Source organism: Dama dama, chromosome 21, assembly GCF_033118175.1.
Source record: "Dama dama isolate Ldn47 chromosome 21, ASM3311817v1, whole genome shotgun sequence".
In the NCBI taxonomy this organism is placed as follows: Eukaryota; Metazoa; Chordata; class Mammalia; order Artiodactyla; family Cervidae; genus Dama; species Dama dama.
The window spans coordinates 54,734,886-54,806,974 of NC_083701.1; the positions used below are offsets into that span (position 1 = coordinate 54,734,886).

At 35.7% G+C, this 72,089-nt stretch overlaps 1 protein-coding gene across 1 annotated transcript; it reads left to right on the forward strand.

Annotated features, from left to right (window-relative positions):
- Window positions 1–3,776: 3,776 nt before the first annotated feature.
- Window positions 3,777–52,605, forward strand: EIF3E (eukaryotic translation initiation factor 3 subunit E). Its single transcript, XM_061123601.1, has 13 exons — window positions 3,777–3,925; window positions 9,178–9,292; window positions 10,848–10,965; window positions 14,781–14,823; window positions 15,866–15,970; window positions 21,870–21,995; window positions 22,641–22,765; window positions 33,734–33,860; window positions 35,018–35,119; window positions 36,427–36,536; window positions 50,860–50,962; window positions 51,246–51,380; window positions 52,427–52,605. The coding sequence occupies exons 1-13, from the start codon at window positions 3,836–3,838 to the stop codon at window positions 52,463–52,465; spliced, it is 1,338 nt and encodes a 445-aa protein (XP_060979584.1). The 5' UTR covers window positions 3,777–3,835; the 3' UTR covers window positions 52,466–52,605.
- Window positions 52,606–72,089: the final 19,484 nt, after the last annotated feature.

Here is a 72,089-nt window from a genome sequence, read left to right on the forward strand (position 1 = left end):
TGCATTTGTTAATATGTTTTTATCTGTCTCCCCCAACTTGAATATAAGCTTCTTTAGAGAAGGCAGTTTGTTTTCCTTACTGACATATTCCCAGGACCTAGAGAAGTGCACAGCATATTGTAAGCATTCAATTTACATTGAATGAATGAATAATTGCCCCTTATTAGAGTGAATGCTCCTGTGGCCAGAGACTAGCTCTCACAAATTATATATTCCCTTTAACACCTAGCTTAGTATCTTGAATATGGTAAAAGTTCAAAGTGATAATCAAATTGAAGTGCATCATTTCTCTCTGCTTCTCAAAGATGCTCACTGTTCCTTTTTGACAAGTTTCCATACTCTACCAGCTTCCTTCCCTCCTGTGTTGAAGCTCCCTTCTTGTGGAAGCCTCAGTTCCTACAATTTCTCTCTTTAATGTCCTCTTTTCCTGCATGCATGCTAAGTTGCTTCAGTCATGTGGGATTCTTTGCAACCCAGTGGACTATAGCCCGCTAGGATCCTCTGTCCATGGAATTCTCCAGGCAAGAATACTGGAATGGGTTGCCATGCCCTCCTCCAGGGAATCTTCCCAACCCAGGGATTGAACCTGCATTTCATGTGTCTTCTGCATTGTCAGGTGGGTTCTTTACCACTAACGCCACCTGGGAAGACCCCTCTTTTCCTGTCTATATTCTGTTAAAACTTTGGTCTCTGGTCATCCAGGAAACTTCATATTACAACTATAATTTCTCAACTTTTAGAGGCTACAAAGACTATTCCCTATATTACAGCACCTTAGACTATCACTTATTCTCTTCTTCATGGAAATTCAGCCTTGCTTTCCCGATAATACTGAAGTGACACTATGGCAAAGATCATGTTGTACTTTCAAATCCTTGAATACAGCTAATACAAGGCTCTACTCATGACAAGTGATTAAACTATATGAACTGATCCAGAATAGTATTTCCACTTGCATACCAGACAGCATCACTTGGATATCTAATAGGGATCTTATTCTGTCTGAAACAGAATTCCTGATTTTAGCACTCATACAAATTCCTTTGTCACCCCCCACCCACCTGTCACCAGTAGGTATTCAGTTTTTTAAGCTCAAAGTCTAGGAATCATTTTTTTAATTAAACTTTTATTCTGAGATCATAGATTCACAAGCAGTTGTAAGAAATAATATGAAGATTCCACATATCCTTTACTCAGTTTCCTCCAGTGGAAAATTATATGCAAAATGATAGCACACTCTGACAGTTCCTCAAATGATTAAAGAGTTACCATACAACCCAGCAATGCCACCTCTGAATATTAAGAGAACTGAAAACTTACATACACATAAAAATATGTACACAAATGTTTATAGCAGCATTATTCATAGTACTCAAAAAGTAGAAACAACCCAAATGTCTATCAGCAGATGGATGGGTAAACAATATGTTGTATGTCTGTGTAAGGGAATATTATTTAGGCCTAAAAAGGAATGAACTACTAATATATGCTACAACTTGGATAAACCTTGAAAACATGGTGCAAAGTGAAAACAGTCAGATCCAAAAAGTGATATATCATAGTATTCCATTCATATGAAAGTCCTGAATTGGAAAATCTTTAGAGATAGAAAGTAGAGTAGTAGACTAGGGTAGAATGAGCAAGAAGAGGAGATGGAAAAGTTTTAGAGAGGTAATCCGGCCAGGTGATTTAGGGATTTTTAGGCTATTTACGGGGCTTCCCCAGTGGCTCAGTGGTAAAGAATCTGCTTGCAATGCAGGAGTCTCGAGAGATGTAGGTTTGATCCCTGGGTCAGGAAGATCCCCTGGAGGAGGGCATGGCAAGAACTCCAGTATTCTTGCCTGGAGAATCCCATGGACAGAGAAGCCTGGCAGGCTACAGTCCATAGGGCCACAAAGGGTTGGCCTCAACTGAAGCAACTTAGCATGCACAGGCTATTTAAAGACTTACACAGTTTTCTCTGAGTGAGATTACAAGGCCTGGAGGATTTTGAGCGTAATTTTACTTTTAAAAGTCACTTTGTCAGACTTAAGAGAACAAACTAATGGTTGCCTGCACAAATTTAAAATGGATAACCAACAAGGACCTACTGTACAGCACATGGAACTCTGCTCAATATTATGTGGCAACCTGGAAGGGAGAGAGTCTGGGGGAGAATGCATTCATGTATATATATGGATGAGTTCCTTCACTGGTCACCTGAAACTATCACATTATTAATCGGCTATACCCCAATACAAAATAAAAAGTTTATTTTTAAAAAGTCACTCTGGCTGCTGTATGGAGTAAAAACCAGAGGATGAAAAGAGGGAAAGCAAGGTGATTAGTGAAGAGGCTATTCTAAAAATCACGATAATGGTGGTTTGGAGTAGGTATTAACCTTGTAGGTGTTGTGAACTGATTGATCAGGACATGCTTTAAATGTAGAGCCAGAGGATTTGTTGGTGGGGTCAATGTAGAATAAGAGAAAATTCAAGGATGACTCATATATTTTGTATCTGAACTGGACAGATGGAGTGGGCATTCACTGAGATGGAGAAGAGTGTAAAAGAAGTAGGTTTTGCCCAGAGAATTACATAGGGAATTTGGTTTTGGACACATTAATGTTATATTGAGTTGGCTGTTAACTACTAGTTTTGTTGGGGCTCTAATTAGGGAGTTGTCAATGTGTAGATTGCCTTTTGGTTGGATGACATCACTTAGGGCAGTGGCCTAGAGCACGCTCTAGGAAGAATGAAGAGGTCAAAGACACCAAGGCACTCCAAAATGAAGAGGCCTGAAAGATGACAAGGAACTGGCAAGGAGACAAGAGTACTTAGAACAAAGCTCACGTTCCCTACTTAATCATCACCTGGCCCTTCTCCGTATCTTTAACCTCACTCTCCAGTCACAGAGGCTACTCAGTTTTTGAAAAACACCAAGTCCTTTCCTGTCTCATTGTCTTTGCTGTGCTTCCACCAGGCATGTTTTCACCCAGGCTCTAATTTTGTTCATCTGCCCCTGTTACCACAACTTCGGCTAAATTGTAACCCTGAATTTTCTCTAAACTCCATAATTAAAAAGCCCCAATCTGGCATCGCCTCACTCCATGACCCCCCCCCCCCCCCCCACACCAAGTTATGGCTCTTACTATAATCTCAAATTATTTCACTTGCTTTTTGTCTAGAAACCCATCCTACCTTAATTTAACAAATGCTTATGAAATGATTACTCTACACCAAATATAAATTCAGCTGTTCCTCCTTGTGTGTGATATTCTGGAGAGCAGGAGCCTCAGTATCTTGTCTTCCACCGCACCTCCAATACAAATGACATTGTCTCAGCCAATCAATTCTTGAGTTTTCAGTATTTGTTAATGGAACGGATCGCAACGGTGGCTCAGCCATAAAGGATCAGCCAGCAATGCCGAGACTTGTAGGAGACGCGGGTTCCATCCCTGGGTTGGAAAGATACCCTGGAGTAGGAAATGGCAACCCACTCCAGTATTCTTGCCTGGGAAATCCCATGGACCGAGGAGCCTGGTGGTCTGCAGTCCATGGGGTCGCAAGAGTCGCACAGGACTCAGGGACTAAACAACAACTTCAAGACATCTATTGGTCTTGAAGAAATTTCGCCTGACGCTCCACCCAGGCCCACAGTAGCCGGGAGGGAGGGAGGAACTAGGGAGGGAGGATCACACGCATGCGCTATTGTTCTCTGAGCGCTCGCGTTTGAACCCCGCCCCTTTCTTTGACTGGTTTAGCCACTGCACTTGCGCAGTTCGGGACTGTTTGTTCCTTTGTCGGCGCTATCAATAAAGTTTTAGCGAGCGCACACTTTCCTTTTCCTTGGCAAGATGGCGGAGTACGACTTGACCACTCGCATCGCGCACTTTTTAGATCGGCATTTAGTCTTTCCGTTGCTTGAGTTTCTCTCCGTAAAAGAGGTAAGGGGTTTTCTGAGCGCGCGGAAGACGTGGGAGTGCGTGAGATGCGAGGTAAGGCCAAAAAGCAGTGGCGGGAGCCTTAGGCCTGACACGTGTGAGGCGGCCGCGAGTCTGGTCTTGAGACGGGCTGTAAGGACCTGCTAGTAGTTTAGCGTCAACCCTGTTGATTAGCTACGCGGAATTCTGCCGTGAGCTGGGTTAAGGTGACAACACGAAACTCGGGCGAAAGGGAGTGATCCCTGCTTCACTTCTTGAGGTGCCGGTGCCTTAGGGACTTCCGCGTCATTCCTCTCGGAAGTTGACGATTGGCTGGCTCTGCTGTGGTAATGCTTGACTAGCTGGCGTCTAAAAGCAAAAAATTTAATTTTTTTTTTTTTTTCCCGGGCACTGTAGGAAAGGTGGCTTTGGCTCTGTACTTTTCCTTGCCGGTTGGTTTGGAATGATTTTCTTACGCTTATATATCTAGTCCCTTGGTTTCCGTAAAGTTATGAGTCTTTTGCGAGGAGTTTAGTGTTTCTGTAGATAGCCACTTCCTAAAAGCGTCGTATGTTTTGTTCGATGGGAAGGGGGACCCCAAAAATAATAAACGAGCAATTTTTATTTTGAAAGTTGGTTTTCCACGTATAGATGTACGGTCTTCGAGTCATGGAATTGGTCGCTAATGTTCATTTAGCTATTCAAGATACCTTGAAAAAGTATTTGGTTCTGGACCTCATTTAAAAACATGTCTCAGCCCTAAAAGTTTGGAAATCTTAGTTACATATTCGTTTATTGGGAAATTGGTGCATTTTAGTAATTACATTAAAGCGATACTGCTGTGAGGAAAGAATTAGAATATTGACCAGAAAAAATAGACGCGTTCTGTTTCCAGAAGCAGTTTAAAACTCGAGTCAACTTAGGGCACACTAGATTTGGGAAGTAGATTTTGTGTGTCCGAACAGCAAAAAAATTAAAAAGCCCTACAAATAAACATTAAATTGTTATGATAAGTTTTCAGATTTTCCCATGGTGCTTTGGACAGGTATAAGCCTCAAATTCGTATGAACCTTTTCTAAAAACCTACAGACAACTTTATAGTTGTTGAAATTAGAGAACAGCCAAGTTTATTTTTAATAACTGCTCAAGAATGTCTTGCCATATAAAACTTTGTTCTGTCTTGATTTTTCTTTTATAGGATGTACTTAATCTATATTATAGAGCTTGAATAAAACAGTTTAGTTTGCCTTCTGTTTCTTTTTTGGATAATTGAGGAAAATTCACCAAAGATCAAGGAATAGAAAAATATTTTCTCTGCTTCTAAACTAGCCAGACTTCTTGTTTAATGTACTTTACACTTTGGTTTTTCAAGGCAGACAGATGAAAGGGAGGAATACATAAGTGTAAATAAGTTTTTCATTGGGCAAGACCAAAACTGAACAGAGCTGAGAATCGGTGGGAAATAACAGCTCAAAACATGTTTTCTTGGAGAGAATATTGGTAAGATGGCTGTAATACTTCGAGAGGCAAAAGATGCTGGAATATTTATCTATCGGCCGTTAAGTATAGGATTACCATGGAATTATGAGAAATCCAAGATAAAATCTCATCACTAGAAAACTTACCCTTTGGTGGAGAAAGGTCTGTAATTATAAGTCCAAGAGTAATAAATGTCAAAGAAGTACTAGCGGAGTGTTATCAAAATTGAAGAGGTACTATTCTGTGACCAAAAAGGATTTTGAGGAGGGGAATCTGAGTTTTGTAGGCTAGATGGTTAGGATAGATACTCAGTGATGATGAGGGTATTAATTAAATATATTTATAATATGTTGGAGAATATAAGCTCCATGAGAGCAGAATTTGTGTTTTCTCCCTTGTGTTCTCAGCAGAGTCTGGTATAAAGGCTTTTCATGATTATTTAACAAATGTGTGAATACTTATTTGAAGCTTGGTGTTCTTTATTCTCAAGTGAAGTAGAAGGCCAGGTCATTTTTAAGAGCCTGGGGAATGAACTAAGACCTGGACTTGGATCCTGTCTGTCAGCACTCTGGTGCACTTGGGAGCTGTCTTCCCATCTTGACTAAACCTTTTCTCGTGCATCAAGTGTTGATAGTACCACCACGCTCATGGGGTAAGTTAGAAAAATTCATGAACTAGTCCGTGTAAAGAATTTAGCCTTCTAGTACAGAGTAGCTACTCCGAAGTGTTTTCGTATAGGAGGAGGCTAGGCCGTCCTGTATGAGAGCGGAGTGAGGCATTCAGTTGGGGTTTTGAGGAGTGAGGTCAAGCATGGAAATGGTGACTGAAGAAACTGACCAAAGACAAGTGCAAGGGTTGGTGAGTGTGAAGAGCCCAACTTTGACTGGAAATCTTACATTTATAAGTGGTCATTCTTGGAATGAGAGAAACAGTAGAAGGTTATTTGAGTAGCGTAGACAATGTGTGGTAGATAAATCTCAAGATTGATGAAAAAGGATTGCTGATTTGAGAAAAGCAGAGATGTGATTGAATAACATTATTGCCTAGTTCTGAAATATTTTATAGTTAACCTTAGCCAGAACATAGAAAAGAGATAAATTTTTCCAGTGCTAGCGATTGATATTGAATTCTATTTGGTTGGAGAAAATGAATGGAATAAATGACAACTACTACAGAGAAGAGCTTTAAGATAGCCAAAACCTGGTGGGCTGCAGTCAGTCCATGGGGCCAAAAAGAGTCAGACACGACTGAGCACACATTAAAGAGAAGAGCTTGGAAATACAAACTAACGTAGAAAGTGACAGCCAAAATGTAAAAATTAGAACAGAGGGTGTGTTGAGGGTGATCAAGCAATTCAGAGACAGTGGTAGAAGAGGTGATGAATTTAAGTTAGAAATGTTAGAGATGAGGTACTGGATGAAAATTGTTATAATTTTCAGGATAAAGAAGCTTTAAGGCTTGAGTTTTTGAAGAATCATCAGTGTAGATGTTGGATTTCTAGAGGATGCAAAAGGTAGATAGACTGAATTGGCCGACTGTAGCATGTGAACCAAATACATCCCTCTCTGCCTGTTTTGTATGGTCTGAGCTAAAAAAAAATTAACAGATGAGCATTTGCAACTGTTCTCAACTATAGAACACTAACTGTACACCAGTTAAGTGAAATTCTTCCTGTTTAGAAAGAATTCCATTCTCATTAGTAGAACTGTGTTGCAAAAAATTTTTATTCTGTGTTATATTTTTTAATTTCAAAAAGAAAATTGTAACTTTTCTTTCTTATGGTACTTATATATAATATTCTTGATTTTTGCATTTTGACTCACAAAATCTAAAATGTTTACTGTTTTTACAGAATAAGTGTGCCTGTAAGATAAAATTTAGAGAGAATGATATAAGCGGGTGTAGATTTAAGAAAGGGGCCATTGAGGTCTGACGCAGAGCAACAATACTTTGGATCTACAGTTGGGAGAAATATTACAAATTAAAGGCTATTGATGAAGTGATGAGGACAGGTGACATGCCAGGAAAAGGATGTATTCACCTAAGGTTAGAGTTTCCATAGGGCAAACTGAAAGGAAACTTTGTTGTTGTTTTTGTTTTTTTTTTTTTTTTAAGTAAACTTTTTACCAAGTATAATGTACGTACAGAATAGTGAGCAAATAAAATGCTTTTTTTCCTCCCAAGGAAGCACACTTGTGTGTGACCACCATCCAGATCAAAAAATGTTGCAAACATCCTAAAAATCTTTCTTCTGACCATTCTTAGTCATTACTCACTTTTCCCAAAGGTAAGCACTAGTTTGATTAGTTTGGCCATTAAAAATTTTAGATAAATGGAATTAAGCATTCACCAGCACCTACTACTTTGTATGACTTCTTTCAACATTGTGAGATGTATCTAAGTTGTTAGGGTGGCAGTAGTTCATTCATTTTCAATCTGGGATGTTAATCCAGTGTATGCGTATACTGCTGTTTATTCATTCTAATGTCGATAGACTTGGCTGTTACAAGTAACGTTGCTGGGAACAGTGTTGGTAATGTCCTTTGAATGTATACATCCATTTATTTTGGGTACCTAGGAGTAGAATTGCTAGGTTAAAGAATATTTTAACTTTAGAAGGTAAAAACAGTTTTCCAAAGATGTTGTAGTTCTGACAGCAGAGTAATTGTTCAGTTTCTCTAATCTATACTAACACTGATAATGTCAGTTTTTTTAGATTTTAGTGTGGTTTTAATTTATATTTCCTTTTAATGAGGAATTAATGAGGTTGAGGACCTTTTTTGGTGTTTATTGGCCATTTGGGTATACTATTGTGGAGTGCCTAGTAAAATCTTAAAGCCATTTTCAATTGGATTGTCTTTCTTAATATTTTGTGGGTGTTCTTCATATAGTTTGGAAGGTTCAGATTTGCTCTCACGGCTATACTATTTGACCACCTTTATCTTTTCTTTTCTTGGGTAGTAAAATGTTGTAGAAATTATCTGCATTTTTCTTTGCATGGCAAAACTAGATTTAGTACAAAAATCTTTTGCTGAAATGTTATCATCTTGACTTCTTGATTAAAAATTGTTTTTGAATTACATTACTGTCTCTCTCCCTGAATGTCGTTGTGTAAAATCCTTACATGTTGCTCAGTACACATCATGTTTATGTGAGTTTGCTTATGTATCTATTTGGTCCCAGAACTGCAGGCTAAATTAATGTTTATTGAACTTATTGCCAAAGTGAAAACCTGTTATGCCAAGATTGACAGAATAGGTGCTAGTTTTGTTTCAGGGGTGTGGATGGAAAGCATTATGAAGGATTTTAACTATTTGGAGAAAAAGTGTGTGTAATATAAAGGAGAGACCGCCTCAAGGAGAAATGGGTAGGCATCTTGTGGATGTGAGAGTGACTAAGAAGGTAAAACATTTAAGAGTTGATTCCAATTACCTGATAGTGGAAGGTGTCAGCTGTCCCATGTGCTCCTCAGTGGGGTTGCTATGCTTGGTTGTCTGTTTACCCATAGCCTTGTTCTTTCTAAGCTAAGAGATGACTTGTAGGGACACATAAAAGATCAGAAGTTGCTGAGAATGGTTTTGCTTTATTTTAAAGTTGTTAGATAAACAAAATATTTTGCCTCTGTAAGTTAATTGCTTCCCTTTCTGGTAGGAGCATGAATTAATAGTATATGATATTTTGATAAAATATTATAGTTTAGGATATGTTTCCAGGTACACTAATCTTACTATTATCTACTTTTTTTGAGGGAACTTCAATTTATTCATTAGAAAGTAATTTTTTTTTTTTTTTTGCAGATATATAATGAAAAGGAGTTGTTACAAGGGAAATTGGATCTTCTTAGTGATACCAACATGGTAGACTTTGCTATGGATGTGTACAAAAACCTTTATTCTGATGATATTCCTCATGGTAAGTTTTGTCATTACATCTGAAGTTTGACATGTGAGCTGAGGGCATGTGTATTAAACATTTTGTGATTTATAAAAGAACTTTAGCCAGAAGTTTTAATAATTATTTGAATGACTTAAAAGTTGAGTGAAAGGTAATAAATATAAAAGCTACAGGTCTTCAAAAAGTATTTTCTTACCGTAAAAGGTGTGAATCTACTTTAAAATACGATCATAAATGCTTTCAGTTCATAGTATGCATCATCAAAGTTGTACTTACTAATCAGATTGTTTCCTTAGAATTATCTGGGAATGTTGCAGGTTTTTTGGCTTGCTGATTTTTTCAGTTAGCATCTTGTGTGCCTTAAAGATTTCCTTTTTGTCTTGAAGCATCTGAGAATAGCCATGGTTCTCAAAAGCTTGGTCCCCAGAACCAGCATCTTCAGCTCACCTCGGAGAGCTTGTTAGAGATGCGAATTCTTGTGCACAGATTTACTTAGCCAGAGAAAGTTGGCCAAACACCAGCACTCAAATTAGGGAACTACTATACTGTGGTATAGTGTTTTCTAAATCCCTGTTTTCTGTAGTAACAAGTATGTAAAGTCGCTCAGTCGTGTCCGACTCTTTGCGACCCCATGGACGGTAGCCTACCAGGCTCCTCTGTCCATGGGGTTTTCCAGGCAAGAGTACTGGAGTGGGTTGCCATTTCCTTCTCCAGTAGATATTCTTTAAAAACAAAACAAAAAAAAAACCACTGCAAGTAATATTAAAAGATTCTAAGAACTCTTTAGTAGAGAAATAACAATTTGCTCTATTTAAATTGATGTTTCTCAACATTTGATCACAGATTCTCTCTGTGTGTTAGAAACACTCTTCTAGTATATACTTTGTAATATATAACGTAGACATTATTACCTTAAACATAATCACTGTTTTGGCTTCTACTAAAATTTCCTGCAAGAACCATAGCTCTTTAAATTTTAATTTGTGGTGAGAAAGTAAACAATATTTCTCTGAAACTTTAAAACATGCTAACAGGATAGGTTACATGCAAGTTTTCTCTGACTTCATAATGCAGTAAAAAGAAACTATAGAATTGTTTGTGAGAGATGGCTGAACTAGATTTATAGTGAAGAAAGAAGTTACTGACTGGATTTAAATTCCATTCAATCTAGTTGAAAACCTGTAGTAATAATGTATGTAAACCCTTTGGGGCCTTTTTCAGAAACTGGGATAATCTCCTGAGAGAATGCAATGACAACGAATATAAAAACACCGAGAATGAAGTCTCTGAAATGTAGAGTTAGGTAATTGTTTCCTCAAGAGCTTCTTTCAGACTGTATCTGTATATTCCTTAGTTTTCTTTGAGAGTAAGAAGAGGATTCCCTCTGACTTTGTGATGCTAGAAAGAAACAAATTGGATCTGGGGGAGTTACTAAGTTGATGGTTCCTGGCATATGAATGTGTTGGGGAGAAATAAATGTGTGCACAATTTAGATAGATTGAAAAATGTCCAATTCATCCTCATAGTTAGCGGTATAATTTAACATTGTAGTACTCCTTTGCATTTTTAATAGCTTTGAGAGAAAAAAGAACAACTGTTGTTGCACAGCTGAAACAGCTTCAAGCAGAAACTGAACCAATTGTGAAGATGTTTGAAGATCCAGAAACTACAAGGCAAATGCAGTCAACCAGGTAGCTTCTTTCTTTTTTAAAAAATTATTTTATTGAAGTTGCATTGATTTATGATGTTGTGTTAATTTCTGCTGTACAGCAGAGCGATTCGATTATGCATATATGTATATTTTGTGTTCTCCAGCATGGTTTTTTCACAGGATATTGAAAATAGTTTCTTGTCCTGTACAGTAGGTCCCATTATGTATATAATAGCTTCCATCTACTAATCCTCCCTTCTCCCTCTACACGCCCCCCACACCTACAAGTCTGTTCTTTGTGTCTGTGAGTTTATTTCTGTTTTGTAGTTCATTTGTGTCATATTTTAGATTCCACATCCAAGTGATGTCATGATATTTGTCTTTCTGTTTTCGGCTTAGTATGATTTAGGTACAATCATGTTGTTACAAATGGTGTTATTTCATTCATTTTATGGCTGAGTAGTATTCCGTTGATTATATATACATCTTTATCCATTAATCTGTCATTGGACATTTATGTTGTTTTCATATCTTGGCTACTGTGAATAGCACTGTTATGAACATAGGGGTTCATGTATCTTTTTGAACTACAGTTTTGTTTATATATGTGCTCAGGAGTGGGATTGCTGGATCATATGGTAGCTCTGTTTTTAGTTTTTTGAGATGCCTCCATACCGTTTTCCACAGTGGCTGCACCAATTTGCATTCCCACCAGCAGTGTAGGAGGGTTTCCATTTGTCCACACCCTCACCAGCATTTATTGTTAGCCTTTTAATAATGGCCATTCTCACTGGTGTGAGATGGTACCTCATTGCAGTTTTGATTTGCATTTCTCTGATAATTAGCAGTGTTGGGCACATTTTCATATGCCTGTTGGCCATCTGTATGACTTCTTTGGAGAAGTATCTATTTAGACCTTCATCCCTTTTTCAATTGGGTTGCTTGCTTTGTTGTTGAGTTATATGAGCTGTCATATTTTTTTGCTTGTTTTTGCCACATTTTGTGGCATGTGGGATCTTAATTCCCCAACCAGAGTTCAAACCTGTTCCTCCTTCAGTAGCAGTGAGAAATCCTGAGCACTGGACCACCAGGGAATTCCCTTATGAGCTGTTTGTATTTTGGGAAATTAAGCCATTGTTGGTCACATCATTTGTAAATATTTTTTCCAGTCAGTGGATTGTCTTTTCATTTCGCTTATGGTTTCTTTTGCTGTACAAAAGCTTATAAATTTGACTAGGTCCTCTTTGCTTATTTCTGTTTTTATTTCTGTTGCCTTCAGGTAACCTCTCCTTAATTTGAATTCTAAAATTCTCTTTTCTGGATTAATGCAAACATTAAATCATGCTTTATCTAGTAACTCAGTCTAAAAGTTCATGGTCTAAAAGATCACTTTGTCTCTTTACTTTCATTTATCCTTATTGTGTAGGGACCAAGAAGTCCTTAATTATAACTGATAATACTAAATGTTTTTAGAACTTCTTGACCAGTTAATCCAAATCTCACTATACTGAGCAGCTCCACCCCTCTTCCCAGGGACTTCTGGAAATGTCTGGAGACATTTTCGGTTGTCACAACTGGAGAGGTGCTGCTGGCATCTAGAGAGAGGCTAGGAATGCTGCTGTACATCCTACAGTGCATCAAACATTATCCTCCTTTCCCCCTAAAAGAATCACCCAACCCAAAATGTCAGTAGTTCTGAGGTTGAGAAGCTCTGTGCCTACGGAGGACCTGTTCGGGAATCCTGAGCTCTCTTTATCACTTTGCATCTCATTACCCAGCCCAGGGAGGGTGGTGGAGAGCTGATAGGTTATTTTTTATTCGTGACTTCCTCTTAGCTAGAAGTAGGCTTATTGTTTGGTTTCCAAAGAAAGCATGTTACCTTCCTCTGACTTTACTAAGTGAAGACCTTTGTGTCATTAAAAATGTTTAAAGTCTTCTACTAAAATTGAATATTGCCATCATGGAAAATGTTTTCTATCACTATATTCACTTGAGGAGTTGTTCAGGATTTTACCATGTTGCACTTTGAGTTCTTATGATACATCATTGAACAAAATTTTTAGAGTGATTGACTCTATTTGTGATTTGAGAAAGTGTTACCAGATATTTCTTTTTAGAAAAGCAGCAAGTAATATATGATTACTGTACCATACTATAATGTACCATATTATACTGCATATATATACCCACAAAGATAGTTGTGTCTTACAAAGCTATTATCTATGTTTTGATATATTTGTATATAGCTTTCTCTGTATGTCTGTTTATTTGTATACACTTAGAATTAAGTCCCAAGTAAGTGCCCACAAAGGGACAGCTGAAATAATCTAGATGTTAGGGTACAAAGAAAATTTAAGATTTAAATTCTAAGCTTAGTCTAGTCACTTAATAACTGGGAAGTAATTGGATTAGGGTATGAATAAGATAATATAGATTTGTTCACCAAATATCCAAAAGAGAGAACTCTTTGTGTCTTAATAAACAATAAATTGGAAATAAAGAATGGAATTGTGGGTTAAAATCATAATCTAAGTTTATAACCTTTTCATTTTCACATTAATAACCTCTCCCCGCCAATTCCCCATTTTAAAATGTCATTGAACATATAGTACTGTACTTCTCATACTTGCCCAGAAATACCCAGTTAGCTAGAGGACAATGATTATATACTTTATAATATAAAGGGTGTAACACAAAGTTCTTCACTGTGATCTACAGCAAGTGTTAAGTGAGGTTATTTTTTTAATCTTTCTATGTTAAAATTTTGTAAATGTTTCTATTATTATAATATGCTCATATCCCCTCCCCATTAAACCTTCAAGTAAAATTATGCTCCCAAAGACATGCAGCAATATTCATCCTTGCAGTAAACATAAGGGAATGGTTTCATTGTTGGAAATGCGCAGAAGGTAGGCACCTCTGCCACCTGTCATTTGTCCCTTGGTGTTTTTGTCACCAGTTTGTGTTTTTCCAGGCTGCCAGCATCTCAAGTTATGCTAATTTTAGAAAAGTTAAATTGGGTTTTTTGACACTTTGGTATGAATTTTAAATTGATAGAATGAGAAATCCCATGGACGGAGGAGCCTGGTAGGCTGCAGTTCATGGGGTTGCTGAGAGTTGGACACGACTGAGCCACTTCACTTTGACTTTTCACTTTCACGCATTGGAGAAGGAAATGGCAACCCACTCCAGTATTCTTGCCTGGAGAATCCCAGGGACGGGGAGCCTGGTGGGCTGCCGTCTATGGGGTCGCATAGGGTTGGACACGACTAAAGTGACTTAGCGGCAGCAGCAGAATGTGTAGCATAGATAGCATGTAAGTTAAGCATGATTTATTAGTTTTATAAATTTGCCAAATCAGTGTCCTTATGAAAAATGCTAACATTGTGGAGGGGGCAAAATTAATACATAGCATTAATTCGTGCTTGTTTGTATTGTACATTTATTTCCTTCTCTGTTCTAATATATTATCAATTAGAAATGTGTCCTCAAGAGAGCAAATAGCTTTCATTTTCAGTAGGTTAGCTAAATAGATCTCACTGATGTCACTATAAGAATTGTCAGAGTGTTCTGGTTTTATTACCTGAAAAACTGAGATCATGTGGTGAATCAGATCATACGGTTTTCAATTAGGGCTTAAGAAATCTCAAAGTGAAATTTTAAACTTTAGTTTTCCTTGAGTTCCTATTCGTTATGTTCAAAACATGTAATGTTCTGTTTATTTCTGGAAGTCTTATTTTTAGTGTTAAATATTAAAGTAATTATATGGCTTTATGTGAGGAATAAGATAGAAGCTGAATATGCTTGTTTTCTGTGGCCTGTGAAATACAGTAATTTTTAAATTTTTTTATTAAGGGATGGTCGGATGCTGTTTGACTACCTGGCAGACAAGCATGGTGTAAGTGGTCTTTTAAAAAACTGTTTAAAAAAAAGAAAACTGTTGTCATGTTGTAATAAAGGTAATTAAAGAACAGTGCTGAATAGTTAGATTCATGGCTTGAAAAGGATGTAATTTCCCGATTAAGTGTTAGACATACGACCAGGTATGTTTTTGAAGCTTTAGTTTTTAAAAATTAATCTTGATTGGAAAATAATATGCTTGTGATTACCTTTAGATAACATGTTAGCTTTTTGTATTTCTGATGGATTAATGAGTAGGTAAAACAGAACTACATTTGAATTAAAATGCCTTGAGGAATAGCATTAAGTAACACTTTGACTGCCTTGTGAAATGTAGGAGCCCTTGACATTATCAAGACCTTTATAAATCCTCAGGTAAAGGAATGTTACAGGCTTGCCTACTCATCTTCCAGTCTCCTTCCCTTGCATTAACTCAAAGTGTGTGTGTAATCATTTGCATATAATTATTTGGCTTGCGTTCAAGTTTTATCTTTTATTTAACATGTAATTACTCTAACAGCAGGCATGTTGACCACTGTGCTTGATTACTTTTTCTAGTTTCTATGTAAAATGTTTTGATATATTTGTTAATGTTCTAGTTTGGAGCCTTTCTCTTAGATTTCTTCTCTTTCACTTGGTTTGCATCATAAACTCTGGGGGCGAGTTTTTGCAGAGAACTGAAACTTACTGTACACATTATTTATATAGAATCAGAAAATCTTAACAGGGATGCATATGCTAGGTAGTTGTCTAAGCTCCTTTACCAGCTAAGGGAGTCACACATCAGACCTTCGGCTGTAATTCAAGTTTGTATCACAACAATGAATTACAATTCATAACTCAAGGCCAGAACTGTGAATGTGAAATTCAATAATTCCTAATATATATTTTAAGGGTCATGTGGTTTTCTGATATTGGGCTGGGTGGAGGAGGGATCAATTTTTGAAAGAATTGCTATCTGGGGACATTTGAAAGAGTAAATGGTTTGAATCTTAAAACTCAAATTAAGAAGCGTAACCTAAGCTTTTTTCTTTTTTTAGTTCAGGCAGGAATATTTAGATACACTCTACAGGTATGCAAAATTCCAGTATGAATGTGGAAATTACTCTGGAGCAGCAGAATATCTTTACTTCTTTAGAGTGTTGGTAAGTAATCTTTTCTTTTCCTTTTCCCTCTCTTTTGTAGGTTGCCTTGGTTCTTCAAAATGGGTCTATAGTTTTGGGTCTGTCCATTCAGTTTTCAGCCATCATTGGCCAAAGAAAAACTTTGAACAAAAGCCAGAGACAAACAGGAAACCTTATGTCAGGGCCTCAAAATTTGGAGGTAGATTTAACTTGTCCTTGAATTCCAAAAGTAGGAACCACTAATTTGTCATTTTATATATAGCTGTAGATTTTAACCTTAGTAGAGTTCTATCATGTAATAGATTTGTTATAATAATACTGCCCGGCACAGTGAGTGGCACATTGTGGGTGGCATATTACATAATTTTTAGTGAATAAATCTATTATTGCTAATTTTATTTTATTATTTTTTTCTATTATTGCTAATTTTAGTTCAGTGTTTTATGCTGCACGTATTCCTTGAACTTGTTCTAAACAGCTGTGGGATTCTAATGATATTTTTAAAAGATTTTATGCCTTAATAGTAACTTTTTCTACTTACTTCCGCCCCTCAGGTATTAGACCATAAAGTTCAGATTTTTTCCCCCATTTTGTAGGGAGTAGATGAGTTTAAATGGTATTGCTAGATAATAGCAGTTCTGTCTTATTTGACAAGTTCTAGTTTCATTGCTTTTGTCAGGTAAAGAGAGCTGTGTGAAGCTAAAGGAAAAATCAGGCTTCACACTGACAGATTTCTTTCTCATTCTACCTTTTGTTTAGGTAATTATATTAATAAATGCCTTCTAAAATTTCCAAAATTCTCGTTTTAACTAGCCTCTCATTTGAGAAATTATAATTTGTTACTTTGGTTTAGTAAGAAACTGCTTACATCTTTGATAACTCTAGTTAATCCTAGAAGTTGGGAAATGAACTCTTAAGACAGGGACTTTTTGTTTTCCAACCTTGGAACAGTCCCTTCTTTCTGTCTCTGTTTTCTGGTACCTTTTTCTTTTAGCCCCACATGTCACAAAGAAAAGATTCAATGGCTGCTATCTTTGGTTGTTTTCTAGGAAATTAAATTTTGCTTTTTTTTGCAAGGGAAAGAAGAGTTTGGTGTTAAGTCAAATACATCTTTAAAAAATTACTAAGACAACTTTGTTTTTTTAAAAGTACCATCCTTTCAAAGAAATAGATTTCACTTTATTTCTAAGTTTGATTTGAAAAAAAATTTTTTTTTTCCTTTTACTCCCATTTGTAAACGAATTCTTAATTTGCATTCATTTAGCTGTGGTTAGCTTGCAAGTGCATTGAAGGTAATGGATGATGCTAAATTTGTAGTGGCTTATCAGAAAATTCCATCAGTTTTGCTTTTAATATTATGAAGGATTTAAGAGAGCAAAAGTTGATTACTTTGGAAATGTAAACAGCTTAGAAGAGGATTGTAAAATCAGAAGCCTGATATGATTACAGGTACATGAAAAGAGTTGGTTATTCATATCATTTGTTAATGCTGGGAGTGAATTTTGAGAATGAAGATTTAGTGTCGTGTTAGAGTTCTAGCACAGTAAATTTATTGTTGCTGGTCAGTGAGTGAATGTGCCATTTTGCTAAGACATGGAAACTTAAGGTAACTGCTGGAAATCCAGATATTGAAACTCTTCTAGCATATCCACCCTTGAAAGCAGGTTGGTATGAAGAGCCAACTGTAATGACATGGACTTGAGCCAGAGTAGTATGCATGAACCTTTTGGGAATTAACAAACGTGCTGCACTGTTACAAAAAGCTTTTTATCCTAACATATATTACATATTTTAGTTTTAATAGTATTATTATGTTTATGTAGTGTGGTTTAGTCTGAAACTTTCTGCATGTGATTCATGTATGGGGCCTCCCTGGTGGCTCAGATAGATGGTGTATGCTTAAAAAGTTTTCAGAGTTTTCATATTTACTTTTGTAAAATATGAAGATCTCGGTTGGTTTCCTATCTTTAAAAAATTCTGGATTGATCTTAAGCTTTTGCATCTCCTGGCATACCTTATGATAGAATTCAGATGACATTCCAGTGGTTGAATACCATGGTCTGGATACAAAATTAACGTTTTATGTTAAGAATCAAAATACAGTGATTGGACAGTACTCAGAAATTAGGTGCAATTCACCCTAAAGTTTTTGCCCCATCTTGTGCCACAGAAAAATTGAGTTACGTGGAGTTGATTACTTCATGTTGGCATATTGATAAAGGCTAATAACCAAGCTAAGTTTTAAGCTGGTTTATTTTAGTTTTTCTTTTGATATAGATAGACACCATTATAAAATTATGTATTTGTTTGAGATCTTCTTAATAGCAAAGATAAAAATCCTGTATTAGATTTGGGATAAATAATGTCAGTGTTTTTGCTTATTGGCTATTTAATTTTATTTTTTTGCAAAGGACCTGTTTTCATTTCTAAATTCTTTCCTAGTGGTTGATTATTCTTTTAAATCTATGGTTAGGGAAACATAAGCTATGAAAGAACCATTGTAACTATGATCTGAGATTAGAATTTGACTCTCTGAGTGACCTATTGTAGGTTAGTGTTGTATAAATTAAAGCTGTATGACCCTAGAATCTACTTTTATTTTTAAAAGATTTGGTAGCTTTTAGAAAATACCAGCTAGTACTTAAATGCACCCTCTTTGACTGTGAAACTTCTTTGAATAATACTATAAGAAATTTATTAGTTTAAATTGAAATGGTGGAACAAATTTGGTAGGAATTTTGGAAATTTTTTTGTTTTGGAAGTTATTAGCACAGTGTTTTAATTATTTTGTTAGAATTTGCCCTCACTGTGGTCTTTGGTCTGGCTTCAATATATAACCCCTCCCCTCATCCAATAGCTATTTGAAATAAAAGTAATTTTAAGATTCTGGGACTGTTGTGATTTTAAGATGCTGTGATCATATTTGTGTATGTGATTCACTCAGATTTTAAAATTTGCTATTCTTAAGTACTTGTCATTCAATTTAAATGTACTTTTCCTTGACTCAAGAAAGTTTGAGTACTGATGATTTGGTGGATTTTAAAATCTTTTCGTTTCTTTTTTTTAGTGTATTTATTTGTTTATTTTGAGTTTTATAATCTTGATTGAAGATCTGGATCTGATGGTGTTCTGCTTGATAATGTCACTGTAAAAGATGTGTATTTCATACATTGTTCATCCCATTTTAACGTCTAAAATTGGGATGTGTCCTAAATTGACCTAAAATAATACACCTTAAAATTGATGACATCTTAAATTTCAGTGAAATATTAGTACTTAGATTTCTTTGTAAGGATCAAACATCTTATCTTTTGTAATTTGAACAATAGTTTTATAGATATTTGTGTCAAGTTTTTAATTTCAGTAAGGTTTAACATGCACATACCTGTGCAGCTACCACCAAATCAAGATAAAGAATATTTTACCCCAGAAAGCCCCCTTGTTTCCATTTGCAATCATACCTCATCTCTTGTTCATCTACTGATTGGTTTCCATCCATATTAGAGTAGCCTTCTAGAATTTCATATTAAGAGGAATATTTATAAGCTTGTGCCTGGCATATTTTGACTAGCAAGTTTTTGAGATGTGTTTGTGTTATTGTATGTATCAGAAGTTTGATTCTTTATATTCTAGGAAAATATACTAGTTTTTCTGTTCATTCTTTCATTAATAAACATTTGGATTAGTTCTGGGTTTTGTTTGTTTCAAATAAAGATATGAATACTCATACACAAGTTTTTTGTGGACATAAATTGTAACAATAATAAGAACCAGTGGTTTCATTATGTTTCCAATTTTAATTTGCAAATTTAGTCTCTGCTATTTGTCTGTTCTAAGAATTTGCCTGTTCTAAGAGTTTGTTATATATTTTTCAGTATATTTGAATTAGTTATTGCCATCAAAGGAAAAATCTCAGTATAGGCCAAGTCTGAATTAGGTGTGGTTTTAATCCTCATAGTTAAGGCAACCTATAGTACTGTGTATCGTCATTTCTATTCTCATCATCATTTTGGTAATGACTCACATTTTCTGAGTTTTTATTATGTGTCAGATGATGATGTAATAATCTTTACATGTATTATGTCCTCTAACTCATAGAACAATTGAGGTGGGTTCTGATTGCATCTTCATTCTATAGATGAGGAAGCTAAAGCACAGATGGTTCAGCTGTTTATAGTGGTATAGCCAAAATTATTGGTGGTTGGATTTCCAGTCCTGCCCATGTGATTTTATTTAACTTGTAATTATGATATGTACTAATAGTACTTTATAATTAATACCACCATATAAATGCTTCAATGAAAAAGGTATTCTGCCTCCAGTACACTCACTTGCTTCTGCTGCTCTAGAACAGTTCAGAGTCATTGTATAATCCACTTTTCTCTGCCTTGCTTTTTGAGAGTCCGGCTTTACTTGTTTTTGTTGTTCAGTCAGTTCAGTTCAGTTGCTCAGTCGTGTCCGACTCTTTGCGACCCCATGAATCGCAGCATGCCAGGCTTCCCTGTCCATCACCAACTCCCGGAGTTTACTCAAACTCATGCCCATCGAGTCAGTGATGCCATCCAGCCATCTCATCCTCTGTCGGCCCCTTCTCCTCCTGCCCCCGATCCCTCCCAGCATCAGGGTCTTTTCCAGTGAGTCAGCTCCTTGCATGAGGTGGCCAAGGTATTGGAGTTTCAGCTTCAGCATCAGTCCTTCCAATGAACACCCAGGACTGATCTTCAGGATGGACTGGTTGGATCTGCTTGCAGTCCAAGGGACTCTCAAGAGTCTTCTCCAGCACCACAGTTCAAAAGCATCAGTTTTTCGGCGCTCAGCTTTCTTCACAGTCCAACTCTCACATCCATACAGGACCACTGGAGAAACCGTAGCCTTGACCAGACGGACCTTTGTTGGCAAGCCTAGTCCTTATAGGTGTTTGGGTTTATGATACTCTTCCGCGAATGGCAAGAGGAGATGGCATGGCCCTCATTTCTCTTTTTTTGTAGGTTAAAATTGCAATGTGAAATTTATAGCTTTTATGAATAGAGGTATAATTTTCAACAAGTGAATGCTCTCCATGCATCATATCTGCCCTCTTTTTTAATGAGGATTAAAAATTTTTATTTACCTTTCACAGTTTTAGGATTGCATAAGAAAATGAACTTTTGTTGCTCACTGCATATTCCTTTAATAATTACTGATGTTATTAGCCAATATACCTTCTTTTCTATGACTTTTCCCATTTGTAACATAATTTGGAAAATTTTTGTTCTGAAAATTTTTTTTTAATTGTAAATGAGATCCATAAGTCTTTATTTCCACATCTTTTACTCCAGGAATTTTTAGCAACAAATTGCTTCTGAATCTTAACACTCAGCAAAGATTTACGCCTCTAAAATTTGATTAATTGTGTATGTGCTGTGCTGTGTACTTAGTCACTCAGTTGTGTCCAGGTCTTTGCAACTCCATGGACTGTAGCCCACCAGACTCCTCTGTTCACTGGGATTCTCCAAGCAAAAATACTGGAGTGGGTTGCCATGCCCGTCTCCATGGAATCTTCCCAGCCCAGAGATCGAACCCAGGTCTCCTGCATTGCAGGCAGATTCTTTACCATCGGAGCCACGAGGGGAACTCTGTTTAAATTATCTGAAATGGATTATGCTAAAACACTGGTGCTGTATCCTAGTTTTAAGTTACTCTTTATTTTCTGATCTAGACTGAATATCAAAGACCTGAGTATTTTTAGTAAATTAAGTTAAATGAAAGCTGTTTGAGTCAGTTTAACCAGTGTGATCCAAATAAAGGGCTTATATATCTGCAGTTTTGGGAAGAGGGCTTTAGATTTTTTAGTAGGCTGGATGGATATGTAGGGTATAAAATACACATTATCTAGTCCTCCAGAGTATTCAGAATCTAATTAATTATATGGCTTCAACAGGTTCCAGCAACAGATAGAAATGCTTTGAGTTCACTCTGGGGAAAACTGGCCTCTGAAATCTTAATGCAGAATTGGGATGCAGCCATGGAAGACCTGACACGGCTAAAAGAGACCATAGATAATAATGTAAGTTACACCTTTTTAAGGTGATTCTCTGAAATTTCTATTTATCCTTCATACTTCTTGATAGGAAAAGCACTGTATACTTTTAAAAGGAAGGAAGAATGGGAGGGAGGAAGACTAAACTAAAATGTTGACCTGACTTAAAAATCACAGTGGGTTAGTGGGTTGATTAATTTTACTGAATCTCCTTGAAGAAAGTTGTCCAACATCTTTTGGCTCTTAGAGAAAATAACTCAGCTTTCATTTTTGTTAGAGCTATAATGCCTCTTTTACCTGTTTCAGTGGAAATGATATTATACTCTTAGTGCTACCCTTTATTGAAATTCGTATGCAGAAGACATGTTTCATCTCCTTTTAGTGTTTAATAAAACCCCTTTTTATGGAATATTTAATTTAGCACTTGCATTTAAAAATATTTTCTGAAATGAGTGTAACTTAGAGGCTCTGTAAAATTGGCTTAGTGGACATTGTTGAATTTGTCTCTGAGAACAGGGAAATTTTGAATGTCAAGGGTCATGTAGAGAGCAGAGTAGTCTAGGGGATTGGACTTAACCATTTTAACTAAAATTCCAATATCAGCAATGTTTATTCCCTTTCCTCTTTCTCATATATTAATATTTCCTTTGTATACATTTTTTAATCCTTTAGTCTGTGAGTTCTCCACTTCAGTCTCTTCAGCAGCGGACGTGGCTCATTCATTGGTCTCTGTTTGTTTTCTTCAATCACCCCAAAGGGCGCGATAACATTATTGATCTCTTCCTTTACCAGCCACAGTAAGTTATTTCACTGTATTTTTTAAAATATTTATTTGTTTATTTATTTGACTGCACTGGGTCTTTGTTGTGGCATGGGGGAGCTTTTAGTTGTGGCATGTGGGATCTAGCTCCCCAACCAGGGATTGAACTGGGTCCCCTGCATCCGAGCTGCAGAGTCTTAGCCATTGGACCACCAGGGAAGTCCCCACTGTATAATTTCCACTTTAATTATATGAAATCAAATGGAATTTTCAAAATTTAAAATGTACTTCTCTCTAACATTTAAATTTGTTTTCACGTTATTTTCCCCTCTTCATGTGGTAGATATGCTTGTTCATGGAAAAAGCTTACATATAACTCTTCAGTAAATTATTTGATAAAAGTATATTCCGAGCCCTTTAAAGTGCTCTTTAAGTGTGGTCCCTGGGCCACCAGCATCAGTATTTCGCAGAATCTCAGGCCTTATCCTAGAAGAACTGAATAGAATCTTCCATGTAACAGTAATCCAGGTAATTCATACTTGCATGAAAGCTTCAGAATTAGAAGGCTTTAGGCTGTATGATTTGGAAGGAAGATAATACATCCCAGGAATCCCTTTTATATCGTCTTTGCTCTATCATCCAGCTTTTGGTAACAAGAAATACACTGCTTTGTGAACTATACTGTTCTATCATTAGGTAGAAATCATTTTTTAAAATTTATTCTTCCATTTGAGATAAATGCCTCTGAATCTTCTGCCTGTTATTTCTTAATATTTTGGTTGGAGCAACAGAAAACAAGACTTACTTTATGAAAATATTTCCGATACCTGAAGATAATTTTCCTTATTTTTCTTTCCTTCAAGCTAAATATCTCTGGTTTTATCAAGTAATGTAGTTTGTTATGTTCTATAGTATTATGGCTGCTGTTCTTAGATAACTACCATTTGTTTATCCATAGCCTTTTAAAAATCTGGATGTTTAAAATTGAAAGCTTATTCTAGAATTTATCTAAGCTTTATAGAAAGCAGTGGCAGTATCAGCTTCAGTGACCAGTGCATATGCTTTTATTAATTTAACACAAGATTGCATTAACTTTTGTTTCTGGGTATGACTTATTAACTGCATTGTAGGCTAAATCACACATAAATTTTTTGAGACATATTTCTTTTATTTTTCACCTAAATTAAGATAGAGATCCTAATACATTTCACTTGATTTCTGCTAATTGTTGTCTGTCAAATTAAGGTTTTAATTTTTTTCTAAAATGTATATTTACTTTACAGAAGTATAGTTTAGGAATTGATGGTGTAATACCCTTTTAATATAAAATCGGTGAACATTGAACAACCTATTTTTTGTTTTTTTGTGTGATTTTCTAAGTTTTAAAAATAAGACAGTAATACTCTAGCAATATTTTTGCATAAGTTGATGAAATATAATCATCTAAACAGATCACATTAGCAACCATGTTCTTTAAATGCTCAGTTTATTAAGATTTTTAAGACTGAAATATTTGACCTCTTCAGTTAAGTTGTTAACATGAACATCTGAACTTGAAATTTAAGAGAAATTAAGTTATTGGTGGTGATAAAGATGAAAAATATTTGCCAACCAAGAAGTACCAGTAATTTTTAAATGTAGAAACAGGGAGCCATTTTTAAATGGCATGAATTGTGTTTTCTGCATTAAATGCTAAATATTCCCCTGAATCTGGCAAATAGAAGCACTTTTATCAAAAATCTCTTGGCTTATTTTCTGTATTAATATTACAACTTAAGTTCAATATTAGTATATTTAGTCAGTATTGCATGACAGTGAACGTCGCTCAGTTGTGTCCAACTCTTTGCGACCCCATAGTCCATACAGTCCATGGAATTCTCCAGGCCATAATACTGGAGTGGGTAGCCTTTCCCTTCTCCAGGGGATCTTCCAAACCCAGGGATCAAACCCAGGTCTCCCGCATTGTAGGCGGATTCTTTACCAACTGAGCCACAAGGGAAGCCCTTGTATCATGATGCACTAGTCCAGTTTGTTAAAACTGAACACAGGCAAGGAAGTTTTTGTAACAGGAAATTATTTTGATCTTTCCTTGAAAAAGCAAAAACTACATGGCCTTAAGTGAGGTAGAAGACAGTACATGATTCCAGCATTAAATTTTAAATGTAAATTATAAGAGATAAAATTTTTTATAATTTACATGGTTTACAGTTATTTATTTTATTAGAGATGTTTTATATCATTCAGGTATGCCATCTCAATTTACAATAGTTGCTAAAGCAGGCATAAAAGCTTGTTTCTATCTGAGCTGCTGTTCTTCCTTAAAGAAACCCTCTTTGTAGGAAATTCAAAGTTGCTCAGTCTTGTCTGACTCTTTGCAACCCTAGGGACTATACAGTCCATGGAATTCTCCAGGCCAAAATACAGGAGTGAGTAGCCTTTCTCTTCTCCAGGGGATCTTCCCAACCCAGGGATCAAATTCAGGTCTCCTGCATTGCAGGTGGATTCTTTACCGTCTAAGGCACCAGGGAAGCCCCAAAATTTTATAGTTGCATACTGTTTGCTGGATGTAATAATAGATTGTAATCTGGAAAGTTAAGTTATAGCACATTTGTTGCATTAAGTAAGCTCTTAGAAAAGGTCAAAAAAGGAAAGTCACTGTGTACTAAAGTGAGATCCTACAAGGATGTTATATTTTTTTCTGACTTTTGGTATAGGAAGCCCACAACTTTATTTGGTAATATTTTAGGTGTTTATTTGCAAAGAAGAAAGCTGAACCAGCCTCAAAAAAACTGATGTATAAATTCAACATGCCATCATTTGCTATGAGAAGTGCTAAGAGGACTAAGAACATGAAACATTGACCAGATTGTTCTGACCCTATAGGTTTAATATTTATATAGGAAGCTATGGAGTACAGAAGATTTCTTTATGAATAGTTGGAATCAGGATAGAATATTAATTTATGTGACTAGAATGTTTAATAGCACCATCAGATTAACATATCCATTTCCACAATATTTTTGTCACTAGGTCTATCCAGGATAGAGGTCATAAACATGTTTTGTTGTGTATGTCACCCTAAATATTTGAGTGGGCTTTTCCAAGATTTGCTTTTTTTCTATACTTCTCTTTTTATGATTCTGTTTCAGATCACTACCTCTCACTTTGCTCCCATCTTCATTCTTTTCCGGCCCCCAATGTTGATTTAAATATTTTTTTATCAAGTTCTCAAGTCTTCCTGATATGGTAGTTTTCTCTTACTAAATTGATGAGTACTACCTATCTTTAATTTTAAACTGTCCATGCATGTTATGAAAACAGATGTTTTATGAGAATTTCAAATTCAAGAATTAAGGATATATTTCTCAGTATTTATGGAGGTTAATCAGACATTCATTCAAATGAGAAGAGATTAAAAATAAAATTGTCATGTAGTGTTTTGCCTCCATTCTGACTAATAAACCTGAACGATTGTCTTACGGACTTATTAATATCTCTAACGTCATGAGTGGGAGTATGAACCTTCCCTAAATGAGCAAGTGTGATTCAGACATTGGACACTGTAATAGCTGGCTCTAATCTTGATACCTGGCAGGTGGGTTATAAGGACAGGTTTTCTTGTACTCAGTTACAGGGATCCCTAGGAATTGGCTTTCCACACTACTGCTTACAGGCAGACTCACTCTCCTGTAGTTTTTGTCGTTACATATGTGTCCAGAGAGGAATATTACTGAGCTGATTTAAAAACACATCTTTGAGAAAGTAAACAAGAAAAGTAAAAAATATTCAAACCCACTATAAAAATTGTATAATACAAATCAAGGAGAAATAGTATGGATTCATTCTTGACAACCTTATGGCTTTTATATAATTAAAACTATTTAATTCCTTAGTAGAATCATTTATTATAAATACTAGAAATATAAAGGGAGTGCTTGAGATAGCAGAAAGTTTTGTTGAAGATAAAAAAATCAAACTTTTATAAAGGAAAACAATACATAAAATAGATTTGTTTTTTAAATTTTAGAGTAAGATAAAGGTTCATGGTTATAGAAATATAATTGAAATAACAACTTAGAATTAAGATAGTTAATTATGAAGCTATATTCTGTAAGTCGGCTTAATGCTTTCATTTGTATTTCCATGGGTTCATGTATAAAAAAGAATACCTTATGCCATTAAAAATCAATGAATAAGTTTTTAAAAACTAGAAATTTCATAGCATGTGCTTCCTGAACAAAAATACAGTAAAACTGGGCATTATTAAAAGTTTTATAAATAACTGAATCAAAGAGATTAAGTGTTGATAATTATGAAATACCTGCCAAAGCAGCACTCAGAAATTAGTTCATAGCCTTGAATACCTGTTCAACTTTTAAAACCTTGATTAAAAGTACAGAAAAACATAACAAAGGCAGTGAAAATAAAATGAGCAATGTATTAGTAAATGTTAAAATTTGCATCCTCCCAACTCAGTATTACAACTTTAAAATTACTCCAAAATATGGTGCTTATCGTTTTCATTTGCCATAGGGTCAGGTTGCCATCATGTTTTCTTCCTCATTAGTAATGTCTTAATGACATATTCTCATTTTTGCCTGATTATAACTTTTTCATGTGAGAATACACCCAGTTGGCTTGACAGATTATTGTTTCATTCATTTTCCTAGGTTGCATATTCTTTAAGTAGAGTAGGTTTTAGTAAGTAGTGTGTAATTTGTATTTGTGTCTCTACAGTTAGTATGTCTTTTTCAATTGTCATTGATATATAGTAGGTATTAATGGAGAAAGTATCATATTTTTCTGTTTTTAATTTCTGATAGCACAGGAATACAGTTTAATGTGGTTCACTGAGTATATGTTAAATTGATCGTTTATATAGATTGTGATTTCAGGCTTTTTTAAAGTACGAAAAGTACTGTGAAGATTATTTATACTTTTGTCCTTGAAGTGAAAGTTGAGATGCCAGTGCCGGTTGAGTCTCTTACATCATATACATTATCATTTCTGCCATAATTTATTCTGAATCTAAAATAGAGATGATTTACACATTTGAAAAATGTTGAACTTTTAAATGTAATATGATATATAAGATAAGGTATCAAGTGTAAGCTGGAACAGTGTTCGTAGGCTATTAGAGATGAGGCTTTGCCACCAAATGTAGGTACTATTAGGAAGAAGAATGCATATGTAATACAATGCTCTCGTTACTCTCCAGTTGTAAAAAAAGATTTAAAGTTCAATTAGCAAAAGAATGTTTGATTTGTTTTCTAAATAAAACAATGTATATTTCCTGAGAAATTTCAAGTTTTACTGTTAACAGTCAACTAGATTGTGTCCAGAATTTGTCCTCACTTACCATCTGCCATTATTTTTCCGAAACTTTCTAATTGTTCCTGACAATAAAAGTTTTTTATGCAAGTGTTTTACTTGCTTTAGCTTAGGATGATCTCTAAAAATCTATCCTCTGCAGTTATACTAAGTCTAGCCTTTTTAATTTTTTTTAGCCTTTCTGGAAATACCCTTCTCTTCTTTTTTGTACCAATTCAAAGCCTCCCTGTTTTTCAAGATCCAGCTCGGGATTACTTCCTACATAAGGTCCTGAATATTGTGCCTGCCTTATACTTGAAGTTTAATTCAGTTCAGTTCAGTCACTCAGTCGTGTCCAATCGTTGTGACCCCCTGAACCGCAGCACGCCAGGCCTCCCTGTCCACCACCAACTCCCAGAATCCACCCAAACCCGTGTCCATCAAGTCGGTGATGCCATCCAACCATCTCATTTGCTGTCGTCCCCTTCTCCTGCCCTCAGTCTTTCCCAGCATCAGGGTCTTTTCAAATGAGTCAGCTCTTGGCATCAGGTAGCCAAAGTATTGGAGTTTCAGCTTCAACATCAGTCCCTCCAATGAACACCCAGGACTGATCTCCTTTAGGATGAACTGGTTGGATCTCCTTGCAGTCCAAGGGACTCTCAAGAGTCTTCTCAAAAACATCAATTCTTCTGTGCTCAGCTTTCTTTATAGTCCTACTCTCACATCCATACATGACCACTGGAAAATCCATAGCCTTTACTAGATGGACCTTTGTTGGCAAAGTAATGTCTCTGCTTTTTAATATGCTGTCTAGGTTGGTCATAACTTTCCTTCCAAGAAGTAAGCATCTTTTAATTTCATGGCTGCAGTCACCATCTGCAGTGATTTTGGAGCCCAGAAAAATAAAGTCAGCCATTGTTTCCAATGTTTCCTCATCTATTTGCAATGAAGTGATGGGACCAGATGCCATGATCTTAGTTTTCTGAATGTTGAGCTTTAAGCCAACTTTTTCACTCTCCTCTTTCACTTTCATCAAGAGGCTCTTTAGTTCCTCTTCACTTTCTACCATAAGGGTGGTGTCATCTGCATATCTGAGGTTATTGATATTTCTCCCAGCAATCTTGATTCCAGCTTGTGCTTCTTACAGCCCAGCATGTCTCATGATGTACTCTGCATATAAGTTAAATAAGCAGGGTGACAATATTCTAAAAAAATACTTAAAATTATCTTATTGCACCAACTAGAGTATAAGCATGTTTGAGAGGAGAATTTTATTTGGTGGTTTATTTTATCTTATCCTTTGATTACTAAACACTCTGACTTTTTAATTAAAAAATGCTGTAAGAACACTTCCATAAAATTATACAATTAGAGCAGGGTTGTGCTAGAGAAAAAATAAACTTTGTTATTTGACCATCCTGAAATTGCACTTCGGAACACGATAAATACTAAACCTCTTATTTAAAGGGAAAATAATTTTAAGTTAGATTTCAAAAATAGAGGAGGTATAGGCTCCTTTCTTATAAGTTTATAATCAACACAAGTAGCTTAAGAAAATATTTAACTAAATATAGCTGTATTGTGCAGTTAAACACTATAAATTTATGACACCAGTGAGACCTGGAGAAGTTAGAAGAAGATGAAAATTGATTTGACTTTAAAGTTTTGATTGATAAAGAAGAAAGGAGATGAATGATAAAAAAGATGTACAACAGAAGAGCACAGTGGTTACTGGCAGGCTGTTAAATAGCGATACCTGTGGGTTTTTTTGTTTGTTTGTTTTTGTTTTTCCTGTAGTTTTTTATATTTGAACTAAATCATGTAATTACTGATCCTACAGAAGTGTAAACTAAGATGACTTGCCCAAAATCACCCTTAATCCTTACTCCCTTCCTTTTTGTACTAATCAATGTAGATAACTTACACCCATACATAGACAGGATCACTTCTGTCCTAGCAGGTAGGAATTCCCTGCTGTGTTTGGAAGTCTACTGTGGTAATGCTGTATACCAAAATCTATGGACCGTGAGCTAAAAATTGTGGTCCATTGCCTTTTTTCTCATGGCCTGCAATCTGAGGATGACTTTTGCATTTAAAATGGTTAGGGGAAAAAATGAAAAGAAAAATATTTTGTGATTTGAAAATTAAGAAATTACAGCTTTAATGTCCATAAGTTTTATTGGAACACATATTCATTAATCTATATTGATGTATCTGATCTCTGCATGTGTAGAGATAGATGGACATAGAGAGATGCAGAGATAATCTGTGTCTGCTTTCAGACAGTAATGGCAGAGAAGAATTGCTATGATGGAGATGGTCATACATTGTTGCACTCTCCTCGCTTCACTGCTGCTCAGTGCTGTTTGAATCCCAGTGATGCTGCCCTAGTTACCTGGACCTCTTCAAGTGTCAGGTGTATCACTACACTGCAACATTTTACCAGTGCATACTCATCATGCCAAAACAACAGGAGAAAAGTGGATTTCAGATGTGCTTAACTTTTAAGACACAATGCAGTGGAAATATTTTGTTTCAAATTAGAAAGCAAAGCATTGAACTGACAGTGTAGATATGCTAAAAGTGTACAGTGTTCATCCATATAACCAGGCCATAAGCACTTATTACAATATTCCCAACTGATTACCAAAAGCTCTCAGAAAAATTAGGAAATTTAAAACAATATTGCAGCAGAATTTCCTCACAAAATTAAGGAAAATGAGGCTTCAACCAAAGTAAGTTTCTGAACAGCTCTTTTGTTAACCAAGTAAGGAAAGCCATTTACTACTTCTGTTCATTTGCAGCAGCCAAAGAAGTACGTCCAGAAAAAAAGAATTTGTTTAAAACTTATAGCCTTGTACTGAGAACTGTTCCTCAGAATTGAAGATATTGGAAGCAGCAGATCAGTAGTCAATTAGTATAAAATAAAGTATATGATTTTTTAGTGATTTCTTAGATTCTGTTGATAGATGTTTATCAGTATGGCTAGTTGTTGGTTTGAGGAATCACTGTTGGATTTGAAGTGTCTGAAGAACATACCTTTGTGAATAGTTTGTGGAACAACTACAGTTGAAAATATTTTCAGAGTTAAGAAAAGACTAATTTAGTACAACCTGAAGTGGAACCTGCTAAACTGTGTTAAAAATATTGGTGGCAAATATATGTGGGGGAGAAAATTGCTTCTTATTGGACAAATTTACAAAGCTTGTGAAAATGTGAGGTGTTGAAAGCCTATAGTTATCCATTGCACTATACATTTCCATGTATTTTGTGGAAGATTCCTGAATACATGGTGTATTATTAAACCATTAGCATCACCAGTGAACTTCATTTTCTCTTGTGGGCTTAACTGTTCTTGGTCCCTGAATTTTTGTTTGATCGACAGAATATCTTGACTTTCCCTAGTACCACAATGACAAAATGGTTTTGCGGTGGCAAAACATTTATTGTGACTTTTTCTAGGTTGGAGTAAGATGGACATTTTCCTAAACAAAAAATTTTTCTCAACCACTATGAGCAAGCCCTGAATGGCTCTGAAAGTTAAATTTTGCTGTAGACTTAATGTTTCTTAATTCAACCTGAAATTACAAATCTGAACAGTACTTACATGCAGACTTACACTGCAGCAGGCATTTGATGGTGAGTAACATAGCATGAATCCTAAGTAATGTCTAGCTGCTTTAACCTTTCCTGTTCTTTCAAAAGTTTAAAGAAGAAAGGAGACCTTCATTTCCACACAGATTTGTAGCAGACACATTTTTTAAGCTCAAGTTACATTTCCAAAAGGTTTTAGATCTCATTGTAAGTACAAAGGAAGTTTCTGTGTATGAAAATCCGTCTAACTGTGCAATTGAAATGATTTATTTGCAATGTAATGATAGCTAAAAGTCAATATCAAAAGATCTTAACAGAATTCTATAAAAGCCTTCCCCAAGTGATAAATATGCTAAATTAAAGTCTTATCATTGATACCAATGTTTGGTAGTACCTGCATACATTGAAAAATCATTGTCGGGGTTAAATATGTAAGTAAAATCTTGTTGCAGATTAGCATTAACAAATAAACATTTGTAATAAATTTTAATAGGGATCTCTAAATTTGAACCCAATTAAGCAAAGTTACCCTATTAAGGGAATTTTACTGTTTTTATTGGTAGACTTGAATTGTAAATATTTGTAGTCAACAATTATATTTTGAGTTTCTATAATAAAATATTTAAAAAATTTGTTTTATTTTTATATAGGTGCTTGATTAATATTCTGAGTCTTGCCTCTTGACTTGAAAAACCTAAAATATTCATTATCTGGCCCTTCACAATAATTTTCTAACCCTGCTATATACTCACATAGAGAGAGATGATTTCTTAAGGACATCATTTTCCAATAAAAACAGTGAAATTATACATAATGCAATAATATAAAGAAAGGATAAGTTAAAAGGGGCAGTTTACCATCATATAAAATAAATTTTAATCTTGTATGAATAAATCTATGAATGAGTTCCATAAATGTATACTAAAACTACCTACTTCAAATCTGATTAAGAAAACCAATCATGGTCTCCTATACACCATGTCTCTGGTAAGAGTATTGAGGCAGTCACTTGTGCTGAATAACGAACATTGCATTTAAAATTTTCTGCCTAAAACTCAGACTTAATTTTTCAGATAATGAAGCTTTTAGCTGATTTATTTAGTTATCTTTTCTTAGAAATTGTTTTGTTCTTGAGTTAATGTGGGTTATTTTTATACCTTGCCTTGTTTAGAGGGAATTTAAAGAGGACTAAGTGGAACTAGATTTTATCTAAATGTTAGGTTATTATCAGATTCTAGGGTCCTCTGATGAGTTCAAACAACATTTTATGGGGTATCTACAATATGACAAAGTATAGAGATTTATTAACATTATAGTCTGGGAGAACTTGGGAGATAAGGTTTCCCTGCTGCACCTTGAAGAATGGCTAGAATTTAGACTTTCAGGGGGATGTGTTTGGGAGAGCAGTTCATGTGGAGTGAGCTTTAAGAAGTGAGGAAAGCAGGAGGCAGTCAGTGGTGTGCTGGGAGATAGAGCTGAATGGGTACTTTGGAGCTTGAAGATTCAACTCAGAGAAATGGACTTTATTGACAAATATTTTCAACCTGGTGCTCAGAGGTTCTTACTGGATAAAAATTAGGGAGCTTTAAGAGGAAATTGAGCAGGAAATACAGGATAAGCACCGAATGACCAAGGGTGGTCAACTGCTGATCATCAGAATAGTTTCCAGTCTTCCATCCCCTGAAGTTAATTTTTTTAATTTAATTTGTGTAAGCGCGTGATTCTCTTAATTACGAGGAGTGTTTTGCACATAGCTTTTCTCACATTTGTTCTTACAGGTAAATGAAATCTTTTGAAACAGACTGATGGCTTGTATAAGGGCCTTTCAAAATCCTTTTACTCAGCAGTGGTAATAGAATTATTTACCTCTTGAGACTCTTATCTCACTCCAAATAGAGAAATACCAGCTGGCATTCTTACCATTTAAACTTTTTCTTGGTGAAGATGGCCCTATTAATACTTACTTGTAATTTTTTACAACCCTTGGTTACTCAAACAGTGCAGTCTGATGGGCTGCTCAAGTGTTTTCTTTAAATCACAGATGATTATAGATCTAGAAAAACTGAATAAGTTATTAAGTAAATTTCATATTTTTATTTAGGTACCTTAATGCAATTCAAACGATGTGTCCACATATTCTTCGCTATTTGACCACAGCAGTCATAACAAACAAAGATGTTCGAAAACGCCGGCAGGTGCTAAAAGATCTGGTCAAAGTTATTCAACAGGTAAAAACTAAAATCTTATTGATTTTTAAAATGTGCCTAAACTTTAACCTCTTTTTCTTGAAGAAGTAGGACTCTCAGGTCTTAGGATGAAAAAAGGGAAAGTGAAAGTCGCTCAGTCGTGTCCGACTCTTCGCAACCCCATGGACTATACAGTCCATGAAATTCTCCAGGCCAGAATACTGGAGTGGGTAGCCTTTCCACTCTTCAGGGGATCTTTCCAACCCAGGGATCGAACCCAGGTCTCCCACATTGCAGGCAGATTCTTTACCAGCTGAGCCACAAGGGAAACCCAAGAATACTGGGATGGGTAGCCTATCCCTTCTCCTGAGGATCTTCCCAATCCAGGAATTGAACCGGAGTCTCCTGCATCGCAGGCAGATTCTTTACCAACTGAGCTATCAGGGAAGCCCCTGTTGGTAGGGTAAAAATCTTTAAAAAATAGGAGGAAAGTATACATGAAAAGAGCCCCAAATGGGGCTGCCAAATACACTGCCTTTCAGTTCAAGATATATTTATGGTAGATGTGGCATGAATGAATACTGCTTTCTGCTAGCTGGATACTTAATATACATGGTGTATTAGTGTTGCTCTTACTGCAAAGAGTAAAGGAGATATGGAGCCTGAAATTTTTTTTTTTGAAGGGCACTGCCTACATAATACCAGAGTAGTTAATCTTTACATAATTTTAATAGTACCCATGTTGTGCAAAAGCTATAGCACTACTGCTTGGTTTTTAGTGAATTTCTCAACAAAAACTAACTGTGGGTTCAAAAAAAACTTAAATATTTATTTTATCTAAGAATAATTTAGATAGAAAAAAGCAGTTTTATTCATCAGAATATGAAAACACTTTTACTTGGAGAAGTTCATCACTGTTTATTGACTAAGGGAGACTTTTGGCAGTAGAGGAATTTGAAAGCTTTTGGAATGGTTCTAGGTTGACCATTTAGAGAACTTGGTTTAGAAGGCATTATAAGGTTAAGATTATAAAGTCAAGTGGCCTTGAATTAGGATATGAGCAATTGCTTTGAGAAGATAGTACTTGGTAATTTGTTAGAAACTAATGGTAAGAGAGGAGAAAATAGGAAGATTGGGGGCAGCCTACTACTAAACAGTGTTGAATCAAATCCAGCTTAACCTTTGACTTAATTTTACAGGAGTCTTACACATATAAAGACCCAATTACAGAATTTGTTGAATGCTTATATGTCAATTTTGACTTTGATGGGGCTCAGAAAAAGCTAAGGGAATGTGAATCAGTAAGTATAAATTTTTGCTACAAATTAATAATAATTCTTTAATTTGGGGGTATTATAAGAATTAACCTAACAGGGTTGGGTTTTATTAATTATGTCAGAAATGTTAATTAATCTTAAAATGGCACACTGTTTAGAAATGTATTGGGTCGAAGACATTTTAAATGTTATTACTATGTGTCTATCCCTTTTGTTAACAGTTGGTTAAAACATTAAACACTTTATAAATTCACGCATAATTTCATGTCTTATCCTGAATGAATAGACGTGAAATGCTTTATATGTATAAGCAGATTATATCAAGTTTTACATCACAGTTGTGATTCCAGCTTATTACATAATCAGGCCTAATTTAAAATTTTTCTTATGATTGTATTTTAACATTTGCTATAAATCAGTCAAGCTAAGAGTGAATTTTAAACTGTCTTCTGTTAGCTGGCAGAAACTAAGGTACTGTCAGAGCATCCAAAAGAGTTGGGTTTACAGTCTTTTTCTTTAGTTAAGTTGGTTTGCAAGTTTTGAAAAACTAAGAATTACCTGTTAAATGCATTTACCAAATCTGTAAATTGTTAGCTCTTGGTTTCATTTTTGAACCCAATTACTAGCCCAGAAAGGGGAAGAGTTTGTTGAAGGATTAAGATCTTATTTGTCTAAGGAAAAGAAAATTACGTAAGTATACCTTTAGAGATGATTTTCAAACATTGAACAAAATTTGTAACAACTTGTGTATATGTGGTGTAATAACTTGTGTACATGCAATCAAATGTGACATTATTAAATATTGGTGTTTATTGTAATACTAAGTATCTATGCTGTGCCAGGCAGTGGGGCACTTGGTTGCTATTCTTGAAATTAAAATATTCTCTTTTAATTATGATACATCTGTGAAATAGGTGTCACCCTTTGAATTTTTTTCTCCTGTGGCTTTCTGGTCTACTTATTATCACAGAAGTATGCATATCTTTAGTCCATATCTACTTTAAAAAGCTGGAAATACATTATTTACAGAGCATTTGTGTAAGTTAATGACAGGACAAAGCTACTTTGTCCTAAGGTTGTTTAGGTCATCAGCTGGACTAGGAAACATTATAGTTCTTAACTCTTTTTCTTGTAGCTTCATCTTCTTTGCATTGTTAGAGACTTGAACATAGTGTTCTAAAAAGTGCTATGACGTAGAACCTGTGATACTAGATGAGAGAGTTGTAGTGAATGGAATAATGAGTAAAGAACAAAGAACGTATTTGAGACAAATTTTTAAAATTGCTCATTGGCACTTAATAATTTTTTTCTCTTATATTTTATTCATATAGGTACTAGTGAATGATTTCTTCTTGGTGGCTTGTCTTGAGGATTTCATTGAAAATGCCCGTCTCTTCATATTTGAGACTTTTTGTCGCATCCATCAGTGTATCAGCATTAAGTAAGAATACTGATTTAATCTATACTTTCTACTTTTAAATTCCTATAAGCTTTCCTTTATTGTAAAGTTACACTTACTAGGATTCCAGTTAATTGTATTTCTATTTTATTTCTCTGTGCTATAGTAGAAAAAGGAAATGTCATAGTGATTTATTAAAAATCCTAACTTTTGTTTGAATTCTGGGATGCTTCAGATCCTTCTTATTTTCCATATGTGTGGTAAAGCATGATTATTGAAAATTACTTCAAGGCAGTATTATGATTGTCAGAGAGTTACCTTTTAAGAGAATACTATTACACCATTACATAGGGAGAAAAGAGCAATGACCAGTTTTAGAATGGTTTTCAACAGGAGTTCACTTAAGGAATTAGTCCTTAGTAAATTGGAAATGCTGTTGAAAAGACCACATTTGGTAATTATTTTAGTTAATTGAATTTATTTTATTTAATTATATATTTGAATTCTCATAGTAAACTCCTGTGACATCCTAAAATGTTGAAACATGGAAAAGTTATGGAGAATTTCAGTTGAAATTTTCTCTGTTGTGTGAGGAAATTGTTGGGAAAAAAATTGTGAAACTTACATAGCTTATTAGAAACTGATTTTATGTATTAGAATTTGAAAAATAGCAGTGCCCCTTGACCACAGATGAAGTCAAACAGTAAATGCTCCTTAAATGTTTAAAAACTTCCTACGTTAATGTTTGCCTCTTAGGCATTGTATGTACACCAAAGTTGTTCTTTAGTGCCTTTTGTTTTCAGTAAGCCATCCATTCTTGCTTGCCTTATTTTAGTGGGTTGTCATTGAAGTGGTTATTCAGAGTTAGAATTATAGTGTGAACATGGGTCTTTTCCTTTGGGAGTTGAAGCTTTGACCTTATTTAGTACTTTATTATAGCTAGCAGACATAGATATAATTTTAAAAATCTGGTTCCCAATCTAGTTCCCTTAAGGAATACATTGAAATTCCTAACAGTCATTAGTCATGAAATGCTGTAGTATCTATGTAAGTATACATACTTACGTATATGCACAAGCAGATAAAGGAAGAGCCCTTTCCCCTTGTTTTGCCTGTACTTCTGTTCAGCTTTCCTCCTGACTCGGTGGAACCATATAACTGACTCTGGAAACCCAGTTTTATGAAACACTGATTCAGTACAACTCCTTTGTTTTGTAGCTCCCCCTTTATAGCTGAGAAACTGAAGGCTCAGCGACATTAAGCAGCTTAGAGCTTACTGAATGCAAGATTCTGAGCTAATAGTTCTCTGACATTCATTGTCTTGACCCTGGTTATAAATGCTTTCTTTTTCATTGTGAGCAATTGATATTTTTAGAAATAGCCGATTTAGACTAATTTGTCATTAGTGTATCATTTCAGCCAGAGGATAAAGATGGAAAAAACCATGAGTCACTGTTTAATTTTTTGTCCAGAATCTGTAGAGTTTTGTTTTTTATCTTACAAATATAGATTCTTTGAAGCCACTACAAACTTTCTGAATCCAATTTTCTGTGTTATGCTGTGTAGGGCTTCTGTGTTACACTAAATAGGGCTACTTTACTGTTCCAGTTAGGGTGATTATTCCAAAGCACATCCAAGATTGAGAACCATTGCATCAGGTCACAAAATTTTTTTTTTTTTTTACAAAATTTTTTTAGGCACATAGTGATAGCCTGCTAGGGTAATGGATTGAAAAATGAGTGATTTAATGTTTTTAGTATGCAGTGAATTAACAGGGTAGAGGACAAGTATAATAAAGTACAGCTTCATGTGAATAAACAGTTCTTCTTAGTGCAACAGTGATATCTCAGATTGTAAAGTTGGGGGGTGGTACCGGAGAGTATGGGGCCCAGTAGGACTCATTCCAGTGGCCTAGGCTTCTTCATGTTTTTAGAACTGCTTTAAGGGGTTAGAAATATGACTGAGAATAATGTTAAGCATCTAAGTTGGGCTTTTATAAATACAGCAAATATCTTCAGTCAGACACCAGGGACTTGGAATCCATGATAATGACCAAACTAGCTATTGTTTACATTCATACAGTACATACAAAAAGTTATTGTTCTCTAGTTCAAAGGTTTTTAAACCTAGCTATACATCAGAATCATCTGAGAACTTAAAAAACCACCAATAACTTAAACTTAAGAATGGATTTTTCTGGCTTTACCACAGACCTTCTGAATCAGAATCTCTGGGATTAAGACTTGAGAATCTGGTTTAAAACTTCCCAGGTCCAACCCCTAAAAAATTAAAGCAGTCTCAGAATGGGAAGGGGCAGATCTCAGCATCTGTAATTTTCAGAGCTCCTCTCAATAATTCCGATGTAGGAATTAATGAAGAAATCCTCTGTGCCCTTTACAGTTTCCTTCAATGGTAACATTTGGTGAACCATAGTAAAATACCACAACCACCGTATTGATGTTGATACATTCAGATATAGAACATTTCTGACACCACACAGATTCCTCAGATTGCTCTTTTCTACCCATACCCACTTCCCTCTCGCCCCTTATGAACCCTTGGCAACCACTCATCTCTTTGCCATTTCTGTAATTTTGTCATTTAAAGGATGTGCAAAACTTTTTAAAAAGTAGTGTTCAAGGTAGTCCTCTTCTTTCTGAAGAGGATAAATGCATATGATACGGATTATGATCTAATTAGTTAAGAGCAGTTTAACTATGACAGTTTTTGAAAGAAAAAAATATTACAGATGTGAATGAGTGCCAGGCACTGGATAGAAAGTAGAGAACACAGCCTCAGAGCTTAAAATCCAGAGGAAGAAACAGATGTTAAATAAAGATAAGATTATAATTAGGATAGGCATTTTGAAGAAAAATACGGAGTAATTAGAATAACATGGACATTTTCTTTGTATAAAGAAAAGTCAGAGAAGTAATTTGGATTGAAGTTTCACTGAACCCTGATAACTCTCTAAAATATCTTCCATTATATACTAAGAATACACTCTTCCATCATATACTAATTATGACAGATCACTCCATTTACTAGTTTACGCTGGCCTGTCTCTGCTTCTAATTAATGTAGTTATTTGACATTTGATCTTTTTTAGGGCTAGGGGGAAGGATTTGTCTCTGTCTTCCTTTCTTTCCCCTAGTGGACACATATCATGCTATTCAGCATTATAAAACCCATGGTTGTTTATTAAATAACCCATTCCATTTGTGATTTGGAACATTATCTGTTGATAGGATTCTTCACTAAATGGCACATGTGATAGTCTTATCTTTATAAAAATGCGTATTAAGAATGTTTTTATCAGTTTATACACAGCCCTATAGATTTATAGGATAAGTTACAAATCTGTTTACCATGAAGTATGCAACAACTGTCAAAAAAGATTACTGTGGTGGGATTTAGTTTAGTATAGCTGAATAGTTTATCAGATATGGTGTGTCTGAAATTTAAAAGCTGTTCTGGAATAATTCTTGGACCAGTTTTCAGTTGTAGATAAAAAACAAAGTATGGAAGTAATATTTTGAATGTGTATGATAAACATGTTGGAGCATACATTAATATAATTTCCCTATGGGGGTTAGTTTTGGCTTTTCACAAAAGTATGTATTTGCCAACTGCTCTTGCATTTAAGTTATGAAGTCATTCCACTTTGCTTATTTTATTCAGTAACATTTGAGATCTTAATATTTTTCTTAAAGGCTTTATTACCATATAGCAATTTATACTTAATTATACTTTGATATTAGAGATAAAAGGTGTGTTTCCAGATGGAGATTATTTTTAACAGCCATTATCATTGTATTTCTGTGTTAATTGTCAAGTAATATAGTGTCATTTTTGACCATATGAGATGTTGGTAGATTCAGTGAGAATTTTCATTTGTCATACAGAGCATTTCATTTCTCAGTTTTCTCCTGTTTTTTTTTTTCACCTATTTCCTCCTAATCTTACAGTTAAATACAATTTACACTTAATGCTTACTTTTTAATTACTTGTCATAGGATATCCTTATAAGAGACTGGAGCTCTTTGGATATATAAAATAGTTAGCCACGGTCTTCAGTGGAAAGCAGGCCAGAGATTTCCATAACTTAATGGCTTAAGTCAGTGTTTTTTTAAATAAATTGCTTATCAACTAAAATTTGGAAAGCCAGGTTATTAAACAGGTAATTGATAAGCTTCTGAAATTCTGGACCCCAAATCTTTATTGGTTAAAATACATCAGGGTAAGGGCTATGGAAGGGTTCAGAAAAAGGAGACTGTCAAAAAGATTAGTCATTGAAAACCTGATAGACAATCAGCCTAGAGTTGATGAAAGCCTAGTTAGTTCTCTAGATTAGATTTATATACCTTATGTTCTTAGGTGGGATGACTGATCTTAATGCCTTCCCAGAAAGAAGAAAAGTATCTGATTTTGTGCTCAGAGTTATGGATATGTTTTACTAATGAAATCGAATAGAGGATAAAATAATTTTTTTTAATGCCTTAAAATAGCACTTAGAATTCTGTTTTTTCCCCTCTGCCCCAAAGGAATGAAGGCTTCCCAGGTGGCAAAGTATTAAAGAATTTGCTTGCCAATGCAGGAGACACAGGGTCAGGAAGATCACCTGAAGTAGGAGATAGCAACCCACTCCCAACATTCTTGCTTGAAAAATTCCATGGACAGAGGAGCCTACTGGGCTAGTCCATGGTGTCACAGAGAGTTGGACATGTCTGAGCATGCACACACATGCCAAAGGAATGATTTGCATATTTATTTAGTCAGTTATTACTAAGCTTTTCCTTTATGGTACTGACTTTGTATTTTATTGAAAAGTTCTTTCTCATAATAGGTTTATATGCGATTCACCTATTTTCTTCTAGGACCTCTGTGACTTTATTTCTTCTGTTTGAATCCATCAAGGACTTATTTGGAAATAGAAAGTAGCTCCTCTCCCTGTCCCCAAAATAGCCAACGTGACTTATTGAAAAGCTGTTTTCTCCCACTTATTTGAAATGCCATCCCTATTGTATTTGAGATTATTACTTGTTTATGGGACTTTCTCAACTCTTTAATCTTTTATTAATTGTGTGTTAGTGTCTGAACTTAACATGAAATAAGTGCTGAGTTAATTTAGCACCTTGTTTCAAATAAGGTAGATTTGTAGTATGTTTATCTAGTATTCAGTATTTTGTTTTCTCTGGAATTGATAATTGCCACTTTCCCACCATTTGCTTTGTTGTTTTCCTTAATGACTTTTTCATTAATTCTGCTTCAGACTCTTTGCCAGTTTATAAATCTCTTTTCAAAATCGATTATTCTATCAGTTTTATCTTCCTCAAAAAAAATCTGGACTTGGGCATAATATTATGCCTTCCTTTATTATCTTACTTGGTAAAGCATATTCTTTAGTGGCTTTAGAAGGTAGGGTACTTTGAAGGTAAACTTTTCACATCTGAAATTGTGTGTTTTACTTTCATACTTGAGTAGTGGTATTCCTAGGCATGGTACTCTCATTTGAAAACTACTCCAGAATTTTTTTGTAGAAGTCAGAAGACTTTTTTATTTTTTTAATTCCTCATCTTTTATACCAGAGAAGGCAGTGACAACCCACTCCAGTACTCTTTGCCTGGAAAATCCCATGGACGGAGGAGCCTGGTAGGCTGCAGTCCATGGGGGTCGCTAAGAGTTGGACACGACTGAGCGACTTCACTTTCACTTTGCACCTTCATGCATTGGAGAAGGAAATGGCAACCCACTCCAGTGTTCTTGCCTGGAGAATCCCAGGGACGGGGGAGCCTGGTGGGCTGCCATCTGTGGGGTCGCACAGAGTCGGACACGACTGAAGTGACTTAGCAGCAGCAGCAGCATCTTTCATGCAGGAGTTTTGTTTTCCTCTCTAGCAGTGGGGAGGGGGGAGGGTTTTTGGTGCCCGTTGTCTGAAATTTTACAGTGATATGCCTTTCTATAGGTCTGTTTTAATTTTTCATATTTATTGTTGCTGTTGGTCGCTAAGTTAGTCCTACTCTTTGCAACTCTATGGACTGTAGTATGCCAGACTTCCCTGTCTTCCACTGTCTCCTGGAGTTTGCTCAAGTTCATGTCCATTGAGTCAGTGATGCTTTCTAACCATCTTATCGCCTGCCACCCTCTTCACCTTTTGCCTTCATCTTTCCCAGCATCAGGGTCTTTTCTAATGAGTTGGCTCTTGGCATCAGGTGGACAAAGTGTTGGAGCTTCAGCATCGGTCCTTCCAGTGAATATTCAGGTTGACTTCCTTTAGGATTGACTGGTTTTATTTCTTTTTAAGGAGATCAGCTCTTCATATTGGACTCTTTAAATTTAGAAGCTCATGGCCTCCAGGTCTGGGAATTTTTCTTGAATTAGAATTATTTAAGTTTCTTCTTTATGTTCATTGTTTATTCTTTCTGGAACTTCTGTTATTCAGGTATTAGACCTCCTGGATCAGACTTCCAATTTTCTTATCATTTCTCTATTTTCCATCACATTATCTTTGTTTTCTACACTCTGGGAGATTTTTCCAGAATAATCTTTGTGGATTAAAAATAGTCTCTGATGTTGTTTTTCAGTTTCTGAAAGACCTCTGTCACTGTTCTTTTTCTGAATATTTTTTATAGCATTCTGTTCTTGTTTTATGAATGCAGTTCCACAATTTTTAATTTTACTAAGGATATTAATGATACTTTCTGTTGTCTAGTTTTCTTAAAATTGAGATATAGTTAACATATAGCAGAACATTAGTTTTAGGTGTATGACATAATAATTTGATATTTGTGGATATTGTGAAATGATCACCTTAATAGGTGTAGTTGATGTTCATTGACACACAGTTGCAATTTTTTTCTCTTGTGATGAGATTTACTGTTAACTGTAGTCCCCATGCTATAGATTATATTCCATGGCTTATTGATTTTATAACTGGAAGTTTGTGCCTTTTGACCCTTCATTCAGTCCCATCCACACCCATCTCTTCTTTGTATCTATGAGCATTTTTTGTTTTGTTTTAGTGTCCACATATAAGTGAGATCATATGGTATTTGTGGTTTTTTTTGGGGGGGGGGTCTGGCTTAATTCACTTGGCATGCTGCCCTCAACATGCAAATAGTACAATTTAATTTTTTAATGGTTAAATAACTGTGTGTGTAATCACATTGTCTTTATTCATTCATCCATTGATGGCTGCTTCGGTTGCTTGGTATTATAAGTAATGCTGCAGTGAACATGAGTTTACCTATATCTTTTCAAGTTAGAATTTTCATTTCCTTCAGATAAATTTAAGAGAAATAGCTGGGTCATACTGGGCTCTATTTTTAGCTGGGTTCTATTTTTAATTGTTTGAAGAATCCACTTAGTGTCTTCCATAGTGATTGTACCAATTTATTTGACTACCAGCATTGCATCAAGAGTTTCCCTTTCTCCACATTCTTGCTAATACTTAATTTCTTACCTTTTTATTTTGGGTATTAACCCCTTATATATGTGGTTTGCAATATTTTCTCCCACTTGATAGGTTACCTTTTCATCTTGTTGATAGTTTCCTTTGCTGTGCATGGGCTTTTTAGTTTGATGTTTATTTTTGCTTTTGTTACCTTTGTGTTTGAGTTTATTTTGGTATCAGATGTAAAAAATCCTCACAATGATGGATGTCAAGAACTTACTGCTTGTGTGTGTGTGTGTGTGTGTTTAAAAGGAGTTTTATAGTTCCAAGTCTTAATGTTCAAGTCTTTAATTCATTCTGATTTAATTTTTGTATATGGGGTGAGGACTGGTCCAGTTTCATTTGTTTGCATGTAATTGTCCAGTTTTCCCAGCACCATTTGTTGGAAAGAGACTGTTCTTTTTCCATTGTATATTCTTGCCTCCTTTGTCATAAATTAATTTACCATATATGCTTCAGTTCGAGCTCTCTATTCTGTTCCATTGATCTATGTGTCTTTTTATGCCAGTAGCATACTGTTTTGATTACTATAGCTTTGTGATATAGTTTGAAATCAAGGAATGTGAAGCCTCCAGCTTTGTTCTTTTTTCTGAAGATTTGGGAAAGGCTGTTTGGGGCTTTGGGCTTCTCTGGTGGTTTAGATGGTAAAGAATTCACCTGCAATGTGAGAGACCTGGGTTCGATCCCTGTATTGGGAAGGTCTCCTGGAGGAGGGCATGGCAACCCACTCCAGTATTCTTGCCTGGAGAATTCCATGGACAGAGGAGCCTGGTGGGCTACAGTCCATGGAGTTGCAAAGAGTTGGACATGACTGAATGACTAAGCATGCATTTGGGGTTTTATGTATTACCTAACATATTCAAGGACTTCCCTGGCAGTCCAGTGGTTTGATCCCTAGTTGGGGAGCTAAAATCAGACATCCCTTGGGGCCAAAAAACCAAAACATAAAGGAGAAAGCAATATTGTAACAAATTCAAGACTTTAAAACATGATCCACATTAAAAAAAAACACGTTGAGTATCTTGTGTCACTTTAGCTTTTCAACTAAAAGGTGTGAATAAGGGATTTACACAAAATATTTAATGTATCTTTATTTTATTGAAGTATAATTGATTTATAATGTGTTAATTTCTGCCGTACAGCAAAGTGATTCATTTCTATATGGGCTTCCCTGATAGCTCAGTCAGTAAAGAATCCATCTCCAATGCAGGAGACCAGGGTTCAATTCTTGGTTGGGTAAGATCCCCTGGAGAAGGGAATGGCAACCCACTCCAGTATTATTTTATTGAAGTATAGTTGATTTATAATGTGTTAATTTCTGTACAGCAAAGTGATTCATTTATATATATATATATATATATAAAATTGTAATTCATTTATATATATATATATAATTGTAACAAATTCAACAAATATATATATATATATATTCCTTTTCATATTCCTTTCCTTTCTGGGTTATTATGGGATATTGAATATAGTTCCCTGTGCTTTTTTTTTTATAGGAACTTGTTGATTATCCATTCTCCATTTAATAGTTTGCATCTGCTAATCCCATATTCCCAATCCATCCCTCCCCCAGTCCTCCTCCTCTTTGGCAACCACAAGTCTGTTCTCTTTGTCTTTGAGTCTGTTTCATAGATAAATTCGTTTGTGTCATATTTGAGATTCCACATATAAGTTATATCATATGGATTTGTGTTTCTCTTTCTGACTTAATTCACTTAATATATCTCTAGGTCCATCCATGTTGCAGCAGATGGCATTATTTCACAATCTGCTTTATGGCTGAGTAGTATTCTATTGTGTATATATACCACATCTTTATCTATTCATCTATCATTGGGCATTTAGATTGTTCCCATGTCTTGGCTATTGTGAATAGTGCTGCTGTGAACATAGGGGTGTATGTATCTTTTTGAATTATGGTTTTGTCTGGCTATATCTCCAGGAGTGGGATTGCTGGGTCATATGGCAACTCTAGTTTTTTAAGCAACTTCCATACTGTTTTCTACAGTGCTTGCACCAATTTACATTCCCATCAACAGTGTAGGAGGGTTCCTATTCTCCACACCATCTCCATTATTTGTTTGTAGACTTTTAATGGTGGCCATCCTGACTGGTGGTCATTGTGATTTTTGACTTGCATTTCCCTAATGATTAGCAGTTATTAGCTATCTATATGTGTTCGGAGAAATGTCTGTTTAGGTTTTCTGCCCCTTTTTTTGTTGTTGTTGTTATTTAGTTATGTGAGCTGTTTGTATATTTTGGAAATTAAATCTTTGTCGGTCACATCGTATGCAAGTATTTTCTCATAGTCAGTAGGTTGGCTTTTTGTTTAGTTTATTTTACTATGCAAAAGGTTGTGTTTGATTACATTCCATTTGTTTACTTTAATTTTTATTGCCTTGGGAGACTGACCTAAGAAAACAGTATGGTTTATGTTAGGAAATATTTTGCCTATGTTCTCTTCTCAGAGTTTTAAATTGTGTCATGTCTTAAATATAAGTTTTTAAACCTAAAATGTCTTCTTTAAGCTACCTGCAGACAAGGTTGAGATTTTAATGTTACCTGAATAATCTGGAAGTTATTTTTGAGTTGAAACTTAGATTGATTAGGATTTTTTTCCAAGAAATTCTGCCTTTTGATATATTTTGTCTTTTAATTGATAAACTGAATTATTTTAAATAACATAAAATAAACACAATGTAGGATAGCTAAAGGCAAGATTTTGTGTCTTCAAGCTTTAATAAGATACTTATTTTTTATTTTTAAATCTTACTTTTTTTTTTCCATAAAATCAGCAAAATGTAAGAGAATTGTGGACTTAGAGAACTTCTCTCTGTTATTTTAATTTCTTTTACTGTGTGTATTTTCCTGTTACTTAAACTGGATTATTGCCACATTCTCTTATTCTTAAAATGTTGGTAGCCTAGATAACCTGAGAAGTGAAGTGAAGTCAAGTCGCTCAGTCATGTCTGACTCTTCACGACCCCGTGGACTGTAGCCCACCAGGCTCCTCCATCCATGGGATTTTCCAGGCAAGAGTACTGGAGTGGGTTGCCATTGCCTTCTCCAGGGGATCTTCCCAACCCAGGGATTGGATCCAGGTCCCCAGCCTTGCAGGCAGACGCTTTACCATCTGACCCACCAGGGAAGCCCAGATAACCTGAGAGGGTGTCAGTAATTTACTAATACTTCTCAGAACTTATTTCAGACTTTTCTTTGACTTGATTTAATAAGTAAAAGATCAACAAGCACATTGCAAAATAGTAAATCCTCAAAGTGGGATTATGAGTCAGAGCAGGCACACGTTTGTGGGTCTTGATGCATGTTGTCAGATTGCTCCAGCCATGATGGAGTACAAGACTTAGAATATGTATGTAAAGAAAGAAGAGGAATAGAAAATTCTAAGTAGAATTATGCAGAATAAAATTGTCTTCTTTTGTTTTATAACTTGACCTTAAATATTTCCATACATAAACTATCCCCAAACCTCCAGACTAGAACTGGTTAAACCCTTTTATACTCACATAGCTTCTTCCTCTTTTTCCTTCTTACTTTTGAAATAGTTTATATATTTGGAGGATCAGGTGCTTGTCCCCTACTCCCCAACCCCAGTTTTAAACTTTTATAAAAGTGGAAGACAGACTGTATGTTGTCACAGGCATCTAACACAATTCATATTTTGTTGAATAAGTGACAGGAAAGAAAAATAATTGGTTTGGTTTGGATGGGCTATGTTATTCATGAGGAAGAAGGCTGAAAAGTTCGATTGTAGCTAAATTGTAGAGAACCATGAAACTTGGAAGTTTGAATTTTATTGTTTTGGTAGAAGGGCTCATATTTTTCAAAGGAATTTAGGAATAAGCTGGTAGTTGGGCTTTAGGACTAAGCTGGCAACTATGTAAAATAATAAGGTGAGACTCAAGAGGCAGATTAGTTAGAATATTATGAAACAGTCACAAAGCCTGTGCTGGGGTAGTAACTAGGGTAGGAATCAGACAGTAAGTTTTTATTAATTGCCTCCTCTCTACTGGGCATTGTGCTAATCGCTGGATATATAGACGTGAACAGGGGAGCTGTGGTGCATGCTCTTGGGTTACATGGACAGTCTGTCATGAAAGCAGATACTCAGTTACACAACTCAGTTCACACTTTCTATGAAAGTGAAAGTGTTAGCTGCTCAGTTGTGTCCAACTCTTTGCGACCCCATGGACTGTAACCTTCCAGGCTCCTCTGACCATGGGATTCTCCTGGCAAGAATACTGGAGTGTGTAGCCATTCCCTTCTCCAAGGGATCTTCCCAACCCAGGGATCGAACCTAGGTCTCCTGAGTTGCACATGGATTCTTTACCATCTAAACTACCAGAGACTATGACTGCTCGGCAAAAAACAGAGAATTGTGAAAACATTAAACAGATATATAATGGTTGGGAGAGGTGTCTTAGAAGGCCAGTGAGGGTACTGTTTTCTCTGATACCCATGTAACACATTGCTAAGTGAAGAAAAAGGTGTTTTAGCCTTTGAAAGAAAAGGCACAACATTTGCAAAGGCCCTGAAGTGGTTTAAAACATGTCATAATTAATGAACAGTGAGGTTTAGTGTGGTTGGTGGAGAGGAGAGTCTTTCAAGATGAAAGGAGTTTGGTAGGGAACTTCGATTAGAGTCAGTGGTTAAAGAGACAATTGATAGGACTTCTCAATGGCTCAGATGGTAAAGAATCTGCCTGCAGTGCAGGAGACCTGGGTTTGGTCCCTGGATCGGGAAGATCTGCTTGAGAAGGGAATGGCTACCCACTCCTGGAGGGCTACAGTCCATGGAGTTGCAAAGAATCAGCCACAACTGAGTGATTAAGCGCAGCAGACATTATGCAACTACAAGGCCTTGGTTACTCTGCTTGAGTTCTTAGTCACTTTATAGTATCCAATAAAGTAATCCTGAATGTTTCATTATAATTTTAATTATGTAAACAGCCTCCATAAAGAGCTTTTATTTATAGTTTTAAAAATCTTTTAAAAACTGACCATACTCAGTTAGTAGCTACTAGGAACAACATATCTGTTTTTTAAAAGCGGTATATGGAGATCTTGAAGATTGGAGTTTTAATATATTTAGTACAGATTGTTTCATTTGTGCATTTTAGGGTAAAATGGTCTTGGCTTCACTTTAAAGAGTTGTATTTTGGGGGAATGGAGGAGACATACAAAAGAGAAATTGTTATAGGAATTGATAAAATAATGTTTTGGAAAATATGTTTTTTACCTTTAGAGTAGCAGCTTCAGCTAAAAGTATTAGGCAATTGCTTACTTTAGCAGTGCAGAAGAAAATGAAATGCACACATTTCTAAAGTAAGTCAAGTACCAGTAGGAAAAACATGGAGTTTATTGAGAAGCCATAGGAAACAGCAGCTGCAGGAATTTTTCCTAGTCAAAAAAGTGCCTGGTTGTTTCAATAAAATGACACACTTCCCTCTTTTTAGTAACATAAATAAAATAGTGTTTGCTTAGAGAACAATGATAGAATAAAATGAAACCTGATCATGAAATTGAAGTAGTAGTCATGAACTGATGTTCTTTGTTTGCTGAGAATGTGTACTTAAGGCAAAATTGATCATAAAAAGAGAACAGAACTTCACATGTAAATCCAAGGAGTTTTATGGTTGAGTTGGCTCATACTCATCATCATGATGTTTCTTAACTTCAGGCTTATTTTAGGGATAAATTTTAAATGATTATCTTCTTTGATTTAGCAATAACTTTAATGATAGCCTAACTTTTTACATTTGGAATGAAATTCTTCTCTTTGTCAGTAAACATGAAATAGAGATAGCACAGATTATATTATTCCCATAAAGGTATTTTTGTTAACTTGATAGATTACTTTTGGATTAAGACCTCTGCAATTAGATAGCTATATGATTTCCAGTGTATTAAAAATTTATACTTTAAAATTGGGAGTGCTATCAGATTAAGAATTTTGATATTCTAGTTTTTTCATTAAAGTAGTGACCATATTAGAAGATCTGGCAAGTGTATAACATCTTCATTGAAGACAAGTGAAAGAGTTAATATTTGTGTCTAAACATCTGTATATGCATATATGTTTACTGTCCTTTTAAATATTATACATGCGTACATAGATACTCTTTCATCATTTGACTGACTGACTTACCTGCTACGAAGGCTTGTGTTTGTGTTAATCCTGGTAAATTAAGCCCTGCAGTGGCCTCTTTTTCAAGAGACCTCTGATCATTGATTAGAAAATGCAAATTGGTTGATGACATCAAAGACTTTAAATCAGGGTCTTGGTATCTGTCATCTTTCTCCTTCTCCCCCTCTCTCCTCCGTGTTTTCTCTGTGTATGTATGTCTTTTTTTCCTTAAACTCAGTGGCCATTTAGGTATCTATAGTGTACAGTTCAAGGGTGCAGACAGTGCAAGTGCAGTGTCAGTGCAGACACAAGACTGTGCAGAAGAAAATGAAGTTCAGCAGCCCTGAATTTTAGTTGTGTGCTGCATTTTATTGTTCTTAATAACTAATGCTCCTTGCAATAGGTTTCATGTCTATAATCATCATACATCATACAACATTTTTCTCCCTTAGATCATTAGTAGTGGAGCACTACTAAGTAAGATACTTTTATGGAAGCTAGAAGGATTTGTGTAAATACAGAATATGGGGCCCTCCCTTCAAGAACCTTAAATCTGTTAGGTGAAATGAGCTAGATTGTGAACAGCTTAAGAAAATAGCACAAACATGAACAGTGCAGTTTTAAGAGTCATAATACTTAAGAGAAGATGACCCATAAGTACTTAAGTTTCCATATAGAGTATAGATCAAAGACTGTGTATATAAAGCTAAGTTTTTAACTCAGTTAATGTCATTTTATTTCTTTTTTCTTTTTCATTAGCATGTTGGCAGATAAACTGAACATGACTCCAGAAGAAGCTGAAAGGTGGATTGTAAATTTGATTAGAAATGCAAGGCTGGATGCCAAGATTGATTCTAAATTAGTGAGTGTTATCTGTGCTATGTACTAGATATCAGTTACTGATTATATTATACTTTGGGGGGAAGTTGTAGTTAGGACATTTATTCTAGAATTTTTGTTTTAATGTATAATAGTTTTTTTTGAAGGCAGCAGCAGTCTCCTTTTTTGTTGTTGTTGGATGAATATTGTCATCTGTACTGTGCATAAAAATATTTGCAACATACATGTAGGTTGTGATGTCATACTTACGACTTGAGAAACTCGGTTTTTAACGTTATAGGACCAATTTTTCTGTCTCATTTTAGGGTCATGTGGTTATGGGTAACAATGCAGTCTCACCCTATCAGCAAGTGATTGAAAAGACTAAAAGCCTTTCATTTAGAAGCCAGATGTTGGCCATGAATATTGAGAAGAAACTTAATCAGAATAGTAGGTCAGAGGTAAGAACCACACATCTTTTGTTGTCTTGAATTTGGCAGTAAGTAATATAATTGTTACATGGGCATCATTTGAGAACAGATTAATTTTGGTTGTATATGATTTTGTATTTGGGGGTAATTTTATTTAAGAATCACTAAACTGAAAAGATTTTTCTTAGATGTTTTATGCATTAGTTAGGAAACAAAAAATTAAATTATGTGTTCCTAGTTTTATTACAGTTGGGTTTTTTTTTTTTTCTTTTACCCTTCCTGTGTGCCTTCATTATCTCGTTTCCTTAGAGTTTTCAACACATCATTTTGATACTGGCAGATGATAAGTTACATGTGTTATCTCTGTTTCAAGTGCTTGAAATTTGTGTTCCTTTTAAATCTAAAGAACTGCTTCTGCAAAAATGTTGATCTTATTATTTGTTAGTGTTGATTTTACAAAATTTGACTTTATCTGATACTCATATATAAGTGTCAGAAAAATAGATTTCCACTTTTGGTAAAAATCCTGCATATTGGATATTAAAGGAATTTGAATAGCCGTGAAATTTTGGGATTCCAAACTACGTCTAATACTTTTCAGGCATTATGATTACTTATAGCTAGAGGGTAGAAAGTTTTTAGAAAACAGCTGCATTCAAGGATCTCATCTGATTGAAGTTTTAGTAATAGATTTGTGTCCTTAGCATAGTCCTTCAGTTTTAAACATTATTGTCCTTGCCTGTTCCATCCAAGTGTAGAATTAACTGAGCCTGAAAAATAACTATTGTGTAGTTATTATTTCTGTATGCTTAAGGGTCAAGTTGTATTGATTTGGATTATAATATTGGTGATATTGTCATTGTTATACCTTATAATTGGTCAGAAACTATATCAGATGGTATTTTGTTGCGTTGTCCTGAAACACCTCACATTTAGTAATTGCAGAAGTTGTTAAAGTCGTAGAGAATAGATTGGCAGAAGTACGGCTAAAAAAATGCTAGTGTCACTTTTTTTCGAAGTTGGCTTTTCAGAAATTATTTCTTTTCACCCTGTTGATTTCTCTTTGTGTATTTTAGGCTCCTAACTGGGCAGCTCAGGACTCTGGCTTCTATTGAAGAACTTGTACAGGAAAATTGAAAAACCTTTAAAGGAAAGGTGAAATAATAAAACCATTATATAAAGGTGAAACCTTTTAGAAACAGCGTATTTAGTATAAATTTTGGAGAATTTGAATAAAATTGACCATTTCATTTTATTTCTTTGTGTATATAAGTGTGTGATTGTTTTTTTTTTAACCTTTCATTTTGTAATAATTATATCAATAGTTTTCCAATAAGTTGCAAAAATAGCGGCGAGAAGTCATGCAACCTAAATATAGTTTTTCCCAATTTTTCCCTTGTATGTTACTATAATCCAATATCAAAACTAGGGTATTGACATTGGTACAGTGGTATGAATAACTCTGTGCCATTTTATCACTTTTTGTGTTACCATCTCTACAGTCAAGATACAGAGCTTTCATCATCATCATCAGGAAGGTATCATGCTACCCCTTTGGAGTCATGCCTATTCCAACCAGCTCTAACCCCTGACAACCACTAATCTGTATTCTTTATCTATAATTTTGTTATATGAAAGTGTTAGTTGCTCAGTAGTGTCCGACTCTTTGTGACCCCATGGACTGTAGCCTGCCAGGCTCCTCTGTCCATGGAATTCTCCAGGAAAGAATACTGGAATGGATAGCCATCCCCTTCTCCAGGGGATTTTCCTGACCCAGGGTTGGAACCCAGGTCTCCCACATTAAAGGCAGATTCTTTACCATCTGAGCCACAGTGAAGCTATAATCTTGTCATTATGAGAATGTTATAGCAACAGTATATGACTTTATTTGAGGTTAGCTTTTTCTACTCATAATCCCCTTGAGATCTGTCCAAGTTATCATGTATGTCTGTAGTTTGTTTCTTTTTATTTCTAAGTTGTATTCCATGATATTAATGTACCACATTGTTTGACCTATACCTCTTTTAGAATAGTTTGATTGTCTCCAGTTGGGGCTATTAACAAATAAGGCTACTACTTCTTAATGTCTTAGTTAAAGTGGCTCCTTAGTCACTTACTAGGCTACTACAGAAACTTAAATAAGAGTGTAAGCTGAATTTTATAAATACCTTATTGACTATAATGTGCATGTGTCTGTGTACACATGCACACAGAGTTAAATGTAAAGTATTCAAGAAGTATATACAGTTTCCCTTACCTAGAAATGGTTTGATTTTCTACTTTGTTGAACTAAAACCCAGTCACATAACAGAAATATCTGTTAACTGCTCTCAACAAATGGTACAAAGATAAAGATACATGCATATTTTTCTTTTATTTGACACCTGATCAGGCCGCCATTAACATACAGTTAAGTTTGGAGAACACAGGTCAGATCTGGTGCTTGTGTTGTGATTTCACATCTCTGGTTTATGGTATTAGTTCTTCTAAACTATAATGCAAAGGTGCTGAAACTAGAGGGGAGGATTCCCAAAGAGGGTAAGTTAAATGCTAATTTTTGACTCATCTATAACCAGTGTTGTGAGAATGCCAAGTTTAGAGGACCACTTATAGTACAAAATGATCAAGGTTCATAGAGAAAGTAACAAAAGGTGGCATGTCAGTAGCTAGATAGAAGCAGACCCTCATTGCCTTGTGTAGGAGCTAATTCCTTGGGTCAGAAGTACTGGTCTGTAATAAATGGAGCAATAGTTATATAAAATTGCATGTATTGCTCAGGCTGTATTGAAATGGGAAGGGTGTTAAGATGCCTATGTTTTCATCTTCACCAGTGACCCGAGGGCAAAATGTTCTGAAAGACGTCATTAATACTCACTTTTTAAGTCAATTGTTCAACCAAGGTGTTAATAGCAAAGATTTCTAGGTGATTATATCACTAGCAATTAAAAGCAAGTCTGACAGTTACTTCATTTGTCATAGTAGACCAGTAAAACCTGTAGGGAGGAAAGAGAATGTGTCAGGCATTTTTAACACCTATATATCTAAATAACCTTAAGGAAAGAAAAACAAATCCAACATTTGACAGCCTCACTTGTGCCTGGAAGCACTGAAAATTTGGTGTTACCATTTATATATTGTTGATGAGGAAACATACACAGATGGTTTACTCAAGGTCATACCTAGTAAACGTTAAAGCATGAAGTTGAAAATAGATTTTTTCAGTTATATCACACTATCTCTCCTTACGTCATTATTGCTTTATAAATCCTTTCAGACTAAGTTTACATAGAGTTAGAGGATATATGTTTAGTAGGTTGTAAATGAGGATCTTGATTCACAAAACCATCTCATTATCTTCAAATGAGAGCAGAGGGTGTATTTTTTAACCAATATAATCATTTGATACTGTTTGGTTCACAAAAGGACCTACTGGAACATATAAAACTTTAATGACTATCTCTGATTTTTTTTCTATTTAAATGTTCTTTCAAGATTGTACACTGTATAAAGTTCAGTTCAATTCAGTTCAGTCACTGAGTCGTGTCCGACTCTTTGCAACCCCATGAACTGCAGCACACCAGGACTCCTGTCCATCACCAACTCCCGGAGTCCACCCAAACCCCATGTCCATTGAGTCGGTGATGCCATCCAACCATCTCATTTGCTGTCGTCCCCTTCTCCTCCTGCCCTCAATCTTTCCCAGCATCAGGGTCTTTTCAAATGAGTCAGCTCTTCACTTCAGGTGGCCAAAGTATTGGAGTTTCAGCTTCAATATCAGTCCCTCCAGTGAACACCCAGGACTGATCTCCTTTAGGATGGACTGGTTGCATCTCCTTGCAGTCTAAGGGACTCTCAAGAGTCTTCACCAACACCACAGTTCAAAAGCATCAATTTTTCGGCACTCAGCTTTCTTTATAGTCCAACTCTCACATCCATACATGATCACTGGAAAAATCATAGCCTTGACTAGACAGACCTTTGTTGGCAAAGCAATGTCTCTGCTTTATAATATGCTGTTTAGGTTGGTCATAACTTTCCTTCCAAGGAGTAAGTGTTTTTTAATTTCATGGCTGCAGTCACCATCTGCAGTGATTTTGGAGCCCAGAAAAATAAAGTCAGCTGCTGTTTCCACTGTTCACCCATCTATTGCCAGGAAGTAATGGGACCGGATACCGTGATCTTAGTTTTCTGAATATTGAGCTTTAAGCCAACTTTTTCACTCTCCTCCTTGACTTTCAAGAGGCTCTTCAGTTCTTCACTTTCTGCCATAAGGGTGGTGTCATCTGCATATCTGAGGTTATTGATATTTCTCCCAGCAATCTTGATTCTAGCTTGTGCTTCTTACAGCCCAGCATGTCTCATGATGTACTCTGCATATAAGTTAAATAAGCATGGTGACAATATTACAACCTTGAAAACTCCTTTTCCTATTTGGAACCAGTCTGTTGTTCCATGTCCAGTTCTGACTGTTGCTTCCTGACCTGCTTACAGGTTTCTCAAGAGGTCGGTCAGGTGGTCTGGTATTCCCATCTCTTTCAGAATTTTCCACAGTTGATTGTGATCCACACAGCCAAAGGTTTTGGCATAGTCAATAAAGCAGAAGTAGATGTTTTTCTGGAACTCTCACTTTTTCGATGATTCAGCAGATGTTGGCAATTTGATCTCTGGTTCTTCTGCCTTTTCTAAACCCAGCTTGAACATCTGGAAGTTCACTGTTCATGTATTGCTGAAGCCTGGCTTAGAGAATTTTAAGCATCACTTTACTAGCGTGCGAGATGAGTGCAATTGTGTGGTAGTTTCAGCATTCTTTGGCATTGCCTTTCTTTGGGATTGGAATGAAAACACCTTTTCCAGTCTTGTGGCCACCGCTGAGTTTTCCAAATTTGCTGGCATATTGAGTGCAGCACTTTCACAGCATCATCTTTAGGATTTGAAATAGCTCAACTGGAATTCTGTCACCTCCACTAGCTTTGTTCATAGTGATGCTTCCTAAGGCCCACTTGACTTCACATTCCAGGATGTCTGGCTCTAGGTGAGTGATCACACCATCGTGATTATCTGGGTCATGAAGATCTTTTTTGTACAGTTCTTCTGTGTATTCTTGCCACCTCTTCTTAATATCTTCTGTTTCTGTTAGGTCCCTACCATTTCTGTCCTTTATTGTGCCCATCTTTGCATGAAATGTTCCCTTGGTATCTCTAATTTTCTTGAAGAGATCTCGTCTTTCCCATTCTATTGTTTTCCTCTGTTTCTTTGCATTCATTGCTGAGGAAGGCTTTCTTATCTCTCCTTGCAATTCTTTGGAACTCTGAATTCAAATGGGTATATCTTTCCTTTTCTCCTTTGCTTTTCACTTCCCTTCTTTTCACAGCTATTTGTAAGGCTTCCTCAGACAGCCATTTTGCCTTTTTGCATTTCTTTTTCTTGGGGATTGTCTTGATTCCTGTCTCCTGTACAATGTCACGAACCTCCGTCCATATATCATCAGGCACTCTGTCTATGAGATCTAGTCCCTTAAATCTATTTCTCACTTCCACTGTGTAGTCATAAGGGGTTTGATTTAGGTCATACCTGAGTGGTCTAGTAGTTTTCTCCACTTTTTTCAATTTCAGTCTGAATTTGGCAATAAGGAGTTCATGATCTGAGCCACAGTCAGCTCCTGGTCTTGTTTTTGCTGACTGTATAGAGCTTCTCCATCTTTGTCTGCAGAGAATATAATCAATCTGATTTTGGTGTCGACCATCTGGTGATGTCCCTGTGTACAGTCCTCTCTTGTGTTGTTGGAAAAGGGTGTTTGCTATGACCAGTGCATTCTCTTAGCGGCACTCTATTAGCCTTTGCCCTGCTTCATTCTGTACTACAGGGCCAAATTTGCCTGTTACTCCAGGTGTTTCTTGACTTCCTACTTTTGCATTCCAGTCCCCTATAATGAAAAGGACATCTTTTTTGGCTGTTAGTTCCAGAAGGTCTTGTAGGTCTTCATAGAACTGTTCAGCTTCTTCAGAGCGTTTACTGGTCAGGGCATAGAGTTGGATTACCGTGATATTGAATGGCTTGCCTTTGAAACGAACAGAGATTATTCTGTCGTTTTTGAGATTGCATCCAAGTACTGCATTTCGGACTCTTTTGTTGACTGTGATGGCTACTCCATTTCTTCTAAGGGATTCCTGCCCACAGTAGTAGATATAATGGTCATCTGAGTTAAATTCACCCATTCCAGTTCATCTTAGTTCGCTGACTTCTAGAATATCGATGTTCACTCTCGTCATCTCCTGTTTGACCACTTCCAGTTTGCCTTTGCCTAAAGTTAATATTCATATTTTACTACTTGACTTTTCTAATACTACTGCCCTTTGAATTTGAAAGATGATGTCACTATGGATTACCAGTATCAATCAGAAAAAAACTGTATATAACTAATGGTCATATTTGCACATTACCAAAATGTATTTATTGATGAAATGTATATTTGAAGTGTGTATAAAAACAAATTACTTGGTTCTGGAGTTAACATTAGGTTTTGATAACAGTAAACTGTCCTAGTAAGATGTTGTTGACCACAAATGATGTACTAATTAACATTTTTGTGCTCTATTTTTTTTCCATTCAATAATAGGCACTTCTTTATGTCAGCAGCTTTTACAGGCACTGGGAACACGTCAAAGAAACTTAATTAGTTGCTTGTGTGTCTTTTAAAAGTTTCTTCATATTCATTAATATGTGTATGTTTTTTAAAACATGAAATATACAAAAGACTGTATTTAGCATGTCCAGTTTAAAGAAAAATAAGACCTATACCCATTAACTAATATCTCCTACCTACTACTTGGCTTAAGAAATTGAGTGGTTCTATTAACTTTGAAGAGCTTGTGAGCCCCTCACTAATTGTATTCTCCTCTTTGCCCCTAAGAAGTAGCCATTAACATGACTTTGTGTTATTTCTTTATTATGTATATCCTTACAAAAATACCTGTTTTTTTCTTCATATTTTTGATGTATATTTAATTGAAATTGCTTTGTATTCTATGGCTTTCATTGTCAACACTGAAACTTACCCATGTTAATTTGATAAATTCATCTATAGTCCTTTCTTTTTTACTGCTTTGTAGTATTCTCTGGTCTGATTATACGATAACTAATTCATTCAACTCTTTATGAACAGGGGGTGTTTCCAGCTTCTTACCTGGAATTTATGAAACTAGGCTGACAGTCATGTGTCTGTTAACTGAAATGTTAAATCCATTTCCTCTTATGATTATAATACATGAGTTTATTTCTACCATCTTACTATAACACTTTCTATATGTTCCACTTTGGCTTTTTTCACCTCCATTTCTTGCCTTCTTATGGTTCCATTTTTTCTTTCATCTTCTGTTAGTTGGGTGACTAAGCATTCTATTTTTATAGCAGTCACCCTAGAAATTTTAATAACCATGTGGGGTCTTAGGTGTCACTGCATACAGGCTTGTTTTAGTTGCGATGAGTAGAGGCTTCTCTTGGCGGGCATGGGCTCTGGGGCATGCCGGCTTTAGTAGTCGCAGCTCAGGCTCTAGAATGTGGGCTCAGTAGTTGTGATGCACAGGCTTAGCAGCCTCAGGGCATGTGGAATCTTCCAGACCAGGGGTAGAACCCATGTCCCCTGCATTTGCAGGTGTATTCTTAACCACTGGACCACTGGGAAGTCCTTAACATGTAGTTTTGACCTTTAGTGTCTTAGATTAGTGTCTTTGCTCCCTGCCAACAATATGAAGAAAGCTGCTACTGCAGTCATCTTTCTCTCCACTTGTTATTTGTGTCCATAGTCTGTCCTTTTCATTGTAACTTCATAAATTAAGACATTATTTTGTGCAATAATATCCATTTCCTTGTTCATTCTTTTTTGTGATTAGACTTTTTTTCCTCATATTGCGTTTAGCATTTCCTTTCCGTTGGTGTTCTTCAGTTTTACAACACTGGATAAGTGAATTTTACTTATAGTATTTATTGGGCCTCCTGATTCTGAAAATGGATTTTGTCTTGCATTAGTCCCAGAGAAGTACCTCTTTGGATATTTCTCTTTTTTCAGTTCCTCAGGTTTTGAGTTCTCACACCTGATAAACCTCCCTACCTTTCATATTTTTTACCTCTATCATCTGTGCTGCATTAGATTTTGGGTAATTTCTTCAGATTTGTCTTCTGATTCATTAATGATCTCTTCAGCTGTTTCTGATTTGCCATTAAACATCCATTCAATTTTTTATTTCAATGATTTTCATTTATTTTGTATTTTGTGTTTTGAATCTACTTCTCTGCCACTACTCTTAACCCATGCTGGCATCCATTGTTTGATGAGTACAGTAGCTTCTGAATTACTCTCTGTAAGTATTCTTGACATTTCCCCTCCCACCATTCCCAGTTGTTTTCCATATGGGAGTAGTTTTTTTGAATTTAAATCTGATTGTTTTTCTTCCCTGGTTAAAATTCTTCAGTGGTTCCGCATCGTTAGCCTAAAGGCTGAATCCCTGACTGTCATTATCTAATATCTGCTTGCTGCATCCTCCTTGTGTACCAGCCTCAAGCCGCACTGACCTTCTCTGCCCTTTAGAGCAGTAACTTGCAGCCATTTTGGCTACTGAAGAATAAGAGAAACATTACATTATAACCCAATACTATGAAAACATATTTGATGCAAAAGTTTATAAAATAGTACCCACCCTTTCTATATATGGTGATCTCTTTTTCTGTTCTGTTGGTATTCATAATCTAATTGGTATCAATTCACATTTGAAAAATACTTCTTTAAAGAGCAAGAGTCCTCTCTGTGCTTTAATGTTTCTAATGCTCTTCCCTCTACCTGGGAATAAATTTTTTCTCCTGTCTCCCACTTTCTAGAAGCACACATGTTCTTTTAGTTTATTTTTTCTCCAGAACTCAACTCAGCAAAGAAAACTTGACATTTCCTTACTAAAGGAAAATTTCTTTTACCCATAGACTAAGCTAGATTCTTCTATTACAGTTTTATCTCATTTGTATTACTTATTCTCAAAATTCTCCCAAGTTGGGCTTCAACCATACATGAACCGAGAACTTCCAGATGTTCAAGCTAGATTTAGAAAAGGCAGAAGAACCAGAGGTCAAATTGCCAACATTCGTTGAATCATAGAAAAAACAAGAGAATTCCAGAAAAACATCTGCTTCGTTGACTACACGAAAGCCTTTGACTCTGTGGATTACAACAAACTGTGGAAAATTCTTAGAGATGGGAATACCAGACCACCTTACTTGCCTCCTGAGAAATCTGTGTGCAGGTCAAGAAACAACAGTTAGAACCAGACATGGAATGACAGACTGGTTCCAAATTGGAAAAGGAGTACGTCAAGGCAGTATATTGTCACCCTGTTTATTTAACTTATATGCAGAGGACATCATGTGAAATGCTGGGCTGGATGAAGCACAAGCTGGAATGAAGATTGCAGAGAGAAATATGAATAACCTCAGATATGCAGCTGACACCACCCTTGTGGCAGAAAACAAAGGGGAACAAAAGAGCCTCTTGATGAAAGTGAAAGAGGAAAGTGAAAAAGCGGTATTAAAACTCTCAGAAAATTAAGATCATGACATCTGGTCCTATCACTTCATGGCAAATAGATGGGGAAACAATGGAAACAGTGACAGACTTTATTTTCTTGGGCTTGGGCTCCAAAATCGCTGCAGATGGTGACTGCAGCCGTGAAGTTAAAAGACGTTTACTCCTTGGAAAAAACGTTATGACCAACATGGACAGCATATTAAAAAGTGAAGTCATTACTTTGCCCACAAAGGTCTGTCTAGTCAAAGCTGTGGTTTTCCCAGTAGTCATGCATGGATATGAGTGTTTGATCATAAAGCTGAATGCCAAAGAATTGATGATTTTGAACTATGGTGCTAGAGAAGATTCTTGAGAGTCCCTTGAACTGCAAGATCAAACCAGTCAATCCTAAAGGAAATCAATCATGAATATTCATTGGAAGGACTGATGCTGAATTGGAAACTTTAATACTTTGGCCACCCAATGTGAAGAACTGACTCACTAGAAAAGAACTGAAGCTGGGAAAGATTGAAGGCAGGAGGAGAAGGGGATGACAGAGGGCAAGATGGTTGGTTGGCATCACCAACTCAATGGACATGAGTTTGAGCAAGCTCTGGAATTGGTAATAGGGAAGCCTGGCATGTGTAGTCCATGGAGTCACAGAGTCAGACATGACTGAGCAACTGAACTGAACCCCACTTACATTAATAATTTTATAATTAATTGGTTAATATTTGCCCTAGACTATCAGTTTCATTTGTTTATGGATAATATTTGTCTTGTTCATTGCCAAATTCCTAATGCCTGGCTTGTATTAGGCCCTTAATTAACTATTGAATAGACTTTGTAGGTGGTGCTAGTGGTAAAGAACCCGCCTGCCAGTGCAGGAGACGTTAAAGAGGTGAGTTCAGTCTCTTGAGTTGGGAAGAGCCCGTGGAGGAGGGCATGGTAGCCCACTCCAGTGTTCTTGCCTTGAGAATCCCTTGGGCAGAGGAGCCTGGTGGGCCACAGTCCATAGGGTCGCAAAGAGTCAGACATGACTGAAGCAACTTAACACACGCAAACTATTGAATGAATGAATAAATGTTGTTCAGATTGGTACAGAGGAAAAATTGTGGACTTGGAGGGAGAGAGTTTGATAAATGTACCTTTTCAAAAGCTTGCAAAAGAGTTCCCCACCACTTCTCTCCATGAGTTTACAATTGATGTCTGATACACAGACACAAATGTAATACGGTTTGTTAGGTACTGTTGTATTTGAAAATAGACTGATGAAGTGTTATAGTATCCTTTTTTGTTTTATTTTTTTAATGGTTAAGGTCACTGGAAAACTTGTTAAAATCTACAGGATACTGCAATTTATGAGAAGTTTCAAAACTTTCTCTTGGTCTTGGCTCTTTCTTGGTAGAAGCAAAAATAGAAGCAGATATTCTAATGATCTCAGATATTTTCCTTCCTTTGTACTTCACAGCTAAACAACATATAAAACTATTGACTTCCAAAATGACAATATTCTGAACTTGGAATTCTGTTTGTTAGCCTACTGTTGATCCCCATATCTAACTGATATTTTGTTTTCCAGTTGGATGTGTGGACAAAGGAAGAGATACAGTTATCCTCAAAGATCCTCATGCTTCTTGAAGAGGTCACTTGGAAAGTAAACTCTTGGTTTTAGTACCACTGCTAATACAGGAGCAGTGGAAGCCCTAAATCAGATTTGCCTCAGCCTTAGACGTCAGTGGTAAAATACTGAGCAGTAAAGACCATCAGTGAGAGAAGTAAACAAGGTCAGGGCTAGAGTGAAATGTTTAAAACTTCCAATGAGTCTTTAATTAGACTCTTAGAAGGAGCCTGCTGTTAAATTGTTTTATGTATTTTCCATGCAAATAATTTACTCCGACACATTTTAATTCTCTCGGAGATCAAACCATCCTCTGGAAAAGTGTTAACTTACTGGAGAGGTAGCACAAACACTGTTAAGTTTTGTTAATTTTTCATCTCCTGTATTTAATAAACTGTTTGACTATTAGAATCTGCAAGAAATAACATTAAGCATCTCCTATTTTGGTTCTAAAACTGTGACTCTCATGCTGACTTCCATTTAGCCTAATTGATACTGGGAGAACAATGCCAGATTGATTTTAAAAATTTTGTTTTTAAGTATTGTGAGGACAGTGGAGAAGTTGACATTTTGAACTGGGAAACAGCATGGGTGCTTAGGAACAATTGCAGGTAAATAAATGAAGTATATGTCTGTGTATGCATAAGTCTGATGACTTAAAAGTATACTTCTAAGTTTCCATGTGCATCAGTGTTAGATAGCAGCTGTTTGAGGACCAGAGGATGACTTATGTGCAGAATAGCATGGAAAAAAACAAATGGATTGCAGAAAGACAGTCTTACTTGATCAGGGCTTGAAATGTGGTGTTCTTCTGAGGGAGTAAAACAGTATTCGATTGTATTTATTTGTAGATACGTTGTTTTTCTTAACCTCTGCGTTCCCTTTTAAGCCTGGTAACCATAATTGGTTCATCTTTGTACTCCCTAAACAGTAGACATAGTAGTAGATATTTAGTAGTTATTTCCTCCACTACCTATTTGTTTATTCAGGTGGTTCCCTCTGGTTTCCTCAACTTAGGGAGTATGTCTTTATTTTAAAGACAAATAGTCTGCATAGAAAGCATGCACTGATTAGTTATGTCTGTTCAGTTTGCTAATTAGAATGGAGCTGTTGGTCATCTATGCAGAAGTCAATCAGTGTTTCTCTACTCCTAGCCAGAGACTTGCACCTTGAACCTTTGCCAGTGTTTCCTAAGCATGTGCCATTGGATGCAAGAAGACCAGCAAAGGGTTCACGTAGATCTTAAAAACAAAGCAAATCATGAATCTCCTAGCAGCAAGTCAGCAGCTTTATCTTTGTGTATCAAAAGGTCAGTACATTGGTACCATATATGCTGCCGTTAAGTGTAAACACTACGTTAATAGGGACAAAACTTTAAAAGCTGTGACGAGTATTGAAACTTGTTATCATTCTTACTTAAAAATTAAAATTCCTGCTGGTGAGTTGGTATAATCAGGCCTACAAAATACTGGGCAGAATGTGTGAATAGCCATCCAGAATTGTAAGTGATCTGTATGTTTCAATAGATGTTTTGATGTGCTGTGCTACGTCACTTCAGTCGAGTCTGACTTTTTGCAGTCCTATGGACTAGTCCGCCAGGCTCCTCTGTCCATGGGATTCTCCAGGCAAGAATACTAGAGTGGGTTGCCATGCCCTCCTCCTGGGGATCTTCCCAACCCAGGGATCAAACCTACGTCTCTTACATCTCCTGTATTGGCAGATGGCTTCTTTACCACTAGTGCCACATGGGAAGCCCATAATTTTTTTTATTTTTATTTTTTTAATTTATTTATTTATTTTAATTGGAGGCTAATTACTTTACAATATTGTAGTGGTTTTTGCCATACATTGACATGAATCAGCCATGGGTTTACATGTGTTCCCCATCCTGAACCTCCTTCCCGCTTCCCTCCCCATCCCATCCCTCAGGGTCATCCCAGTGCAACAGCCCTGAGCACCCTGTCTCGTGCATTGAATAGATGACATAATTAGAGATCATTCCTGGTTGTCTAGACATAACTCCCTTGTCTTAGGACTTGGGCCTTGTTCTCTGAAGATCTGTAGGACTCAAATGAGGTTTCACTGACAGCCAGTAATAATGCCTCATATTTGATTCATTTTCCACTTTTAGTTAACACTCACTTGTAATGATTTACATAATTTCAAGTGAGTCTCAAAACAGCCTTGTATTGTAACTTGGCCATTAGTTTTCAGGTTTACCATTTGATCACCTGGCAGCCATTTCTTATCTAACCAGTAGTGACTTAAGGAACTCTGGGAAGAACAGTTGACTATATAGTTTATTGTAAGTCCCATACTGACAGAATTTCTTTTGTGAGATGCTACATTCTTTTACTGTGTAACAGAATGAAATTTAAGTTCATCATTCATCAAAGTTTAAAAAATGGTGAAATGATTTTCTTCCTTTTGGAGCATCTAAAGAAAAAATGAGAGTATTCCCTTTGGCATCTCTGGGTGTTTGAAAAGACAACAAGGAAGAACTGTAGCTTTTTTCCTGTTTTTTTTCAGCTAAATTATCCTAAGAACACTCTGCTCTGACATAGGAATGCCAGTGGAATAAGAGATGGTAACCTAAGATGTACCAGGAGACTCGAGGTTTTGTGTGTTTGAAACTTATATTCTACTATAATGACTAAATTGTAGAGAAGCAGAACTAGTGTGTGTGTGTGTGTGTGTGTGTGTGTGTTCTAATTTACCCAATGTTTTTTGGGTTCTGTCTTCTGGAATAGACAAACTTCTTTTGTTTTTTGTTTGTTTGCTTATTTTTAAAAGTTCACTCTTAAATTATATGAAACAATGAATGAAAAAACGTTAAAGTTTTACTACATTAGAACAACATATTTGCTCAAAAATGCCAAAGACATAAAGGTATAAAGTTTTATGCAGTGTATCTCTCATATAACTTATTTACATTTACATTTTTTTTGTCTTTCAACTTTTAATTTCACTATAAACAAAAATGAAGTAAATACAACTCACTGAATTTCTGAATACTAGATGGAGCTTCAGTATTTAAAAGAGCATAACTCTTATGAACTTGCTTTTGGTTTTAATTCAAGAATAATTATGCTAGGTTCTTATGTATGACTGGACCAAAAAACATGCAGTTGTGTTTTGGTATGTGTTCTTCCAGATTTTTCAGTGATAATCATGATAACCAAGAAAGGAAATTTATATTGGAAGACTTTTTCTGTACAACATTCTAATCAATACCCTAAGAATAATTCCAACATGTATAGGTTACTTTTACTTGAAGTCCTTCAATATATGTACATGACATAAAGTCAGTGACATTAAGTGGTGGAGAACACCAATGTGGAATTAAGGATAAACTTTTGGAACAAATACGTACAATACCATGCTCCTTTCCAGCTTCACTGCTGTTACCAGAAAAATATTTGGGTAAGTAATAATGAAATTAGTAAAAATATAATGGTTTCTATAACAGAATTACTTCTATCAGAGTTTTCCCCCCTATCCTTCATGTTTAAAGCTTTCCTCAGTGGAATAAAAATTGTAGATCTTAGCTTTAACATATATTATTACCATAAAGTAAAGGAATCTACACACACACACACACACACACTTGTAGAACAGAGACATGGGTGTTGTGCAATCAACAAAACACAGTTGTGCAATAATTAAAGAATTTTTAGTGGAATAAAAATTGTAGATCTTAGCTTTAACATATATTATTACCATAAAGTAAAGGAATCTACACACACACACACACACACACACACACACACTTGTAGAACAGAGACATGGGTGTTGTGCAATCAACAAAACACAGTTGTGCAATAATTAAAGAATTTTTAAACTGAAGATTAAATTGGAATGTTGTTATAAACATAAGGGAAATGGCCAACATTTTTCTTTGTATCAAAAGAAACTGCATTTCTAAAAATAAGCACCCTCTTTGTGATGACCCTTTAAAATAGTTTTAAGTGATTCCATTCACAGATGAGCTTTTGGGTCTGCAGCACTTTGCTGTAAGTGGTTTGCTCTTTGATCCTGTAGCCTTTAATCAGGTGTGTATCGAGAAGAAGAAAGCACTGGCTTGGCAATATCACCCTCCAGATTCTGCATCTCTCTGAAAGTGAACATGCCATGACTAAAACAGGCTTCTGGGTCCTGAAAGGTTTCCTTTGGTGTATGAATTTAAGAAAACAATGGTTAAAGCTAATTCCCATTGGTAAGCTTTATTTTATCACATTGAGGCAAACATGGACCTTTCTAAAATTACCAAATTTAAAAATCACCTTGACTGGAAAGAAAAAGTGTTTTTTTTATCTTCCATGTTTCATTTTACATTCCCAGAAATTAGAATTAAGTAAAAGAAACGATTGAGAATGTTAGCTAGTCTTTTAAGTGTTGCTCTTGACCTTTACCAGTCAATTCCTTTGTAATGCAAAATTGATTTAGTGTAATCTAAAGGTCTTTATACATATATATGTGTGTATATATATACTTAGAGTGTCTTGGATAATGCCTTCAGAAATGCAGAAAGCAAAGAATTATATTTATTCTCCACCCACTACACTCAAATTCACACTTATCTCTACTCTTGTCATTTAGATTCCAGACCTTCATCCTTACCTAAACAGCTTTTCCCCCTAATAATAACTTAGTGACCAAGAACTAGGTTTCATTTCTTTTTGGCCAATTAAAAATTGTTACAACTTGGTCCTGGATAAGTTTCTTAACTTCTCTGAAGACTTTTTCCAATACCTGTTTCATAGGGTTATGAGGTTAAATGACGCAATCTCTGCACAGTGCCTGCACTCAGTCCATGTTAGCCAGCACGCAACAGCTTTCCTTTTTGCCCTTCCCCTCCCTCCCTCCCCTACCTGCTCTCTTCATCCTCCCTTCTCCTCTCCCTGCCCTTCCTCCTCCTCCACTCTGAGTAGTTGGCACAGGGTTAACTACTCAATAAAGTGGTAGTTTCCATTGTTGTGAAACTGTTCTCTCTTAAGAATCAAACCCTCATCATTTCTCTCTGGGAATACTGAACTTTGTTAATTGATCCATGTGCCCTATTAATATTTTTCACAATAAAGTTCTGTATCCACTGATTCAAATTTCTAAAATTCAGTGTTTAAATAAAGTCATGCACTGAGGACAATGAAATATTGCGAAAACCACTGTTAATAACTTACGCTTTCTATCTTTGTGTATATGCTCCATATAATTGCTGTCTTCATATAGACTTCTTCTGGTGATTTTTAAATGACTGAGAACATATATAAAGTTTTACTTGAAAAGACTACCATGTGCCATGCACTGTGACTTAAGTGCTTTACATACATTATCCTGTTTAGTTCACAGCAGTCCATGAGATGTTTAGTATGATTGCCATCCATTTTACAGAGAATGAAATAAACAGTCATGCTCAAGGTCATACGGCTACAAATCCTATAGAAGGATTGGAACCCAGATGCTCTGATTCCAGATCCTATGCTCCTAAACACTAGCCTATACTGCCCCTCTTCTTGCAGAAGTAATTATATAATTTAATAAAATGCATCCTTAACCTAGTATTTTCTGAATACTTGAATTACAATGAAGAATATTTCCTGGAAATTAACTTTTAAAAGGAAAACATTTTTTTTTCCTAATAGATAGTACTAAAATATAAAACTGAAACCTTTATCATTGACTTTTCATCTTTTTGATGGCTTGTCAATAAGTTTTTCTCATTCGCTATGTCTGAAATAAAGGAGTATGTCTGAAGGATGGTATCAGTGTTGTAGAGGCAAAATCATGACCTATGAAAAATAGTTGAAGAATCTGGAGACATTCAGACTTGAGATAACCCAGGGGGGATAAAAAGTTTTCAAGTATTTGAAGGGCTTGCATGTGAAGAAAGGATTAGACATAGTCTGAGAGACCCAAGAGGACAGAATTAGAACCACTTGGTGGAAGCAATTAGATGAGAGCTATGTAACAGAGCTATTGCACCACTGAAAAATCCCATTCTGAAATACAGTGATAAAACCTTTACCAATCACAGTTAATTTCTACTCACTTTCTTGCTCACACTATCAGGAAAAGGAAAGGCAGCTCATTTTTGGCAAGAGCCCTCAGACATCTTAAAGTGTGCTCAGTTGTCTTCTGAGATGAGGCTATAATGTGAAAAAGATGATTTTCATGAAAAGTCAAATTATAAACTTAATACAGTTAAAACATTAGAGTTTCATCAAATCAGAAACCTGCCCCAGATCCTACCACCTAGGGACAATAATTTGATATATTATTAATAGCATCTGTATTTGTGTGATTATAAAATGAATATCATAGAAAATGTAAATGCAGAAAAGCATCAAAAACAAATATAAGAAAAGGAAAAGAGGGACTTCCCTAGTGGTCCAGTGACTAGGACTCCACTCCCAATGCAGGAGGCTCGGGTTTGATCACGCTGGTTGGGGAGCTGGATCCCACATGCTGCGACTAAAAAAGATCTCATGTGCCACACTAAAAGATCCTGTATGCCACAACTAAGACCCAGCACAGCCAACAAGTAAATAAACATTAAACAAAGAGAAAAGAAGTAAAAGCAATCACACAATCCATATAATCACCACTTAATTTTGACATATTTGTCTTCTAGTCCTTTATTTTACTATTTTTATATGATGTTTTAATGAAGCAATACAAAGTTTTGCAGGCCCTTCTTTTCATATAGCTTTATATTATAGACATTGCCTTATTATTTTAATAATTCAAGTATGTAATTGTTAATGGAGACCTATGGGTCTGTCTTATGAATGTAGTGTGATATATTTAACCAATTTCCTATCACAAAAATTACGTTATGCTGCAGTTTGTTAGCTTAGTGACATTGCCGTGAACATCTTGATTTATTACTAATTATCTAAATGCTAATTGTGCTCATAAGTTAGATTTCTAGGAGACAAATTATTAATTCCTCCAATGATTTTGATATGTCTGACCAAACTGACCTCTGAAAAACATGAAAACCATGTATCATTCCAATTTCTTTTAGCTTATTGAAAAGAATGCTATTACTTTTTAGCATGTTTATCTTCTATTCTGCTACTTTGCTGAAAATGCATTAATTTTAGAGCTTTGATTTTCACTTGTTTTCTAAGCATATAGTTTATATTATCTACAAACAATAACCTTTCATCCTTTCTGGTTTCTTTTTATCTCATTGTTCTGGAACTACTAGTTGGTGCAGTGTTAACCAATAGTGATGATAGTGGGTGTCCACTCAGCTTCCTGATTTTACCAGATATTTTAAAAACCTTGAACAGCTACTTCTGGTTTTGCTTGTTTGTTCATTTCTAAAATCAGGAATCTGTGTGGAATGCCATTTGACATCTACTGGCATAGGTGGTAGAATACATTAATAGACTCAGCAGTGGACTATCTGCATTCCTGGAATAAATTCTGCATTATCCTGGTGAAAGATTCATCTGTTAATTCACCTTTGAGATGTGTTGTTAATAATTGACTTTTTAAAATCAGTATTTCTAAGTGACATTGGTTCAGTTATTTATCTGGTCTCAGTTTCAGAGTTATGCTAATTTCATAAAATTAATTCAGTAGCTTTACTTCCAGATTCTGTGGCAGTTTGTATAGCTTGAGAAATATCTAGTTTTTGAAAATATAAAAGACCTTGCCAGTAAAGCTGGTATCTGGCATTTTTGTAGTAGTTTTTAAAAATTAACTTTTTATTTAAAAGTAAAATATATGTATAGTAATGTGCACAAGCCTAATAAAATTTTAAATACAGACACACACCCACACTCCTCTGTAACCACCACCTAAAACCAGATATAAATCATTTCCAACATCCTAGTCAAAGTTTCTACAAAGCTAATTACTATTCTGGCTTGAAAATTATTTTTAGTCCCATATTTTTTCTCTTGTGAGTAGTTTCAGTGAACACATGCCCTACCCCTTTTCACCACTGTGTTAGTTTGTCAAAGTTGCTGTAACAAAATACCGCAAACTAGGTTGCTTAAACAACAGAAATTAATTTTCTCACAATTCTAGAAGCCAGACATCCAAAATCAAGGTATTAGCATGTTTGGTTTCTGTTGAGGCTTCTCTCCTTGGCTTGCAGATGTTCTCCTTCTTGCTGTGTCTTCACATGGCCTTTCTTCTGTGACTGCACATCGCTGATGTCTTTTTGTAGGTTCAAATTTCCTCTTATGAAGACAAGTCAGATTGGATTATGGCCCACCCTAAAGGGACAAAGGCTTCAACATACGAATTTTGTAGGGAGCATAATTCTCCATAAGAGCCACCTAACATTTCTAACACCTTCCCTGAATCTGGGGAGTTTCCCACTTCAGTAGTCCATACCTTTAGAAGTTAGAATCCAGAAACTCTTTTTTCAAGCATGTGCCATGTGCCAAGGCTTCTGCAAACTCCTGTGATTGTACTGCACAGCTTAGGGAGATGGTGTTCACATAAACTCCATGAGAATGATGCTTTACAGTTCTGTTGTGTTCAGCTCCTCTATCATATGACTTAGGCCCATTATTCTCCATCGTTCTGAAACTAGTGTCACGAAGGAGGTATTTCAGAAATCAGTTCCAATGCTGAAGAGAGCAGGGCCATGAAACTTCCAGACAGGAAATCTAGTGACAATGTACACTGCCCAGTGTGTGCAGAAGTAATATCTACCCTGTGATTGCTGAAAAGGCAGTTACTCAGGGACAAGCCAGCAGAGTAACCTGGGCATCATTCTGCCATCATGATTTCCATGTTGGACTAGCTGATTCTAATAGAAATTCAGTGACTGCATAATATACTTTACGAAATAGATTTTTTTCTTGAGTTCTTTGTAGTGCATTCTTTTGCTTACAACTAAGAGCCCTACTAGATACATTAGTTTTTGCAGGAATTTTGCTTCTTAGAAAAAAGAAGGGTTTCTTGGTGTGTGTTTGTAAAATATAGCATGTACTTAAACAAAAAGGATATGAAAGTATATATGTGCAATTTAAAAACAGATTTCTATGTACTCATCACTTAAGTCAAAAAATTGCCAGTGTCTTTTTGTGTTCCTGCCATTTGTACCTCTTCCCTTTCTGATGTTTGTGTCAGCCAACCCCTTGCTTTTCTTTAAAGTTTTACCACCAGCATACAACTAAAGAATATGTTGTGAGGTTGTGAGTGTTTATGAAATTTATGTAAATGGAATGAGGTTATATGTATTTTTCTATGGCTGGTTTTCTTTTGCTTAACACAATATTTTTGAAATTTGTCCACATGGATGCACATAGTTGTAGCTTACTCATATCACTGTGTCGAGATTCTTTGTGTGATCCCATAACTTATTTATCCATTCCATCAGTGATAGACTTTTAATTCTTTTATAAATAATGAAAGGTATTATTTCAAGAATTTTCCTAGAGATTTTAACATGCATTCATTAATTAATTTTACATTATTAAGATCTAGACTTCATAAAAAATATTTATTCCCCCTGGACAATATGCAAAACCTAGCACAGCTTATTTCAGTCACCTGTTCCCCAGTTATTTCCTGTTGTTGTCATGTATTTGAATTCTAACTT

What these genes read in the sequence shown, in the direction of transcription:
- EIF3E (XM_061123601.1), top strand. Translation starts at nt 3,836, where the DNA reads ATGGCGGAGTACGACTTGACCACTCGCATCGCGCACTTTTTAGATCGG. An exon ending in CATCAGTGTATCAGCATTAA is followed by an intron (nt 36,537 to 50,859) that starts GTAAGAATACTG and finishes CTTTTTCATTAG; the next exon opens with CATGTTGGCAGATAAACTGA. An exon ending in ATCAGAATAGTAGGTCAGAG is followed by an intron (nt 51,381 to 52,426) that starts GTAAGAACCACA and finishes TGTGTATTTTAG; the next exon opens with GCTCCTAACTGGGCAGCTCA.